Source organism: Microcebus murinus, chromosome 7 (assembly GCF_040939455.1).
Source record: "Microcebus murinus isolate Inina chromosome 7, M.murinus_Inina_mat1.0, whole genome shotgun sequence".
NCBI lineage: Eukaryota > Metazoa > Chordata > Mammalia > Primates > Cheirogaleidae > Microcebus > Microcebus murinus.
Genome location: NC_134110.1, coordinates 90,271,065 through 90,343,153, shown reverse-complemented (window position 1 = coordinate 90,343,153; position 72,089 = coordinate 90,271,065). Strand labels below are relative to the sequence as shown.

Below are 72,089 nucleotides of genomic sequence, written 5' to 3'. Positions count from 1 at the left end.
CGGCTTCATTTACAAAACTTCAAGTGAAATCGTGAGTGGCCAATTATATAGCATCCTCCTAAACTGTGTAGCAAGGATTGACTGTGGTTTCTGCTTCCACTTTCAGATCATGAAAAAAGTCACCAAGCAGGGCATGAAGTTCCATGCGCAGAATACAGGTGAACACAAAAACGTATGCTAAAAAGAAGCTGATCATCCCGAAATGGCACCTGTAGTAAAACTCTGCCTGACTTTCTTGAGCAAGGAGCAAAGGTGTCCCATTGAACAATTTCATTCTTTCAGTGTCACCAGGCACTCAAGTGAAGATACACATGGAGGCTTTTGGCCCACTTTGAGCATACACCCCTCCAGAGAAGGTTCATTCTCTTCCTTTACAAAGAGCATGACAGTGTCAACCCTTGGCATTTCCTCTTTAATAAAGCGCAACTTGTACATAAGCTGGAAAACATCATTAAATGCACTTCCTTTCGTCGTACAGTCATTTAGTTGCCATGGCAATCTTTGGTAAATTTGAAAAATACTATGGATGGCTCATTTTTAATGCTCACTTCTAGAATTCTAGAACTTTTCAAAGTCCTGGAGGAAAAAGAGGTTGAAAATGCTTTTTCTCTTCACTGCCTAACCCCAGACTCAGCGAATGTAGCGCGGCTCTTCACAATGTGACATCCATTACACTCCTGACAATGATCACTTCATCATCTCCCATCTCAAGATCATTCTTACAGACTAGCCATAGCTTCCTGACTGGGTGAAAGCACTAACTTGGGACTCTGTGGCAGTGAAGGGGATTAATCCATGAAATAAGCACTTTCCCATAATAGCCCCCAAAGCTTTTCACAATTGAACACAGTCATTTCAGACGAGCCATCAGTAATGGAGGGACAAAGTATGCTCCGAGGCAGCTTAACAAAGGAGCCGCAGACAGCTCAGACTCGAACACATTCCGGCCGCTACCTGCGACAGCCATTGTGGGAAGAGGGGCTCTAATGACCCATGGCTCTCGCTCAATCTGTTCACCCACCGTGTCGGGCCTCAAAAGGTTTCAGGAAACACTGTCGGGAAGACTTTTTTGGCTAATGGCCACATTTGACAACTGACCTTTAATCTTTATTTCACATGATCACCCTATCATTAGCCAGGGACAATACAGGAGCATTTTTCAAAGATGATTTCACGAACTGAAGATTTTCTAAAGAATCTTCATCCAAAGAAAGACACTATTATTTAGCTCTACTGGACTCTGACTATACCCTGGATTTCTTAAAAGAACTTAATTAAGTAAAATTAATGGTTTCATTCGAGTTGAATAAGCAGTCACACACTATTTGTTTTGTTCTTTTCTAAGGGGCTCTCTTGGTCACAGCAGAATAGGAGGGCACAGACTAAAGCAGTGCAGGAGGTGTGGCAGGAAAAGCGCTGACCTGGAAGACAAGAGGCTGCTGTGACCTTCAGCAGACAGCATCATATCCCTTAGTCTGTTGCCTCAACTGTAATATATGAAAATTGAACTAAACAGGAAGGCACGTGTCAGTGTAGCTGGAGCAGAGGAGGAAGTGAATTATAAGGCAAGATGATATTTGGCCAAGTAGGCAGGGCCCAGACCATGCTTTGTGGGTCTCTTCAAAGATTCTGACATTGACAAACCCTCAAATATGTCACATTTAATCCACTAAAGGATTTAAGCAAGTGAGTAACACAATCAGAGATGTATTTTGAAAATCTCATCGTGGAGTTGGGATTGGAGATGAGGGCAGAGACATGGGGACCAGTCAGTAGACTACTTCAGTAGCCCAGGTAACCAACGGTGAGTGCTTAGACTAGGGTGATGACAACAAAGATGGAAGGAAGAGGATGGATTTGAGAGGTATTTCGGCAGTGTCGGTCTGTTTGTGCTGATATAACAAAACAACCTGAGGCTGGGTAATTTATAAAGAACACACATTTTTCACAGTTCTGGAGGCTGGGAGTCCAAGGTCATGGCACCAGCAGGTTCAGCGTCTAATAGTAGCCGGTCTCCACTTCCAAGATGGCACCGTGTTGCTGCATCCTCCAGAGGGGAGGACTGTTCTGTCCTCACATGGTGGCAGGGACAGAAGGGCGAGATGGGGGCAAACTCCCTCCACCACGCCCTTTCATAAGGGCACCTAATTCCATTCATGAGAGCAGAGCCTTCACGATTCAGTCACCTCCTTAAAGCCACACCTCTTAATACTACTCCACTTCGGATTAAGTTTCAACATGAATTTACCATCATTCAAACCATAGCAGGTGGCAAAACCAACAAGACTTAGTGGTGGAGGGTAGGGAGAGTGGCTTGTCAAGAATGGCTCCAAAGTTGATGGCCCATGTAACTGGCTAGTTGGCCAGGCCATTGGCTGGAATAAGAAACCCTGGAACAGAACCAGTTTAGAAGCAGTTTAGGAGAAAGGCTGCAAGTTAAATTTTACGCCAACTGAGTTAGAGGTACTTCTAAAATATCCAAGGGGGGAATGTGAAGGCAGTAGATAGGCCTGGAGCTTAGAGAAGGGATGTGAGCTGGAGTTATAATTTAAAAGTCACTGGCATAAGAAGGCAATGGACGCCATGAGTATGGAGCAAGTGTGAAGCTAGGAAAGAAGAGGCCCTAAAGCCAATCATTTAACCACTGAGTGGAGAAGCTGGGACTTCTCCCAGCTCTGGGACTGGGGCTGGGAATTCAGTGGTGAGCAAAATGGGTGTGGTCCTTGCTCTTATGGAACTGACTGGAGAGAGGATATCCCCCTGTTCAGGATGTGTGGGCCACGCAGAGCTAAGAGATCCGTGGCCATGGTTGGAGTAGTGCTACCAGCCTTTCATAGACCGCTGTGTTTAGATCAGGCTCTATCTATGGCCACAATGGGAACTGTTTGAGGGGAGTGAGAGAGCCTCTTAGGAGCCATGGGTGGCTACATGTGATGACATGCCTTGTAGAGAAAGAAAGGACTTCATACCGGCATCACTTTATGACTGTAAAAGGGACTGAGAAAGGAGCGGCCACACAAGTGAGAAGAAAACCAAAATGTAGTCTTACAGAAGCTAAGGGGAAAAGTATTTTCTTAGATGGAGAGTTCAACACTGAATTAAGTGACTGGAGCATTGATGATCTTAACTTCTTCAGTGGAGTGATGAGCTGAGCAGCAAGATTAGGATGAGGTTTTTAAGTTTTTAAAAATCAACCCAAATTTGCATATGGCAGTTTCCCCTGAAAGAATCTTAGATAAAGGAGAGTCACAAAAAGAATATTTGAATGAATCATGCCAAAAAAACAAAAGATCATATTCTGAGCAAGGTTCTGTTAAAGACCCAAATTGCTTTGCAAAAATAAAGCTATAGTGCATTTCCACATCCCAGGGGGCAGTACCCCTAGGTGGAGAATATATTCCCCAGTAGAGTGTAGGACAAGCCTTCATGATTCACAAACCCAACAAAACTTGAGCTTTATTATACCATGTTCTCAGGGCACGGAAACCACTGAATATAGGCAACTGTCTGACTGCAAGGACTTTTGGTATTCAGTCACCATTATAGACATTTGCAGGGCACATTCCATATTCAAGAGACTATGCTAGGTGCTAGAACACAAAGTAAAGGTCTGTGGATCTGTTCAGCCCAGTGGAGGGACAAATCAGGTGCCTTTCCTAGGTATAATGTCATGCTTGCCCTCTCCCAGTTCACAGCATGGGCTAAATGGGAGGTGAGTCTGCTTTCTGAAGGCATTGGATCTCGGTTCAAGCAGCTCCTTGAATAGGATGAAATGATCCTGGAGACAACTCTACCTTCCTTTCCCAAGTCCTCTTTGGCAAATGTGCTTATTACTCATTCATTCATTCGTCACCAGTCATTCAATTATGTACCAGGCTCTGGGACTGGGGCTGGGAATTCAGTGGTGAGCAAAATGGGTGTGGTCCTTGCTCTTATGGAACTGACTGGAGAGAGGATATCCCCCTGTTCAGGATGTGTGGGCCACGCAGAGCTAAGAGATCCGTGGCCATGGTTGGAGTAGTGCTACCAGCCTTTCATAGACCGCTGTGTTTAGATCAGGCTCTATCTATGGCCACAATGGGAACTGTTTGAGGGGAGTGAGAGAGCCTCTTAGGAGCCATGGGTGGCTACATGTGATGACATGCCTTGTAGAGAAAGAAAGGACTTCATACCGGCATCACTTTATTTTTAGAGTGACACATGGGGCAGTTTGGGAGGGACCTCCAATGCCATGTAATCTCCTATTACCTCCTTAACACAGGGCTCCTACCACGGCAGCCCCGGCGTTCAGCCTCTTTCTGCTGAACAGCCATGTGACAGTGTTTAGTCCCAGCCCCATCTCCTTCCTTGGTTATTCCTGCCCCTGTGGCAGAGCCCACTTCAATACTGCCCACAGCAGGTCCAGCCCTGCCCCAACGCCAAACCAATCTTTTGAACAAAGATCATAATCCCTCCTTCTCTGGACTGTGTTCAGCGCAGCGCTTCATCAAACCAACTGCTGTCTTGTTTCTCATTCTCCCTGTCTTGGATCCTGGTTCTACAGCTGATGGGGTCCTGGGATACTTACTTGCCACTAGAGGTCCTTCTAGAAACTCAAGGCCGACCACCAAATCCCAGTTCCATAGCTGGGCCTCTGCTTCCTGCTGATGGAGCATCCATCCCCTTCCCCACAAAGCAGGGCATTGCTCTGCACACCTGTTAGAATATCCACCTGCTCGGTCTTAAGAGTCAGGAGACGCGAATTCCAGTCCCCATGTTGACACTTCCTGGTTACATGAGCTCAGGCGGGTTATTTACTGTCTGCAGCCTCATCTGCAAAAAGGAGGTGGTAACACCTGTCCTCACAGTGGGGTCAGGCTGATCAAATGCGATGATATATTGTGAGCACTTTGGAAATCATGGAGCACTATCCACCTCCTAGACCTCCCTGCACTCTTTGTGCCCAGGCTTCCGTCACAATGCAGGCCCTGGATGTTCCAGCCCGTTCTACTGGGATGGGCCCTGGTTAGGCAGGCTCCATTCTGCCCTCTGGATAAACCGCCCCCCTCTTCAATACATGAAACCAGCTCTTACATCAGATGATGGCCCTGCCCAAAGGCCCTCCTCTGGCCTCGCTTCCTATTAAGTAACAGCCCCTCTTAGATATCCCTTTTTCCAGTAGTGATACTTTCTCCCACGACTTGCTTCAGTTTTCATCAGACTGCTCCTTCCATCCTGCTCTACAATCTTCCAGTTAATGGTGCTAGTCTAGACTCTACTTCTAAGGAAAGGGAGGGGAGGAATGCAGGAGGCGGCCTTGGAGTGGCATGAAAGCTCCTGGGACACGAGTGCCACACAAGCAGGGCGCTGCCGCCTGGACAACCCCATTAGCTTTCCAGCTGTATCCTCCTGTGACGGTGGTTATGCAAATGTGATCTTTGTTTTAATGAGCATGTCAGGTGTGTTTTGCTGTAATGTTATATGCGATTGACTGCAGTATTAAGTAACAACTTGGTGACAACAGCATAAGAATATTCGCAGCTGTGAAAATAGAGGTCTGGCAAACTTTTCTCTTCTAACGGTGACACAACCTCTACCGGACAACAGGAGCCTAAATACTCTGTAAAGCAAGTTTCACGACGTAAAATAAATCCAGATATTCAGAATCCATTCCTAGTGGACTAATCTCAGAGGGGCAGCCTTCAGACAGCACGGGGGCTTTCTCTGGGACAGCCCTGGAGTTGAGAAAGGAGGGACTGTCTTCTGGAGATGCAGGAAGGCGGAATGGTTTTGGTGTCAGACCACAACTGAGTCTGAACTCTAGTTTCTGCCCTCTCTTGCTTCATATTCTTAAAAAATGAATTTTTATTTACTCTTTACGGATCTTGGTTTTCTTATCTATAAAGTGAAGATAAAGGCTCGTGTCAACTTCCGAGGGTGTTGAACGAGTTTAATGAGGTGCTACCTGTAAAGCCCTTGGCACAGTATATGGCTCAATACGTTGTTGGGACTATCAACAAACTACCAAAGGTGTGTGCCTTGTATCACTGTCTTAGATGTCGAGGAGAATGCTCGACCCTGGATCTCTTCTTCTGTATTTTCCTGCTGCCTCCAACCTCAGTTCTCCCTAGCCTGACTGTCTCTCTCCATCTGTACTGCAAGACGTCAAACTCTCTTCCAAAGGATACATGTTACTGACCAAAACAATGAGAACTGCTGATCTCTCCTCCCACGGGCACTGACAGCTGTCCAGCAGGTTCAAGGGAGGAGCTTTTTAACAGGGAGGGTCTCTTCCTCTTTCATCACACATAATTGGGTAGGGAGGAAGGGTGGCACACTAGGGCAACAACTTCTGGCCAAAATCCATTCTCATATCTTGGATTTCACTCTATGACCCCTGTTTATTGCTCTGTCCCTTCCCGCCACAAGGCACACTAATACATATTTCACCCAAATCACAGAATGTTGGCAATGAAGAGCTGACACCATGGGCCACCACCCAACTGTGGTAAGTTCCTACTCATAACTCTAGAAAAATGTACGATGGGAAATGCACAATTGACAACTAAATAGATGGCATATCTGTATTCTTATGACAAATTATACTAAGTTTGAAGGCTTCTGAGCATTTCCTATTGTCATAAAGGCAAAAACATATTTTATTATTTAGAAAGTCTGACCTTTAGGTGTCTTGTCTTTCCAATAGTATCCCAAGCCCTTAAGAACCTTGGGGCCAGCACTGGTAGAACTGGGATGAGTCCACTCTGTTCTCTTCATGTTCTTCTGGAGAATTTCTACTCATTTCACTCTTCTTAAAATGTCTAAGTCCTCACACCTATATACACAATTATGAATTAAAAGTCCTCTACCCCCTGTGCCCTCAGTGGACCAATGCTAGTTTAAGGATCTGATCAGCTAAGGCTGGGTGTGAATTTAGTCCATGCTGTCCTGGGGTTTCCAATTCCTGCTCTGTTGAGGTTTTATTGTGAAATAAGTTTACACATTTCAAATACTGGAGGCTATTTTGGAAATTGAAATATCTGAATTTTTTTAGAGTAGCTTGGCTTTAAGATTCACAAATAATCCAAAAAACGTTTTAATAATTAAAAGCCTCAAACTTCCCCCTCATGAAAAATGTATCCAGAATTCTTAAGGAAATAAAATGATCTAAACTTTTACTCACATAACATAGGATTAAATATTTCTAAGCCAGGTTGCTCAAAAAGATACAAAAGGCCTCAATAATTCATTGACAGTCAAGAATGGGGTCGAGCTGAAGGAGCAGAGAAATGGTATATACAGTTAGACACCGCTTGGCCAGGCCTTCCCAAGCAGACGGTACAGTAACACGTTGCTCCTCATGGCAGAAAAGGCAATTCATCATCATATGCTACTACCTTTTTTATTTAAGAATAGCATTTAACAAGCTTATTTTAGAATTTGATTAATTATCATTTTTAGGAAATGTAATGAGATTTTGTGCCCTTGATCACACTAGCATATAAAATTAGAACTGATGTTCCACCTTTCTGCGAAAGATGTGAACTTTAATTAGGTGTAATCACATAAGGTATGGAGGTTTAAGGTCTCATTACATCAGATTGTAGGTCAGGAGACCCAGGTTCTATTCCTGACTCAGTCACTACTTTTCTGGCTTTTTTTTTTTAATGCCTCAGTTTTTCAATCATAATATACCGGCATTGATGTCTGGCCCCTGTCAGATTTCACAAGAATAAATTATGCCATCATCATTCATTCAAAAACGAATGAGCCCATACTGTGTGTTAGTCACCATCTTGTTGGCTATGAATACAATAATGAACAAAAACAGCATTATTTGTAATCTCATGGAGGTAACAGTTATTCAAAATACTTTTACTGCTATCCGATAATTGATATGACACTTTCAGAAGCCACTGAGAATACACTATGTCAATAAGTCAACCAACATGTCAACAAATATTTGTTGCAATCAGCAATGTATAAGACACTGTACTTCATACAAGGACAAATAAAAATGTGCCTTATTAGACCTATGTTGTAGGAAAACAGAGGTCATGTTCATCATTGTACCCTGTATCCTCAAAGTTGAGCATAGTACCCAGCACTCAGCAATGCTCAATATCTGACTGTGCAATGAACAATACATGAGTGTGTAAATGAAAAAAAAGTCATGAGCCCTGCTCTCAAGGAGTTCAAATTTAATAGAGAATTTAAAGCATCTGTACTTGCACACACCAACCATAATAAGTGACAGTGTGTTATAAAAAGACACAAAAGAATTTAAAGCAGGAACTCAAACAGATACTTGTGCACCAATGTTCATAGCAGCATCATTCATGACAGCCAAAAGGAAACAAGCCACGTGTCCATCAGTGGATGAATTATAAACAAAATGTGGTATATCCATACAATGGAACATTATTCCACCTTAAAAAGGAAGAAAATTCTGACACATGCTACAAGGTAGATGAACCTTAAGAACACTGATGGTAGGTTAAATATGTTAGGCACAAAAGGACATATATTGTATAATTCTACTTACATGAGGTACCTAGAATAGTCAAATTTATAGAAACTTAAAATAGAATATTTATTACCAGAAGCTGTAATGGAGGCAGAATATGGAGTTATTGTTTAATAAGTAAGGAGTTTCAGTTTGGAGCCAGCACAGTGGTTCATGCCTGTAATCCCAGCACTTTGGGAGCCCAAGATGGGCGATCTCTTGAGGCCAAGAGTTAGAGACCAGCCTGGGCAACATAGTGAGACCCTGTCTCTACAAAAAATTTAAAAATTAATTGGGTGTGATGGACCATACATGTAGCCCCAGCTACTGGAGGCTGAGGCAGGAAGATCACTTGAGCCCAGGAGTTTGAGGTTGCTGTGAGCTATGATGATGCCACTGCCCTCAAGCCCAGGCAACAGAGCAACACCCTGTCTTAAAAAAAAAAAAAAAAAAAGTGCTTCCATTTGGGATGATGAAAAATTCTGGAAATAGATGATGGTAATGGCTACACAATGTGAATGTACTTAATGCCACTGGACTGTACACTGAAAAATTATTAAAATGATAAATTTTATGTCATGTCTATTTCACCATATTTTTTTTTAAAAAGCTATGAAAGAGTTTGGGAGGCAGTGAGAACATCTGCTAGGGATAACCAAGGAGGCGGTTCCTGGAGGTGGTCTCATTTGAGCTTGTTCTTCCTTTAATGCCTGCAAATCAAAGTTTTCACTGTGAACAATAGGCAGTGAGCATTCACTTTCACGTCACTCACCAGCTTCGTGGCTCCTTCTTGTACAAGAAACCAGTAAGACTGGCTGCTCTGGCCAAAGGCACTACAAGTCCAGAAGCTTAGGCATCTGAGAGCCTGGAGTAGAAACAGACTTTTAGCCTGGAGTAGAAACAGACTTTAGTACAGTGAACTGAACATTTATTCCTTTTTTGTTTAAAATACTAATAATAAAATTTTAAAACAAATGACTCCTGATTTTCTTTACAAAGATTCCCAAAATTTGGTCTGATAAATAGGTAGAAATTGTCTTAGATAAGACACTTACCACATATTCAGATAATACATGATCAATGTTCTTATATTAAGGCTTGAAACAGAAAAGAAATTGAAAACATGAGAACACAAGAACACAAAAAATTGAAAACAAACAATTAATGGGGGAAGAAAGGGAAGATATAGGTCAAAGGACAAAAAGTAGCAAATATGTAGGATGAACAAGTCAAAAGATCTAATGTACAACATCAGGACTATGGTTAATATAGCGTATTGTATTCAGGATTTTTGCTAAATGTGTGGATTATAGCTGCTCTTGCCACAGAGGAGATAAATGGGTAACTATGTGACATAATGGATATGTTCATTTGCTCCATTGTAGTAACCATTTTGATATATATATATATACCTGTATATCTTAAATATACACAATAAAATTTAGTTTTTAAAAAAGAGTTAATGATAAATTATGCAAACAGGAAGATTTTAACTACCAATTCTTCCCCCACAAAGGGCTAATATCCACACTGTACAAAGAACTCTAATAAATCAGCAAGAAAAAACAACCCCAGTAAAAAGTGAGCCAGACATGAACAGAAGTTTTTGAAAAGAAGATAGACAAATGGCCAATAAACATATGAAAAAATGCTCACCATCACTACTCATCAGGGAAATGCAAATTAAAACCACAAGATACCACCTTATCCCTGTCAGAATGGCGGTTACTAAAAAGTCAAAAAACAGTAGATGCTAGCGTGGGTGCAGAAAGAAAGGAACACTTATACACTGTTGGTGGGACTGCAAATTAGTACAACATCTATGGAAACAGTATGAAGATTCCTCAAATAAATAAATGTAGACTTACCATTTGATTCAGCAATCTCACTGCTGGGTATCTACCCGAAGGAAAAAAAGTCGTTTTATCAAAAAGACACTTGCACTTGAATGTTTATCACAGTACAATTCACAATTGCAAAGATGTGGAATCAACCTAAGTGCACATCAATTCATGAGTGGATAAAGAAAATGTGGTACACAATGAGATATCACTTAACCCCAGTGAGAATGGCCTTTATCAAAAAGTCCCCAAACAACAAATGCTGGCATGGATGCGGAGAGAGAGGAACACTCCTACACTGCTGGTGGGACTGCAAACTAGTTCAACCTCTGTGGAAAGATATGGAGATACCTTAAAGATACAAGTGAATCTACCATTTGATCCAGCAATCCCATTGCTGGGCATCTACCCAAAAGATCCAATGACATTCTACAAAAAAGACACCTGCACTCGAATGTTTACAGCAGCACAATTCATAATTGCAAGGCTGTGGAAACAGCCCAAGTGCCCATCAATCCAAGAATGGATTAATAAAATGTGGCATATGTATACTATGGAGTACTATTCAGCTCTAAGAAACAACGATGATATAGCACATCTTATATTTTCCTGGTTAGAGCTGGAACCCATACTACTAAGCGAGTATCCCAAGAATGGAAAAACAAGCACCACATATACTCACCAGCAAACTCGTATTAACTGAGCAGCACCTAAGTGGACACATAGGTACTAAAGTAATAGGGTATTGGGCAGGTGGGAGGGGGGAGGGGGGCGGGTATATACATACATAATGAGTGAGATGTGCACCATCTGGAGGATGGTCATGCTGGAGACTCAGACTTGTGGGGGGAGGGGGGAAAGGGCATTTATTGAAAGCTTAAAATCTGTACCCCCATAATATACCGAAATAAAAAAATTTAAAAAAAGAAAATGTGGTATACACACACACACACACACACACACACACACCATGGAGTACTACTCAGCCATAAAAAGGAATGAAATAATGTCTTTTACAGCAACTTAGATGGAGCTAGAGACCATTTTCCTAAGTGAAGGATCTCAGGAATGGAAAAACAAACACTACATTGTACTCTCAAATAATTGGCTGCTAAATGATGGGCATACACAGACACAAAGAGATGTAAAGGACATTGGAAACCAAGAAGTGGGTGATGCAGAGGAGGTGAGGAGTAAAAACTTACCTATCAGGTATGACAAACACTATTATGGTGATGGGCACATTAAAAGCCCTGACTTAAGCATTACATGAGGTATGCATGTAACAAACACATTTGTACCCTTTTAATATTTTGAAATAAATAAATTAATTAATTAATTAAAAAGAATGGAAGCAGAGAGACCAGTTAGGGGAACTACAACAATCCTTGTAAAAGATGGTTAAAATATTGGACTAGATGTAGTAAAAGATGAAGGAAAATGATCAGATTCTAGATATACTTTAAAGGTAGAGGCAAAGGAATTTGTTGGCCAATTGGATATGGGTTATGAAGAAAGAATCAGTCCAGGTGCAGTGGCTCATGTTTAGGAGGCCAAGGCAGGAGGATTGCTTGAGATTGGGAGTTCAAGACCAGCCTGGACAACATAGTGAAACTCCAGCTCTACAAAAAAATTTAAAAATTATCTGGGCATGGTGGCACATGCCTGTGGTATCAGCTACTTGGGAGGCTGAGGCAGAAGGAACACTGAGCCCAGGAGTTTGAGGTTGCAGTGAGCTATGATCGTGCCACTGCACTCCAGCCTAGATGACAGAGCGAGACTGTGTCTCTAACAACAAAAAAAGAAAGAATCAAAGATGATTTGAAGTTTTTATGAAACAGGGAAAATTGCAGGTGAAGCAGGCTCAGAGGGAGATTTAGTGTGCTATGAAGTAGGAGACTTCTATCAGACACTCAAGCACAGGTGTCTAGCAGGCGGTTGGGTATACACACTTGAAGTTCAAACAAAACTTCTGGGTTATGAGTATAAAATTTGGAGTTACCATGAACAGATGAATAACGAGCTCCGAACAATGGTAAAACATACTTTCTTTTCTTCAAGAAATCTTAACATTTTGTAGCTGAAGAAATGGCTTCCAAAGAGTATGAATAAGACCACTTATCAAAGAAATAAGGCACAACCTCACCCTATGATGCTTTCCATTCTTTCACTTTAAAGTAATTTCTCTCACAACATGTCTGCTGACCCTGAATCAGAATAAAATGGACTTTTGTAATAAGCACGGTTAGTGATTCTCATGCATACTCAAATCTGAAAACCACCCACTCTGCATGTGTAACTCCACGGCACACAGTGTCATTTGGAAGTTCCCACTTTCAGGCCTATCCTGGCAATTAAGTATGAGTCACAACCGATGGGCACAGCCGAAGGACGGAGGAATCCCTGATATCCGATTCATTTTAAAATAGCCATAGACTGACACATGTTAATGGGATTTATCAATATTCAAAGAAATGTTTTTCTGGGCAACCTTCTGAATCATTTCCTGCATCATCTCCATAGCAACCTTCATCATTCGCCTTTAAGATGGATTTCTCTTGCTCTGAGTTACAACAACTTTGGAGGGGATGAGCATGATTTTTAGGAAAGAAGCTGCTGTTTCTCAGCCGTATCTGATTCTCTGGTGTCAACATTTAGAAACCTGTATTCTCATGACAGTTTTCTGGTTCTTCCTAATCTTGATTTTCTTTTTCCTTTTACTAATTTTTGCTTGCTGATAAGGTTCAAGAGCACGTGAGACTACACTAGAGTCTGATGAACCGGAAGGAACTTACAACGTAATTGGCTGCTTAGAGAAACAAACACAGCCGACACTTGAAAGGACTGCCCAGGTTTCTTTTGAGGGCAGTTCCAGGAGATTATGCAAATGCAACAGTCTCCTTGGGTAATTATTTTTAGACCTAGATTAACCCATAGTTACTAAATAATACTTCCAAAATCTCTGGACCAAGGAAGCCATGAGCCCAAAGATCTCTGCAAATAGTCAGAAGGTGTGGCAACTGTGGCCAGTGCTCCTGCGTGGCAGTGATCGGGTTGTGCTGAGAGTGGCATCTACCGCGTGCTTACACCAGCTGTGCCACGTCTGGCTTCATTCATGTACACTTCCTGCCTGGCCCTTCTGGTCCCAGAGTTACCGTTCCAAACCTAGATCCATCATTCTCACAGGTTCAAGACCCTGGAACTACATTTCCAATCTATTAATACTACATCACATAAAAACAAAAAGAAAGAAAAGAAAAAAAAAAAAAGCCACGTGACTCAGCATGCCATGCCATGGAGAATCTAGCGGCAGAGGATCTTTAGAAAGTATCTGTGCCATTTTTTTAAATCATAAGGTCCAAACTTGTGATATCTCTTGGGCTTTTATTCCAAAATTCTAATTATTTCTGACTTCAGCTCTGCTGAAAGAAAAAAAGATTTACATTTTAAATGATAGCAGTCACTTTTCATTTGTCTCAAATTCTAAAATGATACCACATTACATTTTTATAATTTAGTCATACAAAACATTAATAAGTCTGATTTATAGGCTGAACCTAAATTCGGCAAAAGTGCACAATGACTAAGAGTCCAGAACAGAAATTAGGTCATAAGGCAGCATGATTAGGCGGTCCCCAGAGAGCCCTAACCTAGTTTGCTGGCCTAGAGCATCTCTGAGGTGGGCTCAGACCTGACTTTTGTAACCCAAAGAGGACAGGATCCAGGAGGGGGTACAGCAGATGGTGCAGAGTTGGAAAGTGCCAACTCTGATGACTCCTGGGGGACTTTCTAGGGCCCGGCTTTGCCCTTGCCTCTGGAGCTGATGGAAGGAGAGGACAGCTGAGGCCCCAGCCAAAGACTGTAGTCGGAAGTCACGGTTTCCAAGGGAAGGCCCGTCTTCTTCTCTGTGTGCAAAGCAGAAGGCAGCAGCATCACCAAATAAGAAAATATTGGCATTTTCTAATTAAACTCCTAAGCTTATGACTACTGGTTGGCCAGCATCAAGTTCGTAAATTATGTCATTTTTTATTTCCTATTGGTTACTACTAAGCATATCAGGAAGGGCTTCATAAAGATGGAGACGTCCTTTCAAACTTATTTTGATGGTACTTAACCAGATCTTGTTTCCTCCTGGGAGGCACTAGGGTCTTATTCCAAAAATATTGAGGCAGATGATGGCCCCATGTGATGAGTAGCCATATGTGGCCAATGAAGGATATTCAGACCAATATTGGGGTATGGTGGGAAGGGATAAAATACATGTGCCAAAGTATATCACGATGTCTGGGAAGTTCTGCCACACTTTTCATAATATACCCCTTCCCAGGGTGGCATTTTGTCTTTTCAGCTAGATTAACAGTCCCTGCGATGCAGTGATCTTGTCTCCATGTGGCACTTGGTGTTCTGTTGCATTAGGCATTTGCCAAGTATTTGCTGACCCACAACTGATACAAGCTAGAAAAGGGGGAAAAACTTAAGATGTCCTATCATGTGTCCATTTGCAAGGCTGCAAAGAGCATGAGAAGCCGTCACGGAGGTGTAGCAGGAGAGCTCTGGTGTGCAGTTTACATACATGGCTAACCTGGGAGCTATCAACAGGGAGAAAACTATAATGTAACAAAATGTTCTCAACACTTATTTGCTTAAAAGAAACTGAGAAATTGAGATTCAGAAGGTATTGATCGTGTCTGCTAAATTGTCTGTTATTAAATATATTGTCAAGGGAATAAATGCTTTTGGAGTATACCTTAAGAAAACAGCTTTAAACAAGATATCAAGAAGAGGGAAAATGAGGGGGAAAGATATTTGGCAAAATATCCTCTGTTAAAATGGCAGTTACCATTTCCCCTTTGTTTTTGTAGCTTTTAAAAGACAATGAAGACAACACTAATGGTCTCTAAATATTTGAAATAATATATATATATATATTTTTTTTTAATTCAAGGGTGCATATTGTCTTATTTAGCAATTCTTTTTATAACAGCTATATGAGATAATTCACAGAATTGCCTCAAAGGGATCTCTAACTGCCTTAGTAAAACTTAGAAAATAATTTCATTTCTGCACAGGAGCATTTTCAATAAGTCACAATGAGCTCCAACCTGGCCGAGCCTGGGGCAACAGCTTCCAGGCACACCCAGTGTTTACTGGGAATACCGATGTGATGCTCCAAGCCATGGAGAACAAGATGAACGGTTAGACACTTTCTCCCTCTCTCTCTCCAAGAACCCACAAGAAGCAGAAACAAGAGCCAAGGTGCGGCATCATCACCACCATCTTTAGGCCAAAGAAGGATGCTCATAGAGGCTACTGGCTGGCCTCCCTCTCCAGGTTCAGCCTCCTGAACCTCCTCCCCGCCCATGCATGTCTATCACATCTGCTCTGCCACCTGCCATCCCTCTCCATAGCCCAGGCTTGCATCATTCCTCCCCTGAACTAAGGCAGTTGGCTCCTCTCTGGACTTCCTGCTTCCAGTCCCCTTCCCCTTGACTGCTACTACAGTGAACTGTCCATTCATCAACAGGCTTAATTACTTCATTCTATCAGCCCCTGAAAGCCTGCAGTTCCTGGAGGGCAGGAACGCTGCCTGTCTCGCTCCGACATCCCCAGTGCCTGGCACAGCTCCTGGCACACAGTAAGCGCTCAGTAAACACTGGTTGAATAAATATAGAACAAAGCATGACATGCAGATCCCTTCACAATATGGCCCCATTCATTCATAGCCTCATTTCCAGCTATCCCTCCCAGTGATTCAGTGGCTCTGAATTATTCTGTTTCCCAAGCACATGATGCACTTTCACACTTCTGATCTTTGAGGAAGGTACACTCTGTTTATAATATTCTTCATCCATTTCTCTTCTGTCTCCTCCCAATTCATCTGGGGAAGGTGAGACTCATACAGATTTGGTGAATGAATGAATGAATGAATGAATGAATGAATGAATGAACGAGTCTCCTTACACATCTGCCTCTATTCCTGCATTTCACCAGCAAGACTTCCCCGTCAACAGTCTTACTGCTTCCTGTAAGATTCATATTCCATCACATGCTAATATTAACTAAAACTAGCTATGCGATCCTAAACAAAACTCGGTTTCCTTATTTGTTTTCAAAATGTATTTGGGGCTGGGTGCGGTGGCTCACGCCTGTAATCCTCGCACTCTGGGAGGTCAAGGCGGGAGGATCACTCAAAGTCAGGAGTTCAAAACCAGCCTGGGCAAGAGTGAGACCCTGTCTCTACTAAAAATAGAAAGAAATTAATTGGACAACTAAAAGTATATAGAAAAAATTAGCCAGGCATGGTAGTACGTGCCTGTAGTCCCAGTTACTCAGGAGGCTGAGGCAGGAGGATCGCTTGAGCCCATGAGTTTGAGGTTGCTGTGAGCTAGGCTGATGCCACGGCACTCTAGCCCGGGAGATAGAGCAAGACTCTGTCTCAAAAAAAAAAAAAAATGTATTTGAGAGACAGATTTTGGGGTGGTGTCAGCCTGAGTCCACGTTTCTAATATTCCCATTCTTATTTCTCTACTTTCTGATAGAAAATCTGGAAAGGAGAAAATATAGCATGTGTTTAGGAAACAGAAGAATAATTCAGAACTTATGAAACACTCTGTGTATAGAGGAGGAGTCAGAAAAGAGCCCAAAAAGGTGGGTTTGGAGTAGATTACAAATGCTTCCATGTGTCATGTTTCATTCAATATCATTTAACAAGTAAAATTAACAGCTAATGGGGGAGGAGGGTGTGTGTATGGCTGTGTGAACATGTGTGTACCACCATTAAAGACAGAGGCAACCCTACCCCTATCTCAGACATTTGGTTCCCAGGGAAACTGAGAGAACAGCCAGTGGGGGCACCTCTGGTGTCTCCTTCACAACTCCAAGAAGACCCAGCTGCTGCAGGGTGTCGCTGAGACGGCCAGACCATCGAACCTTGCCAGCGCTGAGGACCATGCTGCCCAAATGGACCTCAAATCCTCATCCAGACTAGATCCAACCCCCCACCAGCTGACACGAGCAGACAAAGAAAGTTTATAGAACATAACTTGAACAGGCAGCGCTCACCGAGGAATATTTAAGGGGGGAGAAAACCTGAAGAGAACTTTAATAAAAATGTACTGACAATTCTTGAGAAGATTCATTTAAAGGGAAGAAACATATTTTAGCAAGTTAAAAAATAAACATCACTTCTGAATTAAAAACCAAAGAGAACAACCCAAAAAATACTACTGCTGGAGACTAAAGTAGTAACAAGGAGTGGTGAGCTAGAACATCGGCAAGATCAAATGGAGAAAATAGCTTACAATAGAGAGGAAAATGTAAATAAAAGGAAATCACTCATGAAAAGAAACATGGAAGACAGTTTCCAGAAGCCTAATAAGCAAACAAAAATGAAGGCATTCCAAAGGGAAGAAAAGACAAGACACCACAATTAAAGAAAAAGAAAGATTTACATTCTTTTCTTTTCCTTCTCCGAGCTGAAAAAAAGCCTTGACATTTCAAATAACAGGGTCATATGAAGTGCCAGACAGGATTAATGAAAAACTAAACTTACTTAGTCACATTCCAATAATATTTCTGAATTCTACAGATGAAGAAAACTTTACAAAAACTTCTAGAAAGAGATCAAGTTTCAGATTACTTAAAAAGGAAAGAGAACCAGAATTGGTATCATATTTCTTATTGATAGTATCAGAAACCAGAAGAAAAAAAAAGGAACACTGTTTAGAGACTTTTGAAAGAAGAAAACTGTGATCCAAGAAATCCATGCTGGGCCAGAATACTCATTGGTACGGAAGTCACAGAGCCTTCCATAAAATTCCACCTGCCCTCCCACGCCAGCTTCCCTCACTGTGCCTTTGCCTGAATGGATAATAACCCTTTAAATATCTTTCCATTATGGCTCTGCTGTGGTGTGTCTTGACATGGATTCATTTAAAGGAGGGGGCGGGGGGGGGGGGGGGGGGACAAGCCCAACAGTGACAGGATCAAACCACAAAAGAGGTCAAAGAAAAGCATTTTCTAACATAAAAAAGACTTGAAAATTTATACCACCCAGGACTTTTTCTGAGGAAATCACTTAAGGCAGAATATCTCAATGAAAAAAAATTAAATCTAAATAATAAACTCATTATAGGAGAAAATAAAGTATATCAAAACAATGAAGATCAATGAATCTAGTAAAATATATAGTTATATCTAAATGTGTTATTCTATTATATTAATATTTATATAATGTAAGAAAAACAGCACATTTCTCTCAAGAGCAGGAATAGAAACCGAAAGACAGGAGAAATAGCATTTCCAAGTGCTGAGACAATAGAACTGTCACTCTAGACTTGCATATTCAACTAAACTACCTTTCATTAACCAGGGTAAATTAAAGACATTCTCGCATAAACAAAAACTGCAGGAGTTTGCCATCAGCAGAACTTAATGAAGAAATTTTATAAGGGTGTACTTCATGGAGACAGAAAATGAACCAAAAGAATTTTTAAGAGACAGAAAGGAAAAATGAGCAGAGATATTGGTAAATATATAAACAAAGTAGTAAATTGAACATATTATCTGCAATAACAATGTTGTCTAATTTAGAGCAAAGAAAAGATAAAACTAAAATACTGGCCAACAACAGTAAATAATTTGATGGAGGATGATCAAAGTTCAGTATCTTCTGCTATTCAGTAGGGAGTATTAAGGTATTGATTAACCTTAAACTTCATTAAGTTAAATATAAACGGAAAAAATCCAAAGGAAACTTTAAAAAGAAAAACAGTGTCTAACTTCTAAATAATTAGAGAGAAAAAAATGGGAGAATAAACACAAATAAACTATCATTCAAAATACAGAGAGGCCTGGTATGTTGGCTGTAATCCCAGCACTTTGGGAGGCTAAGGTGGGAGGATCACTTGAGGCCAGGAGTTCAAGACCAGCCAGGGCAATACAGTGAGACCCTGTCTCTACAAAATATAAAAACATAGTTGGTCCGAGGGTTGTGGGTTATTGTTAAGCTGATTTAACATTGTCTCCCCCCACAACCACGCTTGACTAGCTTAAAAAAAATAAAATAAAATAAAAATAAATAAATAAATAAATAAATAAATAAAATTAAAAAATAAAAACAAATTAGCCAAGTATGGTGGTTCTTGCCTGTAGTTCTAGCTACTCAGGAGGCTTAGGTGGGAGGATTGCTTGAGCCCAGAAGTTCCAGGGTTCCAGATTATAGCGAACTATGATCACACCACTGCACTCCAGCCAGGGCAACACAGCAAGACCCTGTCTCTAAAATAAATAAATAAGTAAATATGGAGATAACAAAGGAGATGAGCAGGACAAATAAAAAGCATGAAGACACTTAAAAATAAATTCAAATATATCCTAAGGTCTAATGAATATTAAGGGGTTAAACTTTACCTTAAAAAAATAGAGATTATTAGGTGGATTTTTAAAATCCAACTATATGCTACTCACAAGAAATATACCAAAAACATAAAGGCATAGAGAAATCGAATTTAAAAGGAAGAAAATATATTTCAGGAAAACTGGGTGAAAATCAAAGTACCATAAATCAAAACAAGTGGGAAGTGATGAAAGCAGTACTGGAAGGGAAGATATAGTCTTAAATACTTACATTAAAAAAAAGTCTGAAAATTAGTGAACTTAAGTCACACATGCAGAAGTTTAAAAAAAAGAATAACAAAAAATCTAAGTTGAAGGAAGACTGATAAAAGATCATAAATAATATAGAAAATAAATATATAATGGAGAATATCAATTAAGCCAAAAAATAGATCTTTGCAAAAACTAATAAATAGAAAATCTCTGGTAAGATTAAGTATAATAAAAAAACAGAATAACAAAATAATATTATGAGTGAAATAATTTTGAAGTGTGCATCAAACCTAAATATGAAGTATCCTTTGATTCAGGTGTTCTATTACTCAAAATCTATCCCGTATATGTACAAAGTTATACAGTATATATAAATATGTTCGTTGCTACAGTGTAAGAATGAAAATAACCCTAATGTACATGCATAGGAACGGTTAACTGAATTACAATGCATTCACGTTATGGAATACAATACAGTTATTTAAAAATTCAGCAGATTTATGTATAATGATACTGAAATAGTTGTAAGACATTGTCAGAGATCATAATGCTCACCAAATGTTATATTTACTCCTGTTTCTAATACCCTTTGCAGTTAGGTGAGTCCACATGATTAGTTCTGGCCAAGAGACTTAGAGGGAAAGTGACGTGTCATTTCAGGGCTGAGCCAGCAAAAGGCTCATGTCCATCTCTCCAGCTACACTTCTCCTATGACAACAACCAAGGATGGTGCAGCCATAAAAAGCGAAAACTCCAAAAGCCTAATATCCTGAGTAACTCTGTGGAGCAGAAATGCCCCCCCCCCAACCAATCCACAAAATGTAATGAAAAATAAATTTGCATTTGGCTAACCCACTGGAATTTTGGCACCAATTTGTTACTACAAATAAGCTAACCAATCCTAATTTTTATTGTTGGGGAGAGGGAGCAAAACACAGAACAAAACTTTAAAAGTATTATCCCATAAATGTTGTTTGAACTATATCTGTGTGCATTTCTTATATATCAATGTAAATTTATCAAGAGTTAACAATTTTTATCACTGAGAAGGAGAAGTGAGAATCTCAAGGAAAGGAGAGAGAGGATGAGAAGGGATTCTATGCTTTATATTGCTGGAATTTTTCAAGAGCATATATTTATATATTACTTGTATAATTAAATATTTTAAGAAAAAAGCCAGATTGTTTCTTAAATATAATCTAGGATTGCTTCCAAATCTTCCAACATTTCACATGTATCATCCCCATTAACACCTCCTTTCCACTCTCCTCCCTTCCTCACGTTGGAGAGTGGAGAGACTCCAGACTAAGAGTATGGCTCTTTAATACAAACAACTCGGGAGTCCCAAGGGATGGCTTTCCTGCCGGTGCTGTGTGGGGGAAATAACGCGCTAGTGTTATTACCTGACAGCAAGTTGATTGTTTGCATCACTGGTCTGACAATGCCCAGGACTGGCAAATTAATTAGACTGAGAGTTAGAATCCAATTTTGTTGTGCTATTATACCACTATGAGAAAATTATAGCCCACTATGAGAAAAGATTCTTCTAGGCCAAGCTTCAACATTCGTGATTAAAGAAAAGTCTGATGAGCTCTCTAATGAAGGATGCCTTGTACAGTTAAGAGTGAACTGGGGAAAGCACATGCGATTCTTTCCTAACACATTCATTTCTGGAGATGCTGGTCCTTTCCACTGATTTTTTTTAACACTTTATTCTAAAGTACTTTAGGTTTATCCTCTAGGTTTTCTGCTATTTTGCTATCTTTCTTTTTTTTTTTTTTTTTTTTTTTTTTTTGAGACAGAGTCTCGCTTTGTTGCCCAGGCTAGAGTGAGTGCCGTGGCGTCAGCCTAGCTCACAGCAACCTCAAACTCCTGGGCTCAAGCGATCCTCCTGCCTCAGCCTCCCGAGTAGCTGGGACCACAGGCATGCGCCACCATGCCTGGCTAATTTTTTTTTTTTATATATATATCAGTTGGCCAATTAATTTCTTTCTATTTATAGTAGAGACGGGGTCTCGCTCTTGCTCAGGCTGGTTTTGAACTCCTGACCTTGAGCAATCCGCCCGCCTCGGCCTCCCAAGAGCTAGGATTACAGGCGTGAGCCACAGCGCCCGGCCTATCTTTCTTATATATTAAGAGGTCTGTCCCATTATCGGCTACTACAAAGGAAGCTTTGGGCAAAGTATATGGAGAAGTCTCTTTATCTTCATTTGGCTAAGTAGGTTAAATATTTGCCTACACATGAATTAGTATATATAATATTACAGGATTTGTAATTTACCAATGTAATTTATTCAAATCGCCTACAACCACCTTTACTTCTTTTAAGTTCCTTTTATAAGACTTAAAAAATAATTAACATTCTATTTTAGGTCTTTTTCTGTATATGGACCTCCATAGAGTTAAACTAATGGTCTTTCGACTACTTTTAAGTAACACACTCTGGTGTGATCATTTGAATACAAGATATTTTTAGAGAATAGTTTGAACCATAAATTTTAAAATTCTAGTTCAATTAAACTATTTTGATAATTCAAAATGAAGGGAAATGTGAATGCCTAAAGACACCTCCAAATTAGTAAAAGATAAACCAATCTGCTGTTTAAAGGATATAACAATCACATTGAATGCTGAGTTCAATACTAGTAATAAAATCTAGATGTATCAAATACTTTCTATGTTCCCTTATTACATTTAATCCTCACAATAGTATGAACAAGATACTATAATTTTTCTTCATTTTACAGATGAGAAAATTGAAGTCTATACAAGTAATGTATATTGGTCAGTGTAGCAGTTTGCTAGGGCTGACCTAACAAAGTACCACAGACTGGGTGGCTTAAGCAATAAAAATTTATTTTCTCAGTTCTGGAGTCTAGAAGTCCAAAATCCAGGTGTCAGCAGGGTTAGTCCTTATAAGGACCATGAAGGAAGGATCTGCTCCTTGGCTTGTAGATGGCTCTCTTCTCCGTGTCTCACATCATTGTCCCTTTGTATGTGTGGCATTCAAAGTTCCTCTTCTTATAAAGACACCAGTCATATTGTACTAAGCCCACACTAATGACCTCATTTTAACTTAATTGCTTCTGTAAACACTATACAAATACAGTCACATTCTGCGGTATGGATGTTAGGACTTCAGCATATGAATTTGGGGGTGGAAGGGGACACAGGTCAGCCTGCAACAGTCAGTGGCAGAAGAAGAATTTGAAGGTATATGACTTCAAAGCCTAAACTCATAACCATTCTACTTTAATGCTTTATGGTAGCTTGATTCTTCATATGTTTCCTGTCTGATATGTATACATTTTAATTTCCCTACTGGACCATAAAATCCTTGAGGGTAAGGACTATAGCTTATTCATTCAATAGGCATTTATTGAGCATTAGTCAACAAATATTTCTGGCACTGATCTAAAATGTTCTAGGCACTATGACTACTACAGTAAACATGAAAAAGTCCCTGTTCTCAAAGAGTTTACTTTGGGAAAGTAAGAGAGGACATACAATAAAAAATAAATAAGTGCTACAAAGACAATAAAACAGGCTAATGTGATGGAGGTAGGTGGCTTTTTAAAATAGGAAGCTAATATAAAAAAGCAGATGTTCTAATTAGATTACCATAAACCAGGCATTTTAGCAGTATCAGGCTTAATTAATAATTTCAAGGATATAGGCAATGAAAAGGCTCAGAAGAAAAGGTTGAGGACATTCAGGGCAGTTCCCTGGTCCTTCCCTTCCATGTCATGCATGTACTCTCTAGACCAGAAAAATAGATGAGGCTTCAAAGTATGATTCACAGATCACTTCACATAGCAAAAGGAATGTTTCTATTATGAATATCTCCATCCTCTCTCCTAGAGAGTTGTACAGCTTACATGACATTCTCCAGGTAACTGAACTATATATATTCATGGAATATTCCCATGTGGAAGTGATATTTGGTCCTTCACTTTTTATACCTCAAAATTCTTACAAATATTGCATATTATCAGCTCTACTACCACTAATTTCAAGTGGCGAATGCCACACTTCCATTTCCAACAATATTGTAGACTAGATAACCAAAAATCTTCCTACGATGAAACACTCAAAAATGTTGGATGAAATAGGACAAACATAATTTTGAATTCATAGCTGAGCTGTCATGAAAGGAAATGATAGTCTCATGGACAAAAGAAAAGAAATAACTAAAAACCAGAGTGGAAATCTTGAGAGTAGATGTGACGGCAGCCCCGGGGGTGGAAGCAATGGGGTGCTGGACTCCAGCACCTGGGGATTTGGATTTTACTGCTCATAGGGAAAAGGTCTTGAGCCACATAAGGTGGGAAGTTAGAACCAAGATGCCCAAAGAAACCAGGAGTCATGAAGGACCTGGATAAAAGAGTATACTAGAGAAACAAAAAATGCTACCACTAGTGGAGGAAATTTTAATAAAGAAGCTTGACTGACACAGCTAGATCAGATGTGGGAAAAAAATGTTTTGCCTAGGTCTTGCTAAGGGCTCTTTTTCACATGGGTTTGGGGTTTAGATTTATATAACCCAAATGATCTAGAAGCTCCCAGACCAAGTTATTAATATAAAAAAGGGTTTCAGGCTAATGATGATGCAAATGGAAAATTTCTCTGGAAGGACATGCCCTCAATCCAGACTACATAGGATTCCCACAGATAAAGCTCTGCTAACGAAAAGTTCATAATTCAAAATCACGAAACACACAGAAAATCAATCAACAGACACAACAAAAGCAATATTACGCTCTCAGGGTCTTCAGATAATAGAACTAACAAATGGGGACTATGTAATAAAGGCTTGAAAGACAAACTTGAAATATGGAAAAAAAAAAAAAACAAGATACCATGTGAAAAGAACAGATTTGAAAACAAAACAATTAGAATTTCTACAAATCAAATAGTTTAAAAAGCAGTTAAGATATATCTAAAGGGAGAATTAGTAAACTGAAAAATTGATCTGAGGAAGTACACTGAATACAGCACATAAAGACAGAGCAATAGAAAGTTCCAATTTATTTACTTCTATTCCAAGAAAAGAAAAAAGAAATAGCTGAGGTAATATTCAAAATGAGAATGACTGGTAATAATTTATAGCTTAATGAAAGAGAAAGTCCTGAGCGTGATAAATAAAAAGAAATCCACACTTAGAAATATTCTGGAGCCAAAGACACTGTGAAGACCTTAGACGAAGCCACAGAGAAAAGGAAAGTTACATAGGTTGGGTTCTCTGGAACAGAAAATGAGATAGAGCTTTAGGGACAAAATATTTATTAGGGGAAATATTTCTATCCTGGGAAAGAAGGGGTTGGAAGGAGAATTGAACAGAAGGAGAAATCACAGTGTAATGTGACCTGAAAAAGCTTCAACCAACCCAAGAGGTCACTCGGGGGAAAGAATTACCCTTCAGAGTGTCCTGCATTGGGGTGAAACAGGCCTCTCTATCCCCACCTTGCTCAGGACAAGAGAGAAGCAGCTCTATAGTATCGTGCTTATATGCCTGGGCTCTGCAATTGGAATACAAAGGCCCAAATCTTGGTTCTACCAACTATTTCATAGTAACTTAACCCTTAAGATCTTTGGTCTTCTCATCTATAAAATGAGGATACTGATAACATCTACCTCTTAGCCCTACTGTAACAATTTATAAAGATAATCAGTGCCTGATATATTGTACTTTCTCCATAAATATTGGCTACATGCCTTTTTCCATATGGTCACCATCTACTGGAACACCTCTCTTCTTCCTCTCATCTATTAAAACTCTACCCAGGCTTAAAGATCAACTCAAGTTCTTCTTCCATAAACCCTTCACCATTTTTCATTTATCTCCAGCCTTCATTTATCTCCCTCTCCTACAGTACAGTAGTTCTAAACCTTGTAGGGGAGAGGTATAGTGTCACAGATGCCTTTGAGAATCTGATGAGGGGAAAAAGATCTTCTATTCATAAAAATGCACATGTACACATATTTGCATAAAACATCAGGGGATCCATGTCCCTCTGAAGCTCAGCCATGAAACTCCAATTAAAACTATCTGATTCTAGTCTACGCTTCCCCATCACTCACCCTGTTCTCCATCTTAACAAAAGCATAGACTGCTACACAGAGCTGGAAGAGGCATAGAGAGAAGATAGTGAAGCTCACTTCATGTAAGAGGAAACTGACTCATAGAGAGGTAAAATGACTGGCAAAGCCACACATAACTATGGAGTGACAGAGATGGAGCTGGAACCAGTCTCCTGATTACCCCTGTAGGGTTATGAAAGTACGTTTGATTAATCTCCAACTCACAGAACTCTAAAATTAAGAAATAATGTTAGCCCATTTTTCAGATGGTGTGATGATCCATTAGGGAATTTACCCAGGTAATCAGACAGAAATCACGAAGATTCATTCTCAGAATGATAATTACTAAACATATTAGGAATGGGGTTTTTGGGGGGCTTTGAGGGCTTTTTGAGGCGGAGGTATTTTACCTTCCTTGTATTAAAATTCCCTCACTAACATTCCCAATTTCCTTATTTGGGGGAGTTAATGTTGAAGCTTTCTTTAAAACTTTTCTATAATTGTAATAATCAAAGGACATCATCAGTTCTAGATCCCAAAAAAGACAGGTAAAGTCAATCCACAATCTTTCCATTCTCAGACTTGAGTTTATAAATATTTTATAAACATATCTTCTATCTTCTTCTCTATAAGACATTTTTCCAGAACAACTAACAAAAAGTAAGATGGACTATACCCTGCTCATTCTCTCTTTAACGGAGAGCAAAAAAGAAGAATCATGAATAAACTACAAGACACAGTAATCGACTTCCACATAATTAAAAACTGATTGACACCTGTATAGTCACAGCCTCCTTGTGCACAGAGGGAGCTGTGTCACTAGATGAAGTCATACAACAAGCCTAGGAAATGAGATAAATGACTCAGGAAGAGGGGGAGGTTTATAAAATGAAATATATTGGTCAAAAATTTTAATCAACAACCAGGAAAGAAAGCACTTCATAAGAAAATAATATTGGAGCATCTAAAGGATATAGATTTTTCATAAAAGAAAAAGATCATAGAGATGAATCATAAAAGCCACCTCGTCAAAACCCTTCATTTTTCCAGAGGAATAAGGGGAAGCCTGAGACCTAAACTGTGTTTCCTTTGAAATCCAGCAGCTTTCCAGGGAAGAGAACCTAGGACACACCATAAGAAGCCAGCTTCCCCCAGCTGAAAACTCATATTATCTTGGAAAATGAGGCAAGGGAAAGAAATATTTGTAAATTTCAGGAGCATTATTCATAATTCTAAATAATAAGTCCTATTTAGGCCTAGGAGAAAATATGCTACAAGCAACTGGATCTTCTGAATCACCAAGTGGGTCAGGGAGCTAAATGAGACTGGTGCACTCTTTGATGCTGGCAAGTATAAAGTATACAGTGACACCTACTTGCCACTAAGAGGTTCTTCCTTTGCTGTCTTCCTTTGGGGAGTAAAAATACTTAGAAAAGTGCAGACTATAGAATTTACCACTTATGTGGTCATAGTTTTAGTTTTCAGTCCATTGTTTTCACTTTTTAATGGATATGTTCTAAAAAATAATGGGTTAATAATGTTCAGAAACAATTCATGATTAAGAGGAAGCAAGAATTAATGTTTATTAGGCATAGTCACAACCTCAGATTTCTCTGTGTATTCTTAATATTGCTCCTGTGGGAAATTTAAAAGAAAACTTTGATTGGCAGATACTTCATTTAGAAAGGATTAATATAGTTCATACATAGTCTATGACTGCAATGACAAATTGAAGGCTGCATGCCCACAAGGCTTTCCTTAGAGGAAAGGTATTCAGGACTCATAGCCTAGTCTGGCATAAAGCTACTCTAAAGCAATTTATAAAAACTGTTCCCATTTTAATAATAAAAACATAAAAAGATTTCTTATTATTACAATTTTAATTTCATAAATTAAAACATAATTAAAAATGATAGTGGGCCTAAATTTTCTGTTAGTAGATTCTTTGAGTGTAAATATGCTAAAATTCTGGAACTTCAGCTTTCCTTTTTACATCAATCTTTCATCCATGTGTTGACCTCTTTATAGAAGTAAAATCTAAAGACTAACACCAATCTCATTCTCTTGGGACATGATGATGATGTCTTATGAACAGAAATCACTAGCTAGTGGTGCTTACATATTTTACAGGTGGTAATAAGATTGTGACAAATGCAGAAAGTGAACGGAGCAATTTTGGACAACAAATTGCTGTGTCTTTCTTTTATAGTGTTGGAGCTCAGACAACAACACCCCAAAGTATGGCACTTTGGCATGCTGAGTGCTTTGAACTAAAGGACATTGGAAGGGCCTCAGAAGCAAGCTCTCTCTCTCTGATCTTCTCCTGCCTTCCTGTCTTCTGCTCCTCCTTCCACCCCAAGACAGGCCATAGAAACCAGAATTGTTCTTCCTAAAGGCAGGTCACAGAAACTAGAAATATTATTTTAGCCTTCCCCTGCCTTCCTGTGTAAGAGCTGGCTATAAAGAAATTCTCTGATCTACCTTGTCTGATAGTAGATCATAAGACCTCATTCCATAAGGGGCCCTGCTCTATACCCAGGAGGAAGAAATGCCACACAGAGAGGCCAAGAAGACTCTGAACAGACAAGCTTTGCTGGGTTTTCCACCTTCAGTTTATTAGATTATTCCCTTTTTGTCCATTGACATTTCTACATGGCTGTCAATTCTTCCTCAAATCTAAGCATAAAAATGGACAGTTTCCCCTTGGGCCTTTGGGTCTTCATTCTGAAGGCTCCCATGTCACATAAAACTTTAAATAAATCTGTCATGCTTTTCTCTTGTTAACCTGTCTTTTGTTATAGAAGTTTCAGCCATAACCCTTATGAGGGGTGAGGAGAGATATCACAGCCTTTCCACCCCTACAACGGAGAGCAAAACAACTTAAATCAGTTCCAAAACTTTACCATCATTTTTACTATCCTAAAATCCAAAGTTCTTATAGAAAAATGTTTGGTAGTTTTTCTGTATGCATCTATACTAAAATGTTAATGCTATATCTTTGTTTTTGCTAAAATAAAATAATGGATTTTAGTATAGGTTTCTGTATAAACTGAAGTATATGAATACAAGTTTTGTGGATGAGTAAGAAATTTTCAAAATTAAATTTTTTCTTCAAGTACTTTCAAATTAAAATTATAAATCAGTAAAAATGAGCCATGTGGATATAATGTAAGTGTTTTAAGGGCCCTTTTCTGCTATTTTATCAAATTACTGGCACATTGAATTTCCTAGACAAAAATACTTTTAAAAAACTATGTTCATAGCAAGATTAAAGAATGGTTGAATCATCCCTAACAATTTCCGCTACCAAAAAGAGGCAACTGAGAAACGTTTGGAAAGTAAATCTAAATTAGTGGGGTATCAGTGAATGAAGAAAGAAATTGTTTACAAAAATGTGTTACTGACCAAATTAACTATGTTTTGAGAAAACATAAAATGTATTACTTTCATGTCTTTAAACTTCTTATTCCTATTTGGGAAAAAACTCTTTCCCCCAGGTTCACTTTTGTAAACAAAAAATTTTGCAGTAGTTTCTACAAAAATATAATTGCTGCTTTTTCTGTCCTGCACCTCATTTTTGCCTTTCATGAGGAATGTCCTTAATGCTCTAGAGAGATAGCTAAGATAGAAAATAAGAGTGGGGAAGAAATGTTTGGAAAAAAGCATAAAGAAGACTATCGTGACATGTGGCTAAAATGAGATGCTTAGATCCAGATCATGAATATCCAAGACCAGAAATAATCATTATTTTGTTAGGTAAAGAGGAGAGTTTTTGAGAAAAGAGATTTGGCAAGATCCACAGAGTATGAAGGCAGAAAGAGTATGAAGGCAGGAAATTCTCAGCCCCTAGGATGGCTCCCAGGATATCAGTCAGCACTCTGGCAGCAAACAGGTAGCAGTCAAGATGGGTAATTTAAGAAAGATAAACAAAGAATGTTCCATGTGAGCACAGTTTAAGGAAACCAACATAGAATGGTAGTGCTGCATTGGTAGAGAACCGAAATCACCCCTAGGACTGCAGCAACCAAGGGAGCAGCTAGAGCAGCAGGAAGAGGATGGCTGCATGAGCAGGGCTACCTGATGGGAGCTGGGAGCTGTGGCTTTTTGATGGCCACAGAGGATTTTACTTTTTTTATTATTTTGAGACAGGATCTTGCTCTGTTGCCCAGGCTAGAGTGCAGTGGCCTCATCATAGCTCACTGCAATCTCAAACTCCTGGGCTCAAACCATCCTCCTGCCTCAGCCTCCTGAGTAGCTGCCACCATGCCTGGATAATTTTTCTATTTTTTGTAGAGAGGGGGTCTTGCTCTTGCTCAGGCTGGTCTCAAGCTCCTGGCTTCAAGCAATCCTCCCATCTCAGTCTCCCAAAGTGCTAGGATTACAGGCATGAGCCCTGCACCAGCCTCTGATGGCCTTTTGAAGGCAACCTGCAGAAGGCTGAGGCATACAAGCCTTGACCTCACTCTCTTCACATCTGATCTATCACTGCCTCCTCTGGCAGAACCCAGCTGGGAGCCAGAAGGCAGAGTGGAGAGAGAACCTGGAAAAGCAGATAGAAGAGATCTAGTCTAGAAGAATAATGGTAAGGTCATGGCAGTGGGAATGGAAAGGGTATTATAACAGAGACAAACCTAATTGGGCTTTTACATTGATTGATTTTGTAGACAGGAAGAGAAAAGTTAAGGATGACTTCATAGTTTCAAGCCAAAGTTGCTAGACTATAGGATGATGATAGCATCAACTGAGCCAGTTTTTACTAACCATTGTATTCCCACTGCCAGTAAGTGCCTTAGACATCAAAGGCATTCTACAAGCATTTGTTGGGGAAAAGAAGGAAGGAGTGGATGGATGAGGGAAGATAATGTGTTACATAGTTTTAGACATATTGAATTTTGAGTATGAGGAAAGAGCCCAGTAGGTAGTTGGAGATTTAAGCCTAGAGCTCTGAAAAGGAAAGGAATAAAGATGTACTTCTAAGAACCATCTGTACAAAGGTATCAGACACCATGAGTAGATGAAATGGCAGATATAGAGAAAACATAAGTGGGGTCTGATGATCAAACTTAGGATCTCTTTGTATTTATGGGACAAAACGAGGAATGGAAACCAAGAAAAAAAACCAAATAGTGGGATTTATCTGCATTCATGGGACAAAGGAGGAAGGAAAACCAACAAAAGGAAAAAACAACATATATCACCATTTGCTGTAATATGAAAATATATTCACACATATTTATACAACTCTGGCAGCCTTTCTTTTTCTTGACATGGTATAATCTTGCCTAAGAAGGATGGTAACAAATGCAAGCTGAAGACCACAACTTACTCACTTGCCTCAATAATATTTTTTTTAAAGCCTCAAATCCCAATCTTACTACTTTTGCTCACCTTGATTCTAAAACAGCCAACATTAATATTCTTTTAGTTAGAAAAGCCTACAATTCTTATTCTTTTAAACAATCACATATTGAATATCTAACATGTATCCAACACTATGTGGAAATGAAAATCAGTCTCTAATTTTTAAGGAAATGAAACTCCATAAGGACTATTAAAAACCATTGAACACAATGGATGCAATGGCTCACACCTGTAATCCTAGCACTTTGGGAGGCTGAGGTGGGAGGATTGCTTGAGGCCAGGAGTTCAAGATCAACCCAAGCAAGAGTGAGATCCCATCTCTACAAAAAATAGAAAAATGAGCCAGGTGTGATGACATACACCTGCAGTCCCAGCTACTAAGGAGGCAGAGGCAGGAGGATGGCTTGAGTCCAGGAGTTTGAGGTTGCAGTGAGCTATGACGAGGCCACTCTAGCTCGGGTGACAGAGTGAGAATTTGTCTCCATAAATTAATGAATGAATGAATGAATAAATAAATAAATAACCATTGAACATAAAACAATTAGAGTTCAATTAAGAATTGACCTGGTGGGCATGTTGGCTCCCACCTGTAATCCCAGCAAGCACTTTGGGAGGCTGACATAGGAAGATTGCCTGAGGCCAGAAGTTCCAGACCAGCCTGGGCAACATAGCAAGACTGAGGTCTCATCTGGACAAAAAATAGCAAGGTGTGGTGGCATGGGCCTGTAGTCCTACTTAGTCTGGAGGCCGAGGTGGGAGAATCACTCAGAAGTTTGAGGCTACTGTGAACTATGATTGGGTCACTGCACTTCAGCCTGGATGACAGAGCAAGGTCCTATCTCTAATAAAAAAATAAAAATAAAAAAAAAGAGAGAGAGATCTGACCAGTATGGTCCAGACTAAAAGACCAAACAGAATTTCATCCAGTGAGAAATACCTCTGCTCTTTTTTTCCTAATCTAGAAGATTGACAGAGAAGCTAAATCCTACATAGTTATACTAAATACTTGCTATTAAAGTTCAATCACACTATACTACATAGTAAATTTCTATTTACCTATCTTTCTTCTCCAGCATTCTATAAGGTCTCAATTATCTTTGTATCTGGTATCTGGCACATAGAAGGCATTCAATTAAATGTTTGTCAAATGAATGAATGAAGCAGAAGCCAAGTTAAGCCCACAGCAGTCATATTAGTATTCTTAACTCTCTCCTATGACAAATCTCAAAAGTTTTAAGGTTCAAGGCAGTTACCTAACATGGTCTTAGACTTAGCCTTGGTCCTATGGAGGACTAATATTAAAGACTTGATGCTGAGTGGTAAGGGAAAGGCTCAGGAAAAAACCCCAGCAAATCCTAAAATGCTTTGGATAAGAGAAAGAAAGGAGAGTCTAGTAGTCCTTAAACTCAAATGAGTCTATTTCCTAACTGCTATTATGTTCATTTCTATTCATCAACTCTCCAGCCTTGGGGGGGGCCATGAGTAAATTCACACCTAAATGGGTAAAATTCACAATTTCTGGGTGAAGGACACACTTACAACTTTGACTCAAACTGTACAAAAGTAATTCATGTAACCCAAACATTTATATCCCTGTGATATTCTGAAATTTTAAAAACTTTTTAAAAAATAAAAAAATTCTCCAGCTTCTAGTGAAAGGAATATAAATCCTATAAACCACACAGTCAGTAGTGCCTCTCAAACTTAAATGTACATACTAATCATTTAGAGATCTTATTAAAATAAAGGTTCTGATAAATTATATCTATGATGAGGTCTGAGATTCTGCATTTCTAACAAACTCCCAGGTGATGCTATGCTGTTGGTTAGTGAACCACATTTTTGAGTATTAAGTGCCAATATGACACTGCAGAGAATATGTATGAACATATAGTCTTAAAGTCAGAGTTAAGATATACCTCCTGTTCCCACATTTCCTAGTTGTATAACCTTAGATAAGTACCTCTCTCAGCCTTCCTTTCTTCACCAGTGAAAATAATATAGTTAACATAATAAAGAATAACACAGTTAATTATAAAAATAGCTGACACTGAGTTCTTACTAGGTACCAGGAATTAATGTTTTATATTTGTCAACTTATGAATAAGACTTAGGTTAAACAACTTGTCCAAGTAAGTACAGTAAATGGTAAAGCGAGATCTGATCCTAGGCAGTTTGACTCAAGAAACCTATATATAATAACACTGCCTCTTCCGTTTAGCTTCCAGAGCCATTGTGAAAATTAAATAATAATTGGTATTTAGCCAACTTTTATTGAGTACTCACTAGATGTTCCAGGCCCTAGTCTAAGCCTCCTTTGAGGCATATTAGCCCACTTGTAACAGCCCTAGAAGGTGGTACTATTAGTATCCCTTTCTTACAAGTTTTTAAATAGGCCCAAACAAGTTAAATAGCTGAAGGTCAAACAGTGGCACAGTCAGGATTGGAACTCAGGCAGTGTAACTTAAAAGCCTGGCACTCTTTTGCCAGGACAGGATGTGACCCCAGAGCTCTGAGTCAGTTCACCGGTCAATGCGCACCTGCGCCCACCCAGGGCGGCCTAATTGCCAGCCCCACTGACTCCCAAACTAAACCAAGTCTTCTTTCATACTTAGCCTTATGTATATCTAGGGGATGTGTCTTTCTTGGCCTACATCTAGGACCCTGAAAGCGGGTTTTGATTCTAGTCAAATAACCTGTCTGGCCCTAAGAAGGGCTTATTAAGCTAAACGTCTTTGTAACAGATTTGCACTGAAATTGCAATACACAAATCGTTAAGATTGTGTATCTTGATCCAGAACCCACGCCAACGGCAGCCCCAAAACCCGGCCCGCCCTCGGACCGCGGCCCCCGCCCCCTGGACCGCCCCCAGCCCCGCCGCTTCCTGGGAGCCGCAGTCCCACCAGGCCCTGGAACTTGTAGTCCGGGATCCTTGCGCCGGCTCCACCTCCATCCGGGCGCGAGCCCAAAGGTCCCGCTTCTAATCCCATCATCTCTCCAACACCGCCCTCTGCCGGCCTTGCCTCTGGCCGCCCGCATTGTGAGCCGGTTCCGGCTGCCCCGGAAACGAACCTTTCTCTTCCGGATTGAGCTTCCGGGCGTCTGCACGTGGTTGTGTTGCCGGTGCTGGGACCGCTGCAGTCCGAGAACTAACTTCAGCTGCGTCCCCCGAAGCGAGCGAGCCGAGCCGGAGCCATGGAGGGCCAGAGCGTGGAAGAGCTGCTGGCAAAGGCGGAGCGGGAGGAGGCAGAGAAGCTGCAGCGCATCACTGTGTACAAGGAGATAGAGCTCGAGTTCGACCTGGGCAACCTGCTGGCTTCGGACCGGAACCCCCCTACGGGGCTGCGGCGCGCAGGACCCACGCCGGAGGCCGAGCTGCAGGCGCTGGCGCGGGACAATACGCAGCTGCTCATCAACCAGCTGTGGCAGCTGCCCACGGAGCGCGTGGAAGAGGCGCTGGTGGCGCGGCTGCCTGAGCCCGCCACGCGCCTGCCACGTGAGAAGCCGGTGCCCCGGCCGCGACCACTTACTCGCTGGCAGCAGTTCGCGCGCCTGAAGGGCATTCGTCCGAAGAAGAAGACCAATCTGGTGTGGGACGAGGTGAGCGGCCAGTGGCGGCGGCGCTGGGGCTACCAGCGCGCCCGGGACGACACCAAGGAATGGCTGATTGAGGTGCCAGGCGGTGCCGACCCCATGGAGGACCAGTTCGCCAAGCGGATTCAGGCCAAGAAGGAACGGGTGGCCAAGAACGAGCTGAACCGGCTACGGAACCTGGCCCGCGCGCACAAGATGCAGCTTCCCAGCGCGGCCGGCATGCACCCTACCGGACACCAGAGTAAGGAGGAGCTGGGCCGCGCCATGGAGGTGGCGAAGGTCTCCACCGCCTCTGTGGGGCGCTTCCAGGAGCGCCTGCCCAAGGAGAAGGCGCCCCGGGGCTCAGGCAAGAAGAGGAAATTTCAGCCCCTTTTCGGGGACTTTGCAGCCGAGAAAAAGAACCAGCTGGAGCTGCTTCGAGTAATGAACAACAAAAAGCCTCGGCTGGATGTGACAAGGGCCACCAATAAGCAGATGAGGGAGGAGGAACAGGAGGAGGCCGCCAAGAAGAGGAAAATGAGCCAGAAGGGCAAAAGAAAAGGGGGCAGGCAGGGTCCTGCGGGCAAGAGGAAAGGGGGCCCGCCCAGCCAGGGAGGGAAGAGGAAGGGGGGCTTGGGAGGCAAGATGAATTCCAGGCCGCCTGGCTTGGGTGGCAAGAGGAAGGGAGGACAGCACCAAGGAGGAAAGAGGAGGAAGTAATAGTTTCACGCGTTACTGTAAACCAAAAACTGTATATATACTGTTAAGTTCTAGGAACCGTACAGTAGGGGGATGCAGAAGGACGTGGGTGCCGCCTTCGTTGAGCTTGAAGGGACAAGATTGCCCTCCCCTCCAGAGAGTAAGTAAGTGTTGGACAAATCAGTTTTTCCCACAACCAAGACTTTGGCTGGAGACTGAGGATGCATTTGTGGACATAAGAATTAGGGAAATAATTTGGTCGAAACTGGGAATGAGTGCTAAAACAACCATTTTTTTTTCTTTCTTTTTAACTTTGGATATGGGGTGAGGGAGAGTTGGTCATATTTCAGAGATTTACAATAGGTTGATTTGTATGCTTCTGCATTATTTTTATAACAAGTTTATGTATTTATCAAAGAGATAGGAAAGACTACAACCATTTTCAAAACTGGATTGACAAGTAACTTAAAAGTTACTTAATAAAAGTATATGTGTGTATCTTGTGCTGCTTTTAACTTTTTAACTATTGGTAGAAATTTTAAGTGAAGCCAGTTACCTGGATACCTAGTACAGGTTATTTTGTTTGCTTTCTAAAACACACGAGCAGTTAAATTATAATGATTTCAGCGAGACCAGTTTTATTAAAAAATTCATACATCTTTTTATATGAAATATCTTGAAAGTGTACAACTGAAGTCTTTTCAAAATTTCGTGCTTTTCAATACTGAACACATTGATTTGCTGTAAATGATAAATTTGGGCCTCATTAAATAATAGTAATCCAGAAAATGCGTAAATCTTTCTTAATATTTATATCCCCAGTTTTTTTTAAAGCTTGACTTCAGATACAGTCTGGGGAAGAGTGAAAGAAACTCAAAAATTCCTTAATTCGAACACTATCTTTTGATGCACTTGTCAAATTGATCTGAGCTGGTTTGATTAGGAGGTGGAATGCTTATAAAACAGATTACTAAAAATACAAATGTTTAGTTGTTACTGCCTTCGGATGCTTTCCGATTAAGTTAAAGTTGAACTTTGCCATGAATTAACTTTTCCACTGGGACATGACGGAAATGGCACTGCTAGGCCCTTTCAGAATATAATAAAATCATGAAAATTTTAACTACTGGTGAGCCCATTTAATGGCACCGTGAAAAGCAAATCCATTCACGGAACATTAACAACTTTTAAATTCTCTTCGGTTTTTCTGTCGTTGTTGCTTATTGTTTTGTTTGGAGATTTTTTGTTTGTTTTTAGGCTTGCTTGATTCAGCAGTGAGATGCAGCATCGGCCCTGTTTTTTGTTTGTTTTAGTGACTCTGCAAGGTTCTTGTTTACTGTTAAAACAGATTAAGTGCAGGATCTTGATGATTCAAAATAATTTTAGAAGGCAAAGTGAAAACAATGCCCTGGTTCCTCTACTTTTCCCGAAGTCCCCAACATAAGAAAAACAGGCTTTTAAGTACAGAGATGTAAGGCAGTACCCAAGACCCTACAGAGCAGTTACCTTCCACTGCAGCTCGGTTGTGGTTCCGGTTGTGACTCCTCGTTCGGAGCCGGGGCACAGCTGGAACTTGGGCCGGTGGGCAGAGTGGCCGAGGGGGCGGGAGGAGGGCAGTGGCCGGGATTGGCCGGCGGCGAGGGCGGCGCCGGGGGCGGAGAGGACGACTCTGCAGCCATGGCCGCAGCCGCCCGGGCCCGGGTCACGCACTTGCTGAAGCAACTGCAGCACGCATCGTGAGTGCGGGGGCGGGCGGGGACCGCGGGATGCCGCCGTGCCCACGCAGCCCTCAGGTGTGACCCACCCGGGCCCCGCGCAGTCTTCCTCTGGTTACTTTAAAGAATTTGGGGAAAGGGATATATCGCAGTGCGCCCTGGCCGTGCGCCACTTGTGACGGCCAGGTCACAGAGAGTGCGATGCCACCTAGCACAGTGTGGTGAGCCAGGTTTTGCTCTGCTTGTCCACCGTGAAGGAAACCAATGCCCAGAGAGGACAGTGCCTGTCCCCACACCCTGGCAGGCAGTGGAAAGCTTGGCACGGTGGCCAAGACAAATTCTTGTATCCAATTGATACATGTTTATCGGGTGTACAGTAAGTGCCAGGCAATAGTCTACGTTCTGGCGATAACGAAGATGAAAGTCTGGAGCGGTTTAAAGTCTAGTGGGGAACGGGATGAAGGGACAGGAGTAAAACGGGCCTGTTCCAAGGCAGCATACAAGGGGAGAAGGGAAAAAAGGATGCGAGAAATTACAAGGAGTCACACTGCCTGGCAGGTGCAGACAGTCGGGGTATTCAATGCTATGACATCCCTGGATCCCTCTCCAGAAATGCCAGGTACGTAATAGTCATCTGACAGCCAGTTGCTTGTGCAGGGGCACAAGTAGGTCTGGAAAAACAGGGAAAGGGGGGGGGAAAGAGAGGCACAGGAGATTAATTTCAGGCAGAGGGAAGAGTGACACCACAAATGGAGAGATGTGGTTCCAGCACCTACAAGTAAAGTCTGGAACTACCTTCCCAGGAGATGGGGATGGAGAAGATAGCTGGTGAGACATCACGAATAAGAAAATAGCTAGCACCATGTGCCTTGTACTGTTCTGTACACTTTGCAGGCACTATTAAGTAATAGTAACTCTAATCCTTACAGCAATGCTGTGATGTACAGTATCATTATCCTGATACATAAAGAAGGCACGGAGAATAAATCGTCCAGTGTCACACGGTTAAGCAAATGGCACAGTCATAATTTGAACTTGTACTCTGGCTTCACAGTCCTTGTTCTCAGGCCTATGCTAAGGAATTTGAATTGTGTCCTGTAGATAATGGACAACTACTAAAGCAATATTTCTCACCATGAAACACTAATACCTTGAAATGCCCCGTGATAAAAGCATGCCATGGCCAAATGAGTTAGGGAAACCACTTAATAGCTGTATTGCCCTCTTAGAAAGTCAGGATATACATTAGAACAGGAAGAACTCCAAGAAGTTCTGCAGAAGGAAAAAGTTTAGCTGTGTTCAAATTCTTGATTTTAAGTCTGTGTCACCATAGAACTCTTTTATCAAGCAGCACTATTCATATACCATGGAACCAGTGTCACACAAAGTTTTTGGAATGGTTGCATAAGAAGGGAGTGTGGCAAGATTAAAATTATGTTAGCACATTCCAGCGGCAGCGTGGAGTGAAGAGGAAGGACCAGGGGTCATTGTGGTGCTCCAGCTCAAAGGTAATGGCTTCAGGCACCAAGGAGAGGCAACTGGTACAAGGGGCAGATAGGAGAACTGTTGAGGACTTGGTTAGAATCCATAGGATCTTGTATCTGATCAGTGACACAGAGGGAGGAGTTGAGATTTCTGGCGGGGGAATCAGGTAAACAGTGGGCCATTTACCAAGGTAGGAACTGGAGGAGGGTTAGCTTTGGGAGGAAGACTGTCACTGCAGTCTTGGGCACTGTGAGTTGGACGTGCCTCTGGCATATCCCCGTGAAGACCCTCAGTAGGTCACTGAATGTGTTGTTCTGGAGCCCAAGAGCAAGTTGGGGACTCACAGTGTGTGTAGGACAGTTGAAACCCGTGGAAGCAAAGGCCTCGGCAAACCGTAGACTCAGAAGGGAAGGGCTGAGGGGTGAGCTCCTGCGGAGTCACACTGCCACCGCAGGCGCAGCAAAATGGTGCTGTCTTTCTTCTGCACAGGTTTATTTTTCTAATAGGGTAAATGTTTAAAAAGTGGGAGGTTCCAGATAAAAATCTTGCAAAATTGGAAAATGACATCATTGGGCACACACTTTGTCCAGAGAAAGTGTGCTGGGGCTGAGGCGAGATGACAGCCACCTTCTTTGGATATGGCGTGCACTCCAGCATCCGCTGGCCAACTCACTCCACAGAGCAGGTGCACTGCCAGCCAGCTGAGTGGAGGGACAAGAGCCAGCACGGAAGAGACACAGGCAAGGCGGGGCTTGCCGGAGAGGTGGGGGAAAGCCCTGGAGGGAGAGTCACACTGTCCACAGGTGTACAGCCTCCCTTTATCTGGCTGTGTTTTCCTCCCTGGGGCACAGCAGGGACCAGAACAGCCTAACCAAGCCATCATGGCACTTATGTGCCTGCGTGGGAAATGAGGGACAAACTAGTTAGATTTACAGTATATTAGCTGTTGACAGGTATTAGAAAATAAAGAGGGATGGGATGTTGAGGAAAGCATGCAAATTTTAGAGCTGGTCAGAGCAGCCCTTGCTAGGTTAGTTAGTTAGTTGCCTACAAATTACAAGGAACTTGGTGGCTTGAAACAACTCACATTTATTCTCTTACAGTTCCAGAGGTCAGAGGCCAAAATTAGTTTTACTAGACTGAAATAAAGGTGTGAGCAGGGCCACAGTCCCTCTTGGGGCTTGGAGGCTCTAGAGAATTCATTTACTTACATTTTCTCAGCTTTTGAAGCTGTAGCTTGCATTCCTTAGCTGGCAGCCTTTTCCTCCCTCTTCACAGCCAACAGCACCACAAATTGCTTCAGTGGTCATGCTTCTGCCATCTCTGTCAAATCTCCCTCTCCCTTCCTATAATATCATTGTATAAGAACATGTGTGATTGCATCTAGGGCCCAGACAGATACTCCAGGATAATTTCCCCATCTCAAGAGCCTTAATCACACCTGCAAAGTCCCTCTTACCATATAAGGTAATAGTCACAGGTTCCCAGGATTGGGACTTGTCTTCAGGAGCCCACAACATTTACTAAGTAGGTATCTGCTGCAGAAAGACCAGGGAGGGAGGGAGCAAATCACGTAGCTCTTGGGGACAGTATATAGTGGTGGAGCACGCCCAGTGGGGTTTCAGAACAAGAGACTGAGGCAGGGGAGGGAGCCAGGGATGACCTAGTTTTCTGGCCTGAACAAGTGGAAAGATGAAATCACCATTAAACTGGGATGGGGAAGACCAGGAGCTCAGTCTTTGACAGGGAAAATGGGAGACACCTGATAGACATCCAAGTGGAGACGTCAAGTAGGTAGCTGAATCTGGAGTTCAGAAGAGAGGCCCAAGCTAGAAAGATAAATGTGAAAGTCATCCGCATTGAAGGTATTCAAGGCCATGAGACCAGCCGGGAGCAGTAACTCATGCCTGTAATCCTAGCACTCTGGGAGCCCAAGGCAGGAGGATCCCTTAAGGTCAGGAGTTCAAGACCAGCCTGAGCAAGAGTGAGACCTAGTCTCTACTAAAAATAGAAAAAATTAGCTAGGTGTCGTGGCGTGCACCGGTAGTCCCAGCTGCTACCCAGGAGACTGAGGCAAGAGAATCACTTGAGCTCAGGAGTTTGAGGTTGCTGTGAGCTATGCTGATACCGGGGCACTCTAGCCCAGGTGACAGAGCAAGACTGTCTAAAAAAAAAAAAAAAAAGCCATGAGACCAGGTGGGGTCAATATGGAGGGATTGTGGAGAGAAAAGAGAAGGGTCCACAGGCTGAAGCCTGAGTCCTCCAGGGGTCAGAGTCAAGAGCATGAAAATAAATGAGTCCAAGAGCAGCCAGTGCAGCAGGAAGAAAATGGAGAGTGGTGTTCTAGAAGCCAGGGAAGAATGTGTTTCCAGGGAAGGAGAGGAACAGGAGGTTGTTGCTTGCAGGTTGGATAAGATGAGGACTGAATTGAGAACTGAGCAGGGAACTCACCAGGCAGGGGACAGTGGTAAGGTGGGAAGCTTATCAGTAGAGTCAGGGGCAAAAGCTGATTGCAGAAGGTTCCAGAGAGAATGGGAGAAAAGAAATTGGGAAGAGTGGGTGTGGTCATCTGTAGAGGAGAGAGGTAGGAACAGGAATGAGAGAGGAAAGAGGGACAAGAGGTTTTTGGTTTTGTAATGTAATACGGGGGAAATATGCTTATGGATAGGCTCAAAATACGCTGGATGCGGACAAGTAACATCTAACAGGGAGGGGAAGTCTGATGGTGCAGGGGAGAAAAGGAAGAGCTGCTGGGGATGTCCTTGAGTAGAGGACAGGGGCTGGGATTTGGTGACCAGGAGTCGGGTTGGCCTTTGCCAGCCATGGCTGAGAGCACATCAGTGACACCAGGAGGGAAGTCAGGATAATGGGGCCAGAGCCAGGAAAGCAGGTAGATGAGGTCCTTGCTCTGACCATGGTTCTCTTGTTTATCAGCAGTGTAGAGGAGCCCTTTAGTGGTTTCAGGCCATCCTAAGAAGGTGGGGAGCCCACAGCCTATTCTCCCTATCCCAATTCAGGCTGTCTGCCTTGGCACAACAGGAAAAGAAAGCAGACGGGGATAAAAATGTCTACATTCATTTATTTCTTCATTTAATAAGAACTAATTACTGATTAATTATGCCCAGCACTGTGCTAGCCACTACAAATAAAGTTGTTAGAAAGGGTAAATCTTGCCTTGACGTCACTAAATGCACAATCCAGAGGCAGATGGAAACAGGAAAACAGAAAAACAGCACCAGCAATACAGTGTGGTAACAGGTTCCATAGGGAGGGAGGCATGGTACTCTGATGGCAGACAAGGGGGGTGTACCTGGGGCCTCTGGCCTCAGGGAAGACTGCCCCTGCTGGGAAAGAAGAGAAGTTATTCCAGAAGAGGGAAGGAAAGTATGTTCCATACAGAGGAAATACAGGGGCAAAGTTCTGGAGGAGAAAAAGAGAGAGATTGTAGCTCATGCAAGGAAAAAAAAAACGAAGTTATTAATAATTTTCCAGGAGCTCTAAGTCAAGATGGAGCTAGATGCAGGGTGGAGGGGCTGGTTCAGAATCTTCTCTGAGAGCCCTGGGTAGCCACTGAAGCAGCTTTAAAACAAGGGAGTGACATCACTGGAAACACACACACACACACCAGCACAGTGAGGGGAATCGAGGCGCAACGGTGGTGCCCCAGAAGCCAGTTAGGAACTTGGTGCTAACCCAGATTCCCGGAAGCAGGGAACAGCAAGGGTCCTTAGAGAAGGGGGTGGATGCCGGTGAACAAACCGGTGGGCTACAAAGGGTGAGGGAAGAAGAAGGGCTGAAGTCAGCCCAGGACAGAACCCAACATTCAGGAATGGCAGAGTGGAAAAGGAGCCAGAGAAAGAGCAGCCGGAGGCAATGCAGGCAAGCAGGCAGTCCTGGAGCCCAAGGCAAGACCCCCCCCCCATCCCCGGGGAGGGGTGGCACACAGTGCTCCAGCTGCTGGAGCGCGGTGCTGGGACTGGCAGGCGCAGCAGCCTGGTTTCCGGGGCCAAGGACTGTGTGCGCGGCGAGAAATGGAGCCAACAAACGCAGGCCAGGCCAGGAGGAGGGCGCGCGGGGGCGAGCAGGCCAGAGGGCACAGGCCGTGGAAGAGTTTAGGCGTGAGGCTCTAGAATATACTGAGGAGGATGGAGCGAGTGGGGACTAGGAAACACAGGACAGATGGCTGTTCCGAGAAGGCACGAGGGGACAGGAGACAGACCACAAGTCAGGAGTGGAAATGAAGCACTGAGGTGGCCTCAGAGCTTGAAAAAAATAAGAGTTATGAAAACTATCAAGAAATAAATAAAAAATAAAATAAGAGAAGCGGGGTAGGAGGAGCATATGCTCCCAGGAGCGTTCGCGCTAGAAAGCTTTGAGTTTGGGTCGTTTTCTCCCCTTTGCCTCTCTTTTCTTATCCTTGGAGGGCGCAGAGCAGGGAACGTTCTGGAAAGTACTGGCCACCCGTGGAGCAGCAGGCGCGGCCTTGCCGCTTTCCTCTCCCGCGCGGGAGCCCGGGGCGGGGCCGCTAGGTGGCAGCCTTGACCTGCGGGACCGCTCGCTCCCGCGCCCGGGTCGGTTTGACTTCACAAGTCTCCGAATTTTTGAGATCCGGATGGCTACTGAGATCAACCCTTTTCCTTCCTGACCCGGTCTCCCCCGTCGGATGTTTTCATTCCAAATTTGAATTTTTGGCGGGGAGGAGAGGAAGAGGGAGTTGCGCACGCGGTATCCACCGAGACCCCACCACCGACAGGGTCCTCTGGGCCGCCGAGAGAAACGGAAAAGCTTCTCCCGACCCCGGATCAGATAGCGAGCAGGAGAACGAGCAGCCAGGGGAGGGACAGTCCAGGAGACAGGAGACGACCGGGACAGGAAAGGGAGACGGAAGCCAGGGGAGGGAAAGTTTCCAGGAGGAGGACGGGGACATTCTGCAGAGGAGCAGACTGAGAAGTGGGGGCCCGCGAGCAGCGCGTGTCCGGTGTGGGCGCGCCCCGGACGGGACGAGCGCTGGGCCGGGCGGGGAAGGGGCGGGACGAGCCGGGGACCAGGCAGGCCTGCGGGCCAGGGGAGGCTGCACCAGGGCTTGCGTGTGGAGCCTGTCTGAGGAAAAACACCGTGAAGACACAGGGACAAGGAGCGTTCCCAGCGTGGGGGGATGAGGAGGGGCGCACGGGTACAGTGAACCTTGCGTCAGTTTGGTCAAAGCTCCTAACCCAGTAAGAGCTGGGCCTCACGGAAGGAAATCAGGGACCCCATCTTACACTTGTGTGTCACTGCTGGGTGCTTATCTCAGCTGCCCGCAGGCATTTAGTAGGTACTGCTTGAATAAGTGAGTTCCTGGAAAAATAATCCTACAGCTCTGGAAAGACTCTGAGTCAACTCTTTGTCCGTAGTAATTTCGGGGAGGGGAGGGGGGTTCCATTGTACTGTGGCTGCCGATAACTACCAGTTTGATAGCATCTTAGAATGCAATGTGAGTTACATAATTTAAAGCTTCTCATTTTGGGGTTTCCAGTCTCACTTTACATTTTTCTTTTCTTTCTTTCTTCCTTTCTTTTTTTTTTTTTTTTTTTTTCTTTTCCCTAGATGCCAGTGCCCAACTCATTCTCATACTTACTCCCAAGGTAATACTTTTGTGTTTTTTAAACTAGCCACAGTTTTGGTTTCTGTAACAGTTTGGTTTCTATCATCTGGCACTTATATACATTTGGGAAAATTGTAAAGCAAGAAAATCAAGGCATGTGAGAAGGAAATTGATGAAGTGGTTACCTTTTCACTACGAAGTTGGTAATACGTAGCTCTATGCATCGCTAGCTAACTGCAAGCTACTAGTTACAGCTTTGGCTCCAGTATACATTCAGTGTCATTTATAATGCTTTTCTATTTTAAATACAATTATTTTTGCCAAAGCTGAAAGTGCACAGACAGGATTTTAAGAATGTCCGAGTTCATCAAACAGAATTAATCAAGATGAAGTCTTTAGAAGGTTCTGAGACATCTTTAAAAAAAAAAGACTAAAGAACAAGGTGGTTCCTAGAAAGAAAATGCTTGCTTGTATCAATTTTTAAACTAATATTCCATCTCTTAAAAATAATGACATGTTTCCTTTGCCACAAATGTTTTAATCATTACCGATCCACGGTCTAGAGAGCAACAGGAAGCTCCGTGTAGCTTTAGGATATCCTTAGAATGGCACATGAATTACAGACACAAAAGCTGACTTTTGAAGGTCAAAACTAAATGGCAAAGCATGGGATGGAAAGGGGTGGGGTCTAAACTTACAGGATCCTGAGCAGAACCCCTCAGAGAAGCCTGGTGGGGAGTAGAACAGAAGATGTAACTAGCCAAGGGCTCTCTCCTACCTGAGGAGTAGCTCACTCTTTAGGACAAACCTAGGGACCTCTGGCCACTAACTGCCATCTACCAGGCAGAAGCATGCCCAGCTTCTGAACATATGCAAAATTTTGTCTTCAGTTAGTTTTCTCTAACTCTTAATTGGTTTCCATAAAGAATCAGAAATTCTAATTCACAAACATCTACTTATGTGGGCATAAAATTAATAATTTAGAGAAAGATAACCTCACTGTTCTCTAGGATCATATTTATGTCTTTACCTAAACCTTAGTAATAGGAATAATAGATTATTTCTTTGAAGCCAAGGGGAATCAAAGATATTTGAGTTTTCATAAAGGGTGCTCTTGTTTTCAAGGATCCCAAGGTAGATTGTTGTCTAGTGTCTAGTTCTGGTCTTCTTTTCTTAAAAAAGAAAAAAAGTTGTGAAAATTGTTCTGTAGACTTTATCATATAATTGACCAGGACTAACATAAATAGGTAGATAAAAACAAGGATAAAAATTATTAATTAAGTCCATCTCATTCCAATATGACAGAAAATTATTTTTATCATAATTAAAACCTGATACTTTGCAAAGAAATAGCAATTTATAAAAATTTTTATTAAATTTCACCAAGAAAACTAAATTCTGTGTATGTATAAGCTTGAGAAACATAAATATCTTCTGTCTCCCTTTCCTGTTCTGGTCGTCTCATATCTCCTGGGCTGTCCCTTCTCTGGGACAGTGATAAGTTATCCTTATTAAAAAAAACTTGGTTCACACAAACTATCACAGTTGCAATAAGAAGTGTAAACAGGACTCTAATGAATTTACTAATAGTTGTTCTCCAATAATAATCCAACTCTAAACTCCAGGTGATTTTTTTTTTCCTAGAGGATTTTTACACTTTATTTTTTCCAACATATATTTCAATTTCAAGGGAGAAAATATTTTAAATATTTTATCTTCACTAAGTTAGCCTCAAGTTAGCATTATATTCTATCTTAAAATGCAAGTATTGATTTTATATAATTTGATATGCAACAGTGAAACCTATAAAATATATTTTATATAAGACTTCAAAGGAAATGCTTATGTTTACTGCTGGATTTTACTATCAAATAACAATATATGTGCTTTATTTCCGAAGCCTACTCTGATGTTAATTTTTACATTTCTAGCTCCTGGACTTTCACCTTCGGGGAAAACAACAGATTATGCCTTTGAGGTAGATTTAATCAATCCATTCTTTCTTTTATAAATGACCTGAAAAACTAAAACTAGAGTATTTTTCTAATGAATTATTATTTCATTTTTAACCTGTTATTAATTGATGTTTAATAATCTCTATTTTGCCCTATTTAACAAATTACCTTGTTAGAATGATGGAATATAAATCTTCTGAGAACATGAGTAGTGTCTAAAATACTGTCTTCTCTACAACCATCAAAATAGGATGAATTTCCAATTCCACAACTTCTCCAACTTATATATGTTATATGTTAAATCTTTCATTTTGTAATTATAACAATCCCAAAAGACGTCAGAGAAATCTGTTAAAGCTAAAGAGTAAAGGTACGATTCACTCTAGGAGGCTGGTGCTCAACTCCCTGAGAGCACAGGCCACAGGTGGAGGGTGTGGCTCCACACAGCCCCGCCTGGTTGCTGCCACGTGGGAATGCAGTGCCAGGGTCACCAAGTTGTTCAAGAGAGAACGAAATTCAGATGGTCACATTGGTTTTTTCCATCTTGATTTTTAAGAGTTATTAGCCAATTCAGAAAAAGAAATTTAAACATAACATGGATAGAATAAAACACGTCTTCAGGCCAAAGGTGACCCAACAACCATCAGTATAAAAGCTCTTGTCTCACCTGTAAGCGTTATGCCAGAGCCTACGACTGGGCCTGGAACACAGCAGTCAGCAGCGTTGGCTGGGTGGGAGGATGGGTGGATGCACAGTTGGGTAGATGGAGAGCTGGATGAGTGAAAAAAAAAAAATACATGAGAAGATAACAACATTTAACTCACAAAGTGAGAAATTTAAGAGTCAATTTAGTGTGGAGGTAGGGAAGGCAGGCATTTGAAGCTGAGGGAACAGTTGAGAGTTTATGATGTGTTCGGGAAAAGACAAGTCAGTCCAATGTGACTGGAGCAAAGTGTGGTGCATCTCAGGCCAGAGAAGGGATGATCCAGAAGACCTTGCTAAGAAGTATGTACTTAGTGCTCTAGACAATGAGGAATCATTTCAGGGTTTTGGAAATGGAGTGATCAACTCTTGAATACACCCTACACCTAAATCTTTTTGTTTGCTTGTTTTTTTCAGATGGCCGTTTCAAATATTAGATATGGAGCAGGAGTTACAAAGGAAGTGGGCATGGCAAGTACTTGAGATGTCTCCAGTCTCCTACTGTAAATGTTGCATATCTTGTAAAGCAAGTGCTGACAACAATCGAGTCCTTTAGTTTTTAAAATATACAAAGTTAAATTTGCCAGGAGAGTTTATTACAGTTCTAGTGCAATCAAATCTAACTTATAATTTTTCTGTAGGACCTACAAAACATGGGCGCTAAAAATGTTTGCCTGATGACAGACAAGAACCTGTCCCAGCTCCCTCCCGTCCAAGCAGTTATGGATTCCCTGGTGAAAAATGGCATCCACTTTCAGGTTTATGACAATGTGAGGGTGGAACCAACAGATACAAGGTATTCTTGCATTGTTGTTGTCATTTCCTTTAAGCAGAAGCCAATCTGTCACTATGGATTAAAACTTGCCCCAGGCCTTATTTAATGGCATGGTAGTTTATTATTTCTGAAAAATACGACATAATGGTTTTTATTTCCCCTTCTCCAAGCTTCAAGGAAGCTATTGAGTTTGCCCAAAAGGGAGCTTTTGATGCCTACGTTGCTGTGGGTGGCGGCTCCACCATGGACACCTGTAAAGCTGCTAACCTGTATGCGTCCAGCCCTCACTCTGACTTCCTAGATTATGTCAACGCCCCCATTGGGAAGGGAAAGCCTGTGTCTGTGCCTCTTAAGCCTCTAATTGCAGGTAAAGACTGTTTATTTCTTTGTTTTATTTTGCAATTGGCTAAAGGCCTTAGGAGAGATGCAAGCTAGTCCTTTAAAGCTCTCTGATTTGTTCATTTAAATCAGTGCCTTGTTTGGAGATCAAAATAGATAGCAATTCATTCATTTTAAAATTCTGGCTTTGTAATCAGAATTTGTTAGAGACAATTTGGGTCAGTGTAGAAAGTTTGCAGATCTAAGCTATGGGGTCGCCATGTGGAAGAAGATGAGGGTCATCGTTTACGTATGATTAGATACCTCTGTTGGCAGGTTTGTCCTCTAAACCCTTCTGCTTTGTCCCATTTTGCAAGCCACTGTGGACTTCAAGGAGAACATTGGCTATTATTTTTCTGGTGATGACTCAACCCTTTTTTCCACATAATGGCTCTTCAGCTGACCTCAGGCTTTGTCTCTTCCCTGGGACATGTGGCCAGCATGGCCACGTCGCTCTTGGGACATCTGCTGTGTGGCTGCCCAGGGCACAGATATAGAAATTCAAATCAGAACAGCTCATTTGTTTCCACAGGGAACCCACAGGGTTTTCTGGTCTTTTCTTTTCTCCCATTTTTAGGGCTGCTAGCATATTCCTATTTAAAATTTTACAGCTAAAATGCACTAAATGGTACCTGGGAAGTGTCCTCAGTTTAAAGTTTTATCCTCCCCAACCCCCCTACCCAACTGAGAAGGGCATTGTGACACTGGCAGATGAGCTGCTTGGCCATGAATGGGGAGCAGCGGGGAGCAGCATAATTGGCGTCTGGCAAATGGAACCCTCTGGTGAAACTGTGTCAGCATCACACAGAGGGGTGATTAGTAAAGTTTAGAAACTTGACAGAACTACAAAACCACAGAGCCCAGCAAAGGCAGAGTGTTCCTGTGCTTGCTGCCAAGAGGGAATAAAGATGTCTTTTAAAGACGGCAAATATGTATGAGTTTTGTTCCTGGAGGTGCCGAGCAGCCTGCATTTGAATACCCAGCTGCAGCTGCTTAAGTTCTGGCACTAGAGGAGCCCGAAGTTCCCAGAGCTCATCGCTGTTAATACGGACACAGACATCACACATATGTGTGAGTGACACACATATGCATTAGCACCGACACAGACACCATAAATGCTTAAAACAGAAAAATCACACATATATTAAATACACAAACATGTTAATGCAGACACAGACACCATGCACATTAAACACACATGTTCATGCAGAAACAGACATCATACATAGTAAACACATAGGCATGCTAAACAGACATGTGTGTTAATGCAGACATGAATGTCATACATGCATGTTAACACAGATACAGAGGTCACATATGCATATTAAATACAGATGCATGTTAATATAGACACGGACATCACACATATTAAACACACATGTTCATGCAGCAGACACAGTCATGATATATGTTAAACATGCATGTGCATTAATGTAGACACAGACATCAACCTATATGTTAAACATACATGTGTGCTAATACAGATACAGACCTCACACATGCCATTGATGCAGCCACAGACATCATGCACATTAGACTTACATACATGTTCATACAGATACATACTTCAGGCAGGCAAGAGGGTCAACAGAACTTCCTTCTCCAACTTTGTTCTTTATTCCTAAGGCTAAATTAAATTCTCCACTGACTTTTATTTAGATGCTTTATTAACATTAATATTATTTTGTTCAAGTTCCAACTACCACAGGAACAGGCAGTGAAACGACCGGAGTTGCCATTTTTGACTATGAACACTTGAAAGTAAAAACTGGTAAGAGCTTTGCCTATAATTTTTTTAAAATTCTCTCTCATACCTTTCAGTATCCTTCTCTTTAATCGAAATATTTAAAAATCAAGGAGTTATAGAGTTAAGGAAAGGGTATGTACATTTGCACATTTTCTTTCTTTTTCGAAGTACATATAAAAACATGAAGCAGTCTAATAACCTTCTTTTTGAGAACTACCTACAAAAGCATATGGAAATGCCACGAACCTTAGTTGGCCATTTTCTGCCCAAGTTAGTGACTGCGCATCAATGATAAATAGGTGTTTCTTCTCTCTGACATCTGTTTTACATTTCAAATCAATTTTATTAAGATGTGATTTTTATATAATAAAATACACTCATTTTAGAAATCTAGTTTGATGCCCATGTAACTACCAACCCAATCAAAATGTAAAACATTCCCATCATTCTAGCAAGTTCCCTCATGCTCCATCCCAGCTGATCCCTCCAGCCCTGTTCCCAGGTAACTTCCATTCTGCTTCTATCTTCTCGGTTATTTTTATGTTCTCTTCTCACTCTCTGACTCTGAGATAATGTGGTAGAGATGTCCCTGTCCTTGAATCTGACTCAGTTTTCTGCTTTCAGCCCTTTGTAGCAGAATAAATTGGCATTCAACTGCACGTTTATAGTAACTTCTCTTTTTAAGAGAATTTAATGTAATTAAATTAATATAATTAAATTACATTATCCTTTGACACAGTTAAATACAATAATAGTAACCATCATTTATATTCTACCATACTGTTTTAAAAAGACTTTTACATGATATTATCTCATTTGATCCCTACAACAGCCGTGTGAGGGATGGAAGCCCTGTATTATTACAGTCTAATCTTACAGAGAACTCAGAGAGGCTAAGTGACTTGCCTGAAGACACAAAGTAAGTTACAGAGCAAGGACTGGTAGTGATGTGCTAGTAAACCAGCTTCCTAGAATTTAATAACAAACAAATAATCCCTATTTGTAGTGTTTGCCAATTTCTATAGTGTAAATACTTCCACCATGGCCAATAATGTCACTCATCCACGAGTTGAGAAAAGTTACATACAGTTGGCTCTTGGGAACCTGCAGGAGGCAGTCCCAGCACAGCACTGAAACCGCAGGTTTCTGACCCCAAATCTTTTTCCACTGCTCCTTGCTACCTCCCTACATGAAAATATTTCTATATTTTCAGGGTGATTTATTATCCTAAAGTTATTTAATTTTTATTTTGTTTTTTTATTTTATTATTATTTATTATTATTTTTTAAAACTATCATATCTTAGCCTCTGTTACAAATCCTTATGTTCTAGGCATTGCTTCAAGAGCCATCAAACCCACACTGGGACTGATTGATCCTCTGCACACCCTCCACATGCCTGAACGGTTGGTCGCCAACAGTGGCTTCGATGTGCTTTGGTAGGTACCAGTGCCATGTAGAGGGGCTTGCTCAGTACTGGGTCTATATACAGTATTCTGTTGCTAAGTGTTTGTTGATTAACACCCCACAGCACTCCTGGCTTTGGCTGTTATTCTCCCCTTTCCCAGATGAAAACATTGAAGCTATAAAGGGTGGTGATTAGGTGAGGTCCGGTGTGGGCCACAAACCTGCAATTCAGGATGGACCACTCCAGCCACAGCCATGGCCACAGGGAGGCAGCTAAAGGAGCAGTTTGAGCTGGCTGGCATGCAGTGTCTCAGCATCTCAGGAACCTGCCTCTACGGCCACACTAACTAGGGGACGCCCCAGGCTGCATGCCACAGAAGAGGGCAGGGAAGGGAGCTGACACCTCCAGGGCACCCGCAGACCATGCATGCTGTGTCGCCACCTGACATGCGTCGTCACTTCACCGCGGGGCTGTGCGATACAAGACTTTTGTCTTATTGAAAAAGAAAACTGGGTTTGAGAAGTTGGGTACCTTGCCTAGAGTCTTACTGCGTGCTCTCTCGGCTTCAGCCGCGATGTGCTGACAGCCTCCTGATTATCTCCACCGCAGACCTCCCTCCCGGGCCCCGGGCCTCATGGAGGTCCCATGTGCACCTCACACGCAGCATGTCCCGAGCTATCCTAGTGCATCCACAAGAACACGCACATTTTTACACATTTTAACATCTCTGAAATCAGGACATATCTTAAAGTCTACGGCATGACAGTATATTTTTATCCTCAGTGGTACATTTTTTAAAACGGTGCATCTTATAATGTATGGCATCTTAAATTTGATGAAATCTGCCAATTCACAGCATCCTCCCACGCCCCATAGCTTCCCCTCTTGAGTCCCCCAGCTCAGCAAATGTCAGGACTCAGTATGAACTCCCTTCTCTCGTGCCCACGCCTGGCCTGCACACCCTATCTCTCATCCTGCTCAAATCTGTCTTCCATCTGCTCCCTACTCCCAAGCTTCATTGCCCTACCTGGGTTCAGTCCCACCCCAGCTCTTGCCTGGACTGTTGCAGTAGTCTCCTCATTGGTCTCGCTGCTTCCCTCCCATCATCCTCCTGTCTGTCCTCCACACTGGCCTCCACAAGCTTCCAGAATGCAATCTGACCATCACACACACACACACACACACACACACACACACATGCACAAGTGCGCCACACACGCACCGACATACAGACACACCTGTCTACCTTACGAGTCCTTCAGTGGCTTTCCACACCTGCTGTCCAAAAGCCAGACTCCTTAGCCTTTCAATTCTGTGGGAGCATCTGCTCCTTGATAGAGCATTTACTGACCCTCCTTGTCCCTCTCCGAAAGTACAAGTGACCACTTGTCCTTTGTTCTTGCCCCCAGGGCGTGGCCTGTATATTGTTTCTGAGACACTATCTCTTCACATGCCCGTCTCCCCACTGCACTGTGACCTGGGTGAGAATAGGAGCCTCATACTCACCTCCCTATATCTGCCTCTTGGCACAGTGACAGTCACATCACAGGTGCTGATAAGTTCCTGTTGAATGAAGTTCACACAGGCAGGCAGTGACAGAGTTAGGATCCATATCCAGCTCTGCCTAAGTCTGTGGTCTTTCCTCACTGTGTTATGCTGCCTGCCAAGAGACTGCTGACAATTGTGTCCAACTCCTTTCTGTTCAATATCGTTAGAACTTTGATGAGCTGTCCCCTAATAATCTGGAAATAAAGGAAATAAGATTACTCTCCCTAACTGTAAGCTGCATAATAAATACATCATGGCCCAAAGCAGTCACTTTAGGTGAATGACTCAGAGGCCTGAAGACTTTACAGTCAATCAAAGGGGAAAACAGGCTCAGAAGAAAGGAGAATAATGGAAGTTGCTCTTCTAGGTACTGTCCAAGGGAGAAAACACCTGGCTGGAGGAGTTTGGCCCAGTGGCCTGTTCTGAAGGCAGACAAACTGTGTATTAAACCTTCAAGGTGTTCCCCTCGCTAGGACTTCGTGGGCATGCTGACCACAAAGCTGCCATCCTGGGCTTGACCATAGGGAGAGAAGGTGCTGTCGTGAAGACTCAGGTGTCTGTCCCCCTCAACAGTTATGCTTCTCATTGTAAATCAATAATCTGGCTTCTGGCTTTCCACATAGTTTCCGTGCGCTCAGCTCAGCGAGCGTGCCATTGAGTCAGAATCTAGATGCAATCTAGATGTGCTGCAAGGCTGGGGTCAGATTCTGGGCCACAGCTGACTCAGTGGCCACCCTGTCCTCCCCATGTGGACACCTCATTCTTGCATTGTTCATGCATTCCCTGTTTAGAACCACAAAGCCATAGCATCCATCCACCAACTGCTTTTCAAAAATTTTTCTAATGCTTTGTTCAAAAAATAGTTATCTGGGCCAGGCGCGGTGGCTCACGCCTGTAATCCTAGCACTCTGGGAGGCTGAGGCGGGCGGATTGCTCGAGGTCAGGAGTTCGAAACCAGCCTGAGCAAGAGTGAGACTCCGTCTCTACTATAAATAGAAAGAAATTAATTGGCCAACTAATATATATAGAAAAAATTAGCCGGGCATGGTGGCGCATGCCTGTAGTCCCAGCTACTCGGGAGGCTGAGGCAGGAGGATTGCTTGAGCCCAGGAGTTTGAGGTTGCTGTGAGCTAGGCTGACACCATGGCACTCACTCTAGCCTGGGCAACAAAGCGAGACTCTGTCTCAAAAAAAAAAAAAAAAATAGTTATCTGTTTCTCACATGTAGAAGAAAGTAAATCCGCCATTCTAAGAAACTATAAATCATGCAAAACATAGTTCATATTACATTGTGTTCCCACTGCCTCATTGACCTGGACAGTGAGGGCTCTTCTCATCTTCTGCAGTTGATGAGCTAGAAAACATGTCAGGCCAGCAGGTAGAGGCAGCTCTGAAGTTTAGTTCTTGAAATCACCAACTCTGAGTTTCAGGTACATAAGAAGAAACGATCAGATTTTTTTTCAGGCCAGGAATTAATAATAATAGTGAATAATATGCTTTTCAATGTGCCAGGTGCTATTCTAAATACATGTGTCAAGTCATTTCATTTTCACAGCTGCACCATGAAGTAGGACTGCCATGTATCCCTGTCCTAGAGCCACAGGAAGGGTAGTGCCTCCCACCAGGTCCACAGCAGGAAGGTCCAGTGCCAGGGTTCACATCCGGGCAGCTGACCCCAAAGCCTGTGTTCTCACCCTGCCTCTCAATAGGAGTCTAATCTAACTGTGATCCTCCTTTGATAATATGATAATTGATCAATGCAAGTTATAAAATGGTAAATATATTCTACAAAGAAGTCATTTCTTAGATGCAGTGCTTTTTTAATGGCTCAAATGTATAATAATTCAGCATCAAAATGATTTATTTATGCTGGAAAGGGCCATATATGATCTTGTACATACTGGTCAAAAACACTGTAGTGCTGTTAATCTAAACTTGAGTTTATTAACTTCTATGATAACCAATGACTGCCATAGACTGGAGGCTGGCTGGTGGAATGCATTGTGATCATCAGCGTTAGAAACCATATCCCCAGCAGAGCCAGTACCAAACGTTTCCAAGACAGTTTGTGATTCTAATGGAGGGAAGGAGGAAGACCACGCTTTCAATCTGTGTATTTCAAATATTTCATGCTAGCCATGCTCTGGAGTCATACACTGCCCTCCCCTACCACATGCGGAGCCCCTGCCCTTCAAATCCCATGATGCGGCCAGCGTACCAGGGCAGCAACCCAATCAGTGACCTCTGGGCAGTCCATGCGCTGCGGATCGTTGCTAAGTATATGAAGAGGTACGTCTCGGGCAGATGGGAGGGGGTGGGGGGATGGGTATGTACATACATAATGAGTGCGATGCTCACCATCTGGGGGATGGACACGCTTGAAGCTCTGACTCCAACAGGGAAGGGGGAAAAGGCAACGCACGTAACCTAAACATTTGTACCCCCATGATATCCTGAAATAAAAAATAAATAAAACTATATATTAAAAAGAGGTACGTCATCCCAAAGAGGATAGAAACAGACCAGAAAAACCTACATTTTGCCCTCACCTGAAGCATAATGTGCCTGATCCTGAAATGTCCCGAGCAGGTCTTTTCGCCGGATCATTCTATGGACCTACAGAAGCACCGGACACCAGCAGCCTCTGGAGGGGTCAGAGGACTGAGCAGATGAAAACCGGGTCCTTTAGCCTGAAAAGGCAAAGGCTGCCAGGGGACAAAATAGGAGTCCCTAATTTGTGAAGGATGCAGATAGAATAAATGGAAGTTTGTTCATAAAGCCTCAAACCAAAGCTAGGGTGAGGGGAGATGTCCCTTGAGATTTGACTACCCAGGGCAGGAGTGAGAACCACACAGGCAGACGTTGGCTATGCCCATCTAGGCCCTGTCCACAGGCCCTGTCCATACCCACTGAGTGAACTCACATGAACTAAATTTAAGAAATACATGGAAGAGGGCCAGGCGCCGTGGCTCACGCCTGTTATCCTAGCACTCTGGGAGGCTGAAGCGAGCGGATTGCTCGAGGTCAGGAGTTCAAAACCATCCTGAGCAAGAGCGAGACCCCGTCTTTACTATAAATAGAAAGAAATTAATTGGCCAACTAATATATATAGAAAAAATTAGCCAGGCATGGTGGCGCATGCCTGTAGTCCCAGTTACTCGGGAGGCTGAGGCAGCAGGATCGCTTGAGCCCAGGTGTTTGAGGTTGCTGTGAGCTAGACTGACGCCACGGCACTCACTCTAGCCTGGGCAACAAAGTGAGACTCTGTCTCAAAAAAAAAAAAAAAGAAAGAAATAGATGGAAGAGAATGTGAGATTGCTGTCCCAGGAGATATAAAAGGCAGAACATATAAAAAGAACTAACATTGATTTTTGCAAAGGAGGTACGAATTCCTAACCATGCCAAATAAAAGGAGAAAAAAGGCTGTAGCACTTTTATTTCATAACAAGAACCCTTACTCCACAGAATCACACACACACACACACACACACACACACACACGCAAAAAAAAAAAACAAGTGAGAAGTGAGTTTGCTTGGCAGTCTTCAGGCTTCCTCCCTGGTGCAGGGCTTCCAAGCAGCGAGGACAGGAAGGCTGAGCAGAATCTGAAAGGGGCCTTTGAAGGTTTGCTTTTCCGAAGTGGCACTGGGGACCCCAGAGCAAGCCAGGGTGTCCTGCAATAATATCCACTTCCACAGTGATGGAAGAGAGGATGTGCAGCTCCCAGAGTTACCAAAAGAGGCCTTGGGAGGGTGCATTTGAGGCAGTGTCACCAAGGATAGCTGGCCTGGCTGGGTCTGGCCAGCAGGTAGCCCCAGGCAACAGGGGTCACTTCAGCAAGCTGGTCTCGCTTGGTGCATTTCGAGAATAAGTTTACTCTACACTCATTCACAGCTGCTGTCAAGGTCATTGACAAATGAAGAAGAAGAATGAGTCTCAGGGCACTTTCCTAGAGCAGCTCTCACAATCCAAAAATCAGTGTTTTGCTTCTCCTGGTACTTTTATATCACATGAGCGGCCTGACAGCATGTTTATTATGCCTTTGCTAAAACCATTGATGAGAAAATATGTTTCCCTTTGGTTTTCATTTAGAAGACAAGGCATCATTTGAATAACTTGCCTAATTTTTTTTCTACTGAGTATCATTTCTGTTTTTCCAGATCTTTCCTTAAGGCGACTCTTTATTCAGCAGGAAATGCCAATGTTGATGTGTTATTGTTAGGTGTTTATATCATTCACAGGGCTGTCAGAAATCCTGATGATCTTGAAGCAAGGTCTCATATGCACTTGGCAAGTGCTTTTGCAGGCATTGGCTTTGGAAATGCTGGTGTTCATCTGTGGTAAGTGAATGTGAGATTTTATTTCTTCACTCAAGTTATTGCTTTAAAAAATTTTAATGTTTATAATTCAGGATAGGTGGTAAAATTTAAATATGCTGAGAAGGAAGAAAGTTAACTTTAGGTTCCTAAATATTTTCTTAATTCTAATGCAGTTTATTGGGTCATGGATTTTTTTTTTACAACAGCTTTTTAAGATATAATTCACATACTATACAACTCACACATTGAATTGTATATAGTTCAATGATTTTTAGTATATATACAAAGTTGTATAGACAGGCCACAATAAATTTTTGAACTTTTTTTTTTTTTTTTGAGATAAGGTCTCTCTCTGTTGCCCAGCCCAGCCTAGAGTGCAGTGATGTCATCATAGCTCACTGCAATCTCAAACTCCTGGTCTCAAGTGATCCTCCTGCCTCAGCTTCACAAGTAGCTGGGACTACAGGCATGCACCACCACTCCTCGCTAATTTTTCTGTTCTTTGTAGAGACACGTTTTCGCTCTTTCTCAGGCTGGAATTTTTTTTTTTTTTTTTTTTTTTTTTGAGACAGAGTCTCGCTTTGTTGCCCAGACTAGAGTGAGTGCCGTGGCGTCAGCCTAGCTCACAGCAACCTCAAACACCTGGGCTCAAGCAATCCTGCTGCCTCAGCCTCCCAAGTAGCTGGGACTACAGGCATGCGCCACCATGCCCAGCTAATTTTTTCTATATATATTAGTTGGCCAATTAGTTTCTTTCTGTTTATAGTAGAGACGGGGTCTCGCTCTTGCTCAGGCTGGTTTCGAACTCCTGACCTCGAGCAATCTGCCCGCCTCGGCCTCCCAGAGAGCTAGGATTACAGGCATGAGCCACCGCGCCCAGCTCAGGCTGGAATTTTTTAACATTTTGTCATCCCTAAAAGAAATCCCATAGGCCCTAGATGTTACTCACCAGTCCCTCCACCTCCCCCAGTACTAAACAACTACTGATTTACTTTCTATCTCTATAGATTTCCCCATTCTGGACAGGAATCATATAATATGTGGTCTTTCGTGTCTGGCTTTTTTTTTTCTTAGCATAAGGTTTCCAGGGCTTATCCACATATCAGTACTTCATTCCTTTTTATTGCCAAATAGCATTCCATTGCATGGATATACCACATTGTGTTTATCTGTTCATCAGTTGATGAACATTTGGGTTGTTAGGCTTTTTGGCTAGTATGAATAATGTTGCTATAAACATTTGTGTACAGGTATTATTTTCTCTTATTATATACATAGGAGTAGAGTTGGTGGATCATGTAGTAATTCTGGTTTAAATTTTGAGAAACTACCAGACTGTTTTCCACAGCGTCTGCACCATTTTACATTCCCATCAGCAGTGGATGGAGGTTCTGATTTCTCTACATCCTTACTATGTGTTGTGGATTTTTAATACTCAAATGCAGGATTTCTTTCTCCTAATTGCTCACAAAAAGAAAGGGATCAGAATGTTTGCCAATAGCCCAGAATTAATCTCTTTGATCAGAACTTTATTGGTATGTTGCTTTAAAATTGGAAACCAGTGAATATTGAGAATTAAGAACAGTCCTTTGGTGGGAGGAGTGCAATGAAATGGTCATCCTCAGACTCTGCTGCTGATGGGTGCATAAACTGGTAACACCTTTCCAAAAAGAAAGTCAGCAAAATGTACCTGGAGCCAGGAAAATACTTATACCCTTTGGCCACTAATTCACTTCTAGGAACCTAGCCTAAAGAAATATCCATGATACGATCAAAGAATTTCCTTGTAAGAATGTTCGTCTAAGTGTTATTTATAATTGAAAAATTGAGAAGCAACTTAAATTTCAACAGTTGGGAATGATTAACTAAAAGTACAGTACTTAATAAAAAAAGTCTGTTAAAAATAATATTTTAGAACAGAAAATTACATAAGAAAATGTTTACAAATAATACTAATTAACAAAAAGCAATGTATAAAACTATATGCACCATATGATTATATATTAAATGTATACATCAAATGTCTAAAAGGAAAGAAGATTATGGGTAATTTTTATTTTCTACAAAGAACATAGACAACTATTAAAAATAATCAGCCTAAAATATTGAATATTGCTAGGAAGTTACCTTTGAAAGCTACAGGAACCCTTTCACATCATGAAAGTGCACTAAGCAGTAATTTTCCGAATGCTATGGCACCCAAGAGAAGTAAAGCACATACCTAAGTACCCAACAACTCAGAGAACCAATAGCTTCCAATCTGCTTCTGCAGGATGGGCAGGGAACACCTTGGGTTGGATAGATATTCATCAAGCTCACCAAAATACTTCTTTCCATGAAATGTGAATCTTTTGCTGAATATCCACAAAAAGTCCACAAATATCCACAAATTCTTTTGCTGAATTCCACAAAAAAATATATTTGTTGTGGAGTATCCACAAAATATCCAATAACCTACGTTAAGACTTACAGACCATTTTACTTGTGTAAAGCATTTCATTTTCAATATATTAACTTGTCACAATGTTTATCTTCTGAATCATCTAGCCAACTGTAGAATTTCCCTATTTGTTCACTGAGAATTCAAGAGGATATTAAGAACTTCAGTGCGAACAAAAACCATGATGCCCTTTCTTGGTGACAACTAAATCTAAATAATCCTTAAGGTAGAATTCAAGCACAAGAAATCAGTCAAATAGAACTGCTTAACATAGCCTCTCAGGATGGAATAATCATTTATGACTCAACTCCATTAGTACGAAACGTTTGAAAGGATCTGTTACTGGTGAGATCAATCAACAGTGGGTCAAGCTTGCATGTCGTCAAATGCAACACATCTTGGCTCACAAAACTTCTCCCCCCGCCCCCAATGTCATCAATGTCATCAGCTGGTGCAGGAGCACACTGCCAAAGAGGTGCCAAGGCAAAACAAAACACATGCCCAGAGTTTATGACAGAAACTTCAAAATGAATTCTCCAGCCTTCATAAGATTAACCAGCGTTTTGGGGGAGTTACTTCTGGATCAATACTTTCACATGGCCTACAGTTCTCTGAGAATTTGAATTTAAACATTTCAGAGGTTTTGTTAATGTATACACTAAACGTCCTGTGCATCATAATATATCCTTACATCCAAGAAAACAGAACATAATAACTTTGTGAAGTCACAATACTGTCCAGAGACTGTAATGGGCTCTGTCATGAGGTTTTTCTTTCTGTTGTTGACTTGAATCCTAGTATCTGTATGTCAACATAAGGATTTTCTTTCTTTTCTAGCCATGGAATGTCTTACCCAATTTCGGGTTTAGTGAAGACTTATAAAGCAAAGGATTACAATGTGGATCACCCACTGGTGGTAAAATAATTAATATTAATAAATTATTTAATTAAATCTTATATTCCTCACAATTTCCATAAATATATTTGTCGATTCTTGACTGCTCAGAGTACAGGGTAAAGTAGTTTAATGTAATATCTAGAATATGCAGGGAAAACGCATCAGTCACCGTGTGTCATTTCTCCCCAGCCCCATGGCCTTTCTGTGGTGCTCACCTCCCCAGCGGTGTTCACTTTCACTGCCCACATGTTTCCAGAACGGCACCTGGAGACAGCAGAAATACTAGGTATGGACTCTTACTCATAAATCTATGACCCGCACAGATGGAGCATTTCTGAAAAATATACCTTAAAGGATAATAACAAAAAATGTTGCTTTGCGATCACTTACTAATAAAATGCCAATGACTTGCCCAAAGCCCTATCTAGCACTAAGATTCTGTAATTTTATGCTTCTAAGAGTCTGTTTACAATTAAATAGAACCAAATATTGATTCTGTTACATTTATAATAATATTTTTTCCTCCGTTTTCATCCCAAAGGAAAGTATAACTCTATATACTTTTAACATTTTACATGGCTTTCCCCATATTTAATTGATAATAAAATGACTCAAAGTCAAAAAACAACAGTAAATTCTCAATCATAGAGAATCAAAACAACAGGAAAGTTTGTAAAAATATCCCAAAAGAGGAATCTGTTTGCCATACTATAGAATAAATAATGTCTGTAATGAGATATCCACAATGCGTTTTGAATCTTACCACAAATAAAATGATATTCAGGATGCCTTTAGTGGTAAGTAAAATGTTGGTGTTTTTCTAATACAAAAACTCTTTTAAGTAGACTTGAGGATTTCATTAACTTGCAAAACATCTTATTCCACCGCTTGTGTTTAGTTAGAGTGGGAAGGGAAAGGCTAAAAAGAAAACTTCATTATGCTCTTTTAGCCCAGCCGTTGGAGAGATTATTTCCAGGGAGGTAGGAAGGACCGCAGACATCCTCTTGCCAGTGCTCCCGCCCAGTCCCAGGTGCTGTGCAGAGAATGTTTCTGACACAAGCTCTGGCCGGGGAAGGTGGGGGTAGCTTCATTTCCTAGCGGGTGCTGCAGGGAAACAGCGCCAAACATCTTATGTCCCTTTTCCTTTTCTGACTGGAGATGTCGTTCAGCCATATGTTGCAACTCAGCTCCCTTTGTAAATACGCAAACCACGTAAATAGAGGGGAGCTCAAATCATAGGTGAGGTTTATAGTAAATGGGAAAAACTTAGAGAACTTAAAGCTAACATTCCAGGCAACCAGCAATATCACTGGAAAAGTAGATCCTCTGTTAGACAAACTCCAGGCTGGAAGAACCCACCCATTCTTTCTTCTTAAATAGGAAATTATAATATTATTCCACAGTTTTCTATTCAGTATTTTGATTCTCTATGTAATCTTAGATTTTTCTTAGCTTCAGACCAATGTATTCTCTTTCCTACCATCTCTCCTTTTTTTTTTTTTCTAAAACACTTCATAGGAAACCACAAGAGGTTTTGATGGTGTGTTTTATGGCAGCAATCCCGGGAACATAAAAACCTCATAAACTCCGTATCATGTGTCACCTCTCCACCTAATCCATATTTTAGCAGCCGCTGGGTAATACAGACGGGTCTTGTCAGGCAAGGTTTACCTTTCATCCAGCTGCTCTCCCAGCTAGACATGTACCTCGTTCTGTTCATACCTTTTCCTGGATTACTGAAACAGTTCTCACTGGCGTAGAAAAGAAAGCTAAAAAAACAGTTTAATACTGTACTTCAACATGGGGGCAAACTGTACGTGCAGGTTTCCTTTTGAATAATACAAGAGAAAGTGTATGAGGCATTTGGATAGACTTCTTCACACAGTGCTACGTTCTCTCTGTAGAGTGCTTCGCTTCTGGGCAGTGAGTGTGTCCGACTAGAAGAGATGGGGGTTGGGAGATGCTAAGAGTTGTGAAATCTGTTCCCTTCTTTGAGGGACTTTCACAGCCACCCTGCCCGAGGGCAGAACCCCATACACGGCTCTTCCACATTGCCATCTCTGGAGTATGTGTATTAATTATTAAAATTGTATCAAAATTCTGCCCTTACAAAAATCTCCAACCCTTAGCAACCTTCTTCCCACTTCACTGCTACCATTATCATTACCTACATATGAAACACTGTTTTCCTGACAGTCTTCATGTTTTTAGTCCTGCCTAACTGGTTCTGTAATATTGATTTAGAGGAACTTACCCTGCCCTTTGGCAACAGAGCCAAAATAAAAAGTTGTATAGCTATAGAGAGGAAATATTTTCTTCCCTGGTCATATGTAATCCTTTTTTTTTTTCAGACTGTTTTCTTCCTTTTTGGTGGTATATTTTGGAGTTTTTGTGCTTCTATATCCTTGTCTCACAAGGTGTTCACAGAGGGTTAGCCTTTTTCTAAGATGTTGCTGTGAGAAAAGACGTTGAACACGTACACCTCTAGATGTCAGCAAATTCCAAGCCTTGGAAATTACATAGGTTGCGTTTTGTCCTACAGGTGTTCATTCCTCCTCATCTAGACACCAGCCTTCTTTCTTGGTCTTCCTTCTGCACCTCTTTTCTTGGCTCTGTGCCTCTTTTTCCCACCACACAAGGGGCTGGCATGTCGGAACCAGCAGTCCCTTGGAAATGTGAGCGCCGAGTGGAGTGAGCTCCCCCGGCTGACTGGGGCGATCAGCACATGCGCATTACGCATTCAGCTGACCTTGCGCCTGGCCTGAACTGTGCCTGCAGCTTGTTTCTTCCTTTCTACCACAGTCGGCGCTTTATGTCTTCTAGGAGGTGACATCCGCACTGCCAGGACCCAGGATGCCGGGCCTGTGTTGGCAGACACGCTCCGGAAATTCCTGTTCGATCTGGATGTTGATGACGGCCTAGCAGCTGTTGGTTACACCAAGGCCGACATCCCCGCATTAGTGAAAGGCACGCTGCCCCAGGTAAGAGACCACGCGTCCCTCGCTCCCTGCAGTGGAGCGCAGAGCTTCCAGAAAGACGTGCCCCAGCTGGGGCCTGTCAGAGGGGATGAAACCAGGGCTCATCCAGCGGTTCTCAGGTCTCCTCTACAGCACAGCGGTTCTCTTCTTCCCGGCCCTGGTGGAAGGCGCCAAGGCTCTTCGCCTTCATGTTCTTCCACGCAACTGTGGCCAAGGTGAGGCTTTCATGGGGCACCTGAAAGGATCCTTTATGAAAATTCAACGTGAAAACAACCAAATCAGTCTTGAGCTCTGGCAAAATTTCCCTTTTCCCCGTTTTGCTCTTTCAAGTGTCCCCATAAAAGTATGTGAAGCTGTTCCAAAAGGACCACTAATACTATTTTCCATTATAAAAGATATACAAATTTCTACTATTTTGTGAAGAATAGGCATAAACTAACACTATTATAAAATTGCTTTCAATGGATGTGGGAGATTCTATGTTTTAGACATAGCTGTGTCACTGTGGGTCTTATTTTATTTGTTAAATGTTGCTAAAGAGTGTAAACTGAGCTGCCATCCTTTATCTGGCAGAACCATACAAGCTGCGAAGTTTCCTCTCCCAAGGTTCACATGAAGGACATGACCCCTCACTGGCCCTCTCTTGAGCTAGCACATCAGATCCTAATAGGCCACGATCCTGTTCTTTGCAGTTCACCCTAAAGTAGAGGGCTCAGAGGCGTGAGCACTAGGTTGGTGCACCACACCATACTGGCCACACCAGGATGCTCCGTTAGTCCTGCTGGCCAGCATGGGAAAGTCACTTCAACACCATGAGGCTTGGAGGATAAGGCTTTTCTGCCCAACATTAAGGCATTCGTGGATCTCTCCCTGACCCTGGAACAGACGTGCCAGCTGGAATATCCACTCACACAGCATCCTGCTTACACAAGTGGCAGAGCTTTTCCCTCACTCTAACCCAGAGAAGCAAGAGTTCAGACTAGCTGCTTCTTCCACACTTCATCAGTGCTTAGAATGTTGACAACCTCACCACTCACATGACAATATTTGTCTAGATTAGGTTCACAGACTCATCTGTCCCCAGGAGCCAGGTAGGGAACAGCAATGAACAAAGTAATTTAAGGTGTTATGGAGGGTGGGGACTTTAGGGAGCTGGAAAACACATGACCCATCTAACTGGGTGAGCCACAGTTCAGCTACAGTTTATGATCACCAAGCAGAAATTCAGGTCCCGGTGTTGGTAGAACTTCCAACTTTCATGAAAAATCAGCAATCTGGATGTTTATGTTGAATTCCTTGGTTTTCAATGCACACATGAAACATGGTCCATGAGCCACCAGTTTCCCTGATTTAGATTCAGGCTCAGTGGGTTCAGCTGCATCTAGAAATATAAATTAATGAGAAGCAGAGGTGTCTCCAAGTGTAGCAAAGCCCCCTAATTCTAACCCATAAGTCCATGGGACTAATAGCCAAAAAATATGACTCTCTAAGGCCGTCACAGTTACTTTACCCAAAACTTCTAGACCAGGTGTCCTCAAACTACGGCCCGTGGGCCACGTGCGGGCCGCCCAGCACATTTATCCAGCCCTCCGGGTGTTTTTACCGAGGCTGCCTGTCCTGCTTAGCAGTGGGCTCGTTCCAGGCCCACAGTGCGCACTCTTCAATGGTCTGAGGGACAGTGAACTGGCCCCCTGTTTAAAAAGTTTGAGGACCCCTGTTCTAGACTATAAGTTCCATGGGAGCAGGAATCTGTCTGCTTTGCTCATCCATCCTTCACTGCACCTAGTACAGGCTAGTAAACGTGTTACATGAACACACACCTGCTGCCCTCTCCTCCCCAGGTGAGCTGAATGTCTGAACAGTGGTAACTTTTTGAGATGTTTCCTTAGACTGAGTAGGACTCAGCCAAAGACAGGGGAGCCATGAAAGTTCATCCAGGGACACCGTATACTGAGTGGTCACCACGATTTTGATGTAGCTTCTGGCTTGATGGCATGGCCCAGTGATACTGCTCACTCTGTAAGGGCCCATCCCAAAAGGTTATTCTTATGTAGCCCAGGAAAGTATTCAAGAATATGTGTTTGTCCACCTCCAAGAATGGTATCCATGATTTTCAGATGAACCTGTATCATATTCTTGGATATTTGATTGCTGGTGGCAAGGCATCTTCCAGCTATCAGCATACGTTCACAAGTGTTTTCTTTTCTAATTCTATCTTTGATCAGACTTTCACTTTCAAAAGCTATGACAGCAACAGACCCAGACTAACATTTGAGACCCCCCCCCACTAAAATAGCAAGTTAATTAGGGATCATTCTGAATGCCTCATTGCACATGTTATACTGGGAAACCACAGATAGCAAAACCTTAATTAGACAAAATGAATTTTTTAGTTTCGCAAAAGCTGGGAGGTAAATGGACTCTTTTGAATGTAAGTTGTATCTTAAAGTTGGAAGCCAAGTTTTTCTCCAGCAGTATTCATAAAGCAGTCCTAAGGTGTATGCTGCTTGTTTGCCTTTGATCATGTTTTCATGATTAGAAGAAACAGTTAATTTTAATTAAATAGTACTAATCCCAATTTGGAATCAACGTGATTGAGACATGCATAACTTCATAGATTCATAGAACTTTGGAAAAAATCCTGGAAACAAGCTCATCCATTTTGCAGATGAAGAACTACTAAGGGTGTTTTGTTTTATTTTGTTTTAGTGTTTGGGGTTTTCTTGGCAGCAGTGAACATTTTACAGGAATGCTATGGCAACTTCAGAAAAAAATTCTGACGTAGACTAATCACATGTGGTAGAGTAATCTTCACTTATTAGTATCTATAGGATTTAAAGCAATGAGAAGGATATATTGGTTCCTGCAAAGAACATTGCCAGAAGGTAATTCAATATAGTCGACATTTGATAAAAGTTCTTTTCTGTTCAGCAATGAGGGATTGGTTTTCTCTAGAAGGAACAAGCAGGGCAGTATTCCTGACCAAACACCACGGCCCATACTGGTGGCAGCAAATAGCAGCCCTGTGTACAGAGGCTTCCAACTGCCAGAGCCAGGCCATAAGGCAAACAGGCAAGAATAAATTAATCTTCCAAGCTGGAGTTCTGAAACCTCTGGAAAGAAACATTTACATTTCAAATCAAAACATTTCATTACTGAGCAGAGCTGTCTACCCAAATGAGCACTTCCATTCCTTGGTAGACAGGCCAGCCGAAATGTTATTTTATGAATGTACTAAAAGTAGAAGTCTGAATTTATTTCAGTGCCCATGTTAATCAGTAGTCCTCCGATTTTACATGTCTATAAATAATAGCACATCATTGCTTAATACATCTTAATTGTGAGAGAGTTCAACTTTCATATGGCACAGTTGATCTGTGTAGGGACATGTCACAAACTTTGTGTCCTTGCCCTGTTCAACCAGTCATTGGAGGCCATGTGAGAGAGAAACTCATCTCTGGCAGGGCCTCAGGTATTTCTGGGAGTGCTGAACTACTTTACCAAAGACAAAAAGGACCATGGCAAGGGCCTTGGAGCTCATCAGATAAGACTCTCTTATTATAAACAGAATAATGTGATGATCCTCTGTGGTTATAGCGAATGCTGAACTTCAATTCTTGATCCTACCATGAACATATGTATATGTAACCAGGAACAAGTCTCTACCTTGCTATGGATTTCTAGAATTTCTCAGATTCTCTAAAAGATCTGCTGGAATGTAAAATTTTGCCTTCGCCACACCCATTCTCATCAGCATTACCCCCCACCTCTCTCCCATCAGTCCACCCATTCTTCTTTCCTTTTTGTTTAAATCTATTTTTTAAATTGTGGCAAAATATACATAACATAAAATTCACCATTTTTAGGTGTACAATTCAGTGCCATTAAGTACATTCATAATGTACAACTATCACTATCCATTTCCAAAACATTTTTTATCATCTCAAACAGAAGCTCTCCATCCATTAAACACTAATTCCTCATTCTCCCCTTCTCCAAGCCCTGGAGACCTCTATTATCCTGGTAACCTCTATTATACTTTCTATCTTTATGAATTTGCCTATCCTAGGTACCTCCTATAAGTGAAATCATACAATATTTATCCTTTTGTGACTGGCTTATTTCCCCTTGCATAATGTCTTCAGTGTTCTAACATATGTAGCACATATCAGAATTTCACTCCTTTTTATAGCTGAATAACATTCCATTTTATGGGTATACCACATTTTATTTATCTGTTTATCTACTGATGGGCACTTGAGTTGTTTCCAACTTTTGACTGTTATGAATAATGCTGCTATGAACTTTGGTGTACAAGTCCTTGCTTTCAATTCTTTTGGGTATATACCTAGGAATAGAATTGCTGGATTGGATTGTAATTCTATGTTTGACTTTTTGAGGAACTGCTACACTGTTTTCTGTAGTGGCTGTGCCATTTTACATTGCCATTAGCAATGCATGAGGGTTCTAATTTCCCCACATCTTACTGATATTTGTTATTTTCCATTTTTGTAATAGACCATCCCAATGAGTGTGAAGTGGTATCTTATTGAAGTTTTGATTTATATTTCTCTAGTGCTTAATGATAAGCACCTTTTCGTGTGCTTATTGGCTATTTGTATATTTTCCATGGAGAATTATCTATTCCTTTGCCCATTTTTGAATTGAGCTGCTTGAGGTTTTTTTTGTTGTTGAGTTGTAGAAATAACTTTTACATTCTGGACATTAATCCCTTATCAGCTATATGATTTGCAAATATTCTCTCCCATTTTGTGAGTTGTCTTTTCACCCTCTTGATAGTGTACTTTGACGCACAAAGCTTTTTAATTTTTATTTGGTCCAGTTTTTCTGTTTTTTCTTTTGTTCCCTTTTGGTATCGTATCCAAGAAATCATTGCCAAATCCAATGTCATAAGATTTTCCCCTATGTGTTCTTCTAAGAGTTTTAGGGTCCTCGCTCTTACATTTAGGTTTTTCATCCATTTTCAGTTAATTTTTTAATACATCATTCTTTGTTTTCATTCTTCCTTTTACTTGGCAAATACTTGAGAGTCTGCTGTGTTCCATACAGTGAGGAGGAAAATGAAGTCCCTTTTCTCTCATGAAGCTTATGTTCTAGTGAGGGGAGACAGACAGTGAACAGCTAGCTATAAATAAGATATAAATGAAGTCATTTCAGATAATGATTAGTGATGTGAAGGAAAACCTGGGTAATGAGAGAATGATCTTGTGGGGACAGCGAGGAGAGCGCCCCGGTGAGGGTGGTGACGGCCTGTGACTTCCAGGCAAAGGGGGGGAGGCCCTGAGGCAGGGTCAAGGGCAGGACGTTCATGGAACTTAAACGGGTCTGTGGGACTAAGGGAGGTGAACCCACGGGAGAGGAGTCGGAGCCGGGGTGAGAGCAGGGCCAGAGCAGGGCGGGCGCGGAGGCCGTGGCTTTGCTCCAGTCGTGACAGGAAGTTATCCCCGAGCCTCACGCACAGGAATGGACGATCCAATTTATACTGGAAAAAAAAAAATCTCACTGGCCGTCATGGGGAGAACGACCCTAAGCGGGAGAGAGTAAAGCAAACGTGGAAACGGACCGTTTCAGAGGTGTTCGGAGCAGGAGAGGGGAGGACGGTCGGCCCCAGAGGGCTGAGGTGCCGAGCTGACCGGAAGTACCCGTTTCTTTCTTTCTCCCTCCGCGCTGGGGCTGGCAGACCTGGGGCGGGTTGGCCGTGTGGAGCAAGGGATGGAGTCGGTTCTGTCCTGTAGACGTGGACTTTGAGGTGCGACATCCCCTCCCCACCGTCTTGACTAAATCAGTAACGTCCATGGCCCGCTGACTGGGCGTCGGGACGCCCCCGGGTGGTGGGGCAGGCGGCGGCTCCGTCCTCCCAGGCTGCCCGCAACCTCCAGGTCCGCTCCCAATGAAAATGGAACGCCAAATGGCAACTTTCTCAACTTCATGTAGGCCACAGGGTAGTCATCATCAAGTCTTGTAGTCCCCTGCCCCAGAGGGATAAAGGAGCCACTGACAGGAATATAAATAACAATAGGATGTGCTGGGTGTCTTTGCTGACTTGACTCATAATAATCATGGGAGAAATTAAACAAATTTGCTTGGGAAAGTAGAGAGAAAATTTTAGTTAATAGAAAAAAAAAAGGAGTCACTTGGCCAGGCATGGTGACTCATGCCTGTGATTCCAGCATGAGGCCACGGTGGGAAGATCACTTGAGCCCAGAAGTTGGAGACCAGCCTGGGCATCATAGCGAGACCCTGTCTCTACAAAAGAAAAAAAAAAAAAAATATATATATATATATATATATTTGCAACCACAACGAGTAAGATGTGCACATTTGGAGGATGGACACGCTTGAAGCTCTTACTCGAGGGGGGAGGGAGGGCACGGGCAATATATGTAACCTTAACACTTGTACCCCCATAAACGCTAAAAAAAAAAAAAAAAAGACAAAAGCTACCCAGGCGTGGTTTTCGGTTGGCTAAGAAGGAAGGATGACTTGAGCCCAGGAGTTTGAGGTTATGGTGAGCTATGATCATGCCACTGCGCTCCAGCCTGTGTTACAGAGCCAGGTGCTGTCCCTAAAAATGAAAGACGGAGGAGAGGGAGGGAGAGAGAAAGAAAAAGGAAGAAAAGGAGAGAAAGGAAAAAAAAAGGAGTCACTTGTTGCACGTAGCTTGAAAGTTAATTTTCTACTGAAGTCGTTTTTAATATACTTTAAATACAAGTTGGAAGCAAGGAGGACCCAGTTCTTTTCCTTGGCAGCACTCCCTGTGCCTGGGACAGAGCTCTCTGTGCACAGAAAACCTGGCAGAAGTTGGTGACTGACCTAGTTTGGTCATTATAAGGAGGCGTTTTCCACATGGTTGGTTTGGGTCTGTTCATTTGGGCAGAAGGCTGTTGCCAGGACATAAAGCAAGGGGTGATGGCTTTCAAAAGCTTTGTGGGGAAGAGGCATTACTTGATAAACCTCTAAGTTGAAGACCAATTAGTACAAAGAATACAAAAAATACCACTTTTAAAGTTATGACTGTTATCAAGGCATTGTTCCTTATAACCAAGTTAATTTAGGTAATTCTAAAACTCTTACAAACTGTCTTTTTAAAGCCCTGGGTAATTCTCTTTTATTTACTGTTTCAGGAAAGGGTCACCAAGCTTGCACCTCGTCCCCAGTCAGAAGAGGATCTGTCTGCTCTGTTTGAAGCTTCAATGAAACTCTATTAATTGTCATTTAAACTGAGAGAATTACCACTGGCCATCTTAGTTCTGAAAACAAAAGTTGATCTAGTTAGAGCTTTGTCTTTCTATCACCAGGCAACTTACCTGCTACCAATTTGAATGTGATATAAATGTATCCTGCAGGATATTCCCTGATGCCTGGAGTCAAGTTACTTCCATAAAACAGGCTGGACAAATGCCCACTATGTCAGACTCCTGGGATAGATTTCAGGAGTTCCTGTCCCAAATCCTGCAGAATACTCTGCCCTTCCTCCCTGTGGCAAATGGGCAAAAATTCAGTATACATCAAAAGTGTAAATGTGTATGTCCTATGCTGAATAGCTGCATGTCTAGAAATTTATCCTATGGAAACACTAGCACAAGTATGTAAAGAAATATGGCAAGGATGTTTCTGGCAGCACTTTTTCCAATAATGAAAAATTTAAAACAACCTAAATATTCATTGATATTGATATTCATAAATAAGTAAATCATAGTATATTAAACAATGGAATACTATGGTGCTAGTAATAAGTATGAAGTAAATATGTTGGAAATATGTCTGTAATAAACTGGTAAGTTGGCAAAAAAGCAAGTTGCAGAATAAGTATATATTAGTATGGCCTGGTTTTTATTTTTTCAATTATACATAAACAAGTCTACATAGGCATAGAAAAGAAAGATGCACATTGAACTACTAAAAGTTATCACTGAAGAAATGGAATTTGGAGTATATAGAATTAAGAGAAAATGTTCACTTTATATTTTATACTTTCACTTTTTATTTTATAAACCTGTATTGTTTGGATTTGTTAGAACAAGCATATTACTTTTCTAATTTTAAAAAGGGGGAAGGGAAAGAAAGAAAAATATTATTTTAATATTTTTGGTTAGATTTATTGTATTAAAATACTAGCAATTAATACTTAAAAGGTAAAAACAAATCCAAAGGAGTAAATTATTAGAGACCAATCCTCTGGTGAATAAATTGTTCTTTTGAGGTAAAACACTAACATGCTATGTGGCAATTCCCTCTTTGGAAAAGTGTTTCTGACGCTTAGAATAAATTAATTCAAAAGCAAGCATTTTTGTAGTTTATAGATTTCAGCCTCACCAGTAGAATCTAAATAGCATAATAATCTTCCTCCCTGATATTTCCAGACTACAGAAACCTCTAGAGCTCATTTTTCCTCACAAAGGTCAACCCACTGATGTTTGCCTGCTCAAGCTTTGGCAGTATAAATTTCAGTGTACTTGCAGATTTACTCATACTTTAAATTGAATTA

General features: G+C 41.9%; 2 protein-coding genes across 3 annotated transcripts; both read left to right on the top strand.

Annotated features, from left to right (window-relative positions):
• The first annotated feature begins 34,453 nt into the window (after positions 1-34,453).
• RRS1 (regulator of ribosome synthesis 1) lies at positions 34,454-36,772 on the top strand. The gene has a single exon (XM_012737183.3). The coding sequence runs from the start codon at positions 34,573-34,575 to the stop codon at positions 35,668-35,670; it is 1,098 nt and encodes a 365-aa protein (XP_012592637.2). The 5' UTR covers positions 34,454-34,572; the 3' UTR covers positions 35,671-36,772.
• A 513-nt stretch (positions 36,773-37,285) lies between these two features.
• On the top strand, positions 37,286-71,888 carry ADHFE1 (alcohol dehydrogenase iron containing 1). Of its 2 annotated transcripts, XM_012737181.2 has the most exons (14): positions 37,286-37,385; positions 44,436-44,473; positions 46,365-46,411; positions 47,508-47,561; positions 47,732-47,886; positions 48,036-48,232; positions 49,937-50,014; positions 51,323-51,428; positions 55,082-55,234; positions 57,187-57,285; positions 60,542-60,620; positions 60,792-60,888; positions 63,426-63,583; positions 70,726-71,888. In XM_012737181.2, the coding sequence occupies exons 1-14, from the start codon at positions 37,327-37,329 to the stop codon at positions 70,807-70,809; spliced, it is 1,404 nt and encodes a 467-aa protein (XP_012592635.2). In that variant the 5' UTR covers positions 37,286-37,326; the 3' UTR covers positions 70,810-71,888. The 2 variants fall into 2 exon arrangements, with proteins under 2 accessions (XP_012592635.2, XP_075861376.1); XM_076005261.1 differs by lacking the exon at positions 46,365-46,411 and having other exon boundaries at positions 37,339-37,385.
• The last annotated feature ends 201 nt before the right edge of the window (positions 71,889-72,089 follow it).

Bases quoted from the DNA above. Each gene is read 5' to 3' on its own strand.
- ADHFE1 (XM_012737181.2), top strand. From the start codon at position 37,327: ATGGCCGCAGCCGCCCGGGCCCGGGTCACGCACTTGCTGAAGCAACTG. The intron at 48,233-49,936 runs GTAAAGACTGTT...ATTTTGTTCAAG, and splicing joins TCTTAAGCCTCTAATTGCAG to TTCCAACTACCACAGGAACA. The intron at 60,621-60,791 runs GTAAAATAATTA...ATTTCTCCCCAG, and splicing joins ATGTGGATCACCCACTGGTG to CCCCATGGCCTTTCTGTGGT.
- RRS1 (XM_012737183.3), top strand. From the start codon at position 34,573: ATGGAGGGCCAGAGCGTGGAAGAGCTGCTGGCAAAGGCGGAGCGGGAG.